This window comes from Thamnophis sirtalis, unplaced genomic scaffold (genome assembly GCF_051295495.1).
Source record: "Thamnophis sirtalis isolate CommonGarterSnake01/CBP01778 unplaced genomic scaffold, rThaSir2_p1.2 scaffold_11, whole genome shotgun sequence".
In the NCBI taxonomy this organism is placed as follows: domain Eukaryota; kingdom Metazoa; phylum Chordata; class Lepidosauria; order Squamata; family Natricidae; genus Thamnophis; species Thamnophis sirtalis.
This window is the reverse complement of record NW_028261391.1, coordinates 69,485,201-69,557,289: the sequence shown is the minus strand read 5'-3', so window position 1 is coordinate 69,557,289 and position 72,089 is coordinate 69,485,201.

Sequence of the window (72,089 nt, the reverse complement as noted above, 5' to 3'; positions counted from 1 at the left end):
CTAGTTGTTCTGATGTGCAATGCCCTGTAATGTCAATTTGTGGGTAGAAGTTGAAATATTTTGTATCCAGGATGTGAGAAGTATGTAGACATTTTCACAGCCCTCTTTTTGACTCATGCAGTATACAGGTATACAGAATACAGTATACAGCATACAGGCATTCAACTCAGTGGTGGGTTGCCAATTTTCCTACTAATGGTTCAGGCTCGCTCCTCCGTGCTCTTGTGTGTGCAATGTTTCTGAGCATGTGCAGAAGCGTCTGGGTGGGTGGGTGTTCGCCAGATCCAGGCCACACCGGCAGGAACCCACCTCCAATTCAACTATAGGAAGGTTGAAGATAGAGGAAAACAGAGAACAACAGGTATTGTCTATCAAAGTATTTCTGCAGTAGCTAAATGTCATATTCAGGCCTCTGAAAGAAAAACAGCTACCATTTATCTAAATAACTCGATCACTGTTAATTACCAGAAATCTTTTATTCTGACCTGTTATGTTATCCACCTGCAGGTTTAGAAAAATAGACAGGGTTTGATGTGCCTTGAACATTGTGAAGAGACTACAATCCACATCTTACTATTTTCTGAGTTTTTTCTAAGTCATAAGGAAACCGCTTTTCATACTATTAAATATCAAAGCACTCAGGAAGAGATTTTATTTTGTATGATTCATACTTAATTAAGAAATCATAGTATCTTTGTTTATATTATGTATGGGTTTGGGTTCAGGTTCAGAAAAAGATGATTCATTGTTTGAAATATTGGGGAAGTAATAGATTTCCCTGGACTGTATATGATAAACATAAGTATTATATAGAGGGGCGTGCATAAGCCCCTGTATATGTTCCTTGAGCATAAGTCCCTGTCCTATGCACCCATTTATTTGTACTCATTTCCTGTGTTCTTATTCATGTTTATTCTTTTTTCTGTTGTCTTGTACATGAGTGACAAACTAAATAAATAAAATAAATAAGTCTTGTCTGGGGAATTGAGGTACACACATCTTAAAGTTATCAAAGCACTGAAGGAAATGGCACAATTTGTCATTTTATGAAGCAAGTAATATACAAACCCATAATTCGTATCATTTGCACAATGATGTAACATATGCACAATATCAATTTCTTCCTTTGCAGGTGCCACTATTATTTTATTACTTGTAAAATAACATACTTGTGTATACTTTCTGATTTTCTTTCACTTCTATTCTGTTGCCTTTAGATATTCCAGATTTTTTTTGTCTTTCTTATCAATATCTGTTAAGCCGAGTGTTTTGTGTGGCAGATGCTTGTCTGCTTGAATTATAAAACTCCCAGAACATTTCAACTTCTTCCTTCTCTATTTCTTTCGTCTATTTTATGATTTCACCAGTTCCTGCTTCCAGGCAAGTGATATTTATTGCAGATATTTCAATGTACCATTGTTGCTACTTTGTCATGTCCTTGTTTATTACTATTATTGAATGGTATCTTCTCCTTTTTAAAAACTGATTGGCAAAATAAAAGCATCCAGTTACATGCGATAGAACTTTTTCCACTCCGAACATCTAAACTACTATTGCTGTTTAACTGGTTACTCGATAAAAAGTTACACATCATTTTATATGTAGGGTTAGGCTTTTGTGAGATGGGAGGCATATAGCAAATAAAAAGATGTTCCTGCCATTTCCAAAAATAAATTCAACATATAAAGGAAGTCCCAAACAACCCTTTGCATTATTTGTTATACCTATTGCGTTAAGTCACAGCCATAATGGCCTGGTTTAACCCCGAGGATAACAAAAAAGATTGAATTTGAATCTTCTTAACCTACATGCCCTTTTGAATGGGTAACTGTGATCCCTGATAACTACTCCAGACAATAAGCCAAAGATAGGATTCTATCGGTTCAGACCAGTTTGGGGGAACCAGTAGCTCCGATGATCAGTTGGGAGCGAACCGGTTCACTCCGAAGATCAAGTGAGATCAAGCCTGTGCTTTACTCACCTGTTGTGGCCCGGCAGGAGCCGTTGGAGCTGCCGCCAGACTCCGACAGCGAGGGGCCCTATGCGTTGGTCCTGGAGGAGGACCCTGGACAGGGTGTTGACTCCGAGCAGGGCGAGGAGAGACTGGTTGGCCACCAGGTGGCGGCGGAGACTTGGATCAGAGGGAGTGTTCAGGAAAACACTTGTGAGTTGTTTCAGGATGCACCCCGTCGAAGGGCTACTCAGCGGAAGGAACAACTGCGTAATTGTAGGAGATGATTGCGCTTAGCTGATGATGATTAAGATCTTCTCCTGATTATAAAAGAGACTGTTTGTGCCACGCCCTGTTTGCAGGAGTCAACATTCACGAGTCAGAGAAACCAACTTGGAGAAGTGGTTTGCTGTGAGAGCTTGTTGGCATTGCCTAGGTTTGTAAGAATTACTGTCAGAGTGCTTATCTCATTGTTTATTTTGGGCTTGCAGCCAACGAGAGTCTGGATTGATTAAAAGTATTCTTATTTACGTTTGCTTGTGGCTTTCGTTCCTGGAAGGAGAAGGGGGGGTCAGAACACTCACCTATACCTTCTCAGCTGAGTCGCGTGGCAGAGCAGTAATGCGGAAGATAAGTTTTCTCACAACTGCGAAGCATGCAATCACCGAACCGGTTGTTAAACTGGTAGTATTCCACCACTGCAATAAGCACAACCAGAAGTACTAGTGTTAGCTTTATCGTAGGACTACATTAACAGAATCTTACACGTGTAAATCCCATCCCTTACTTTTACTCTCCCCAAAATAGGGGAGGTCTCTTCTGAGTCACTTTTGCCACCCCTCTTCCCTTGGTCTCAGGGGTCATTTTTTTAGACCATTGTCTAGACCAGTGTTTTTCAACCTTGGCAACTTGAAGATGTCCGGACTTCAACTCCCAGAATTCCCCAGCCAGCATTCGCTGGCTGGGGAATTCTGGGAGTTGAAGTCCGGACATCTTCAAGTTGCCAAGGTTGAAAAACACTGGTCTAGACTGTGGGTCTTCCTTCTGTCTTGCACCGTTATTTCCACATATAATTACATCGAGTTTTATCAAAGCAGACAATAAACTTTTAAAAGGTCACTAGGTGACTATCGTGAACTTTCCACAGTCCTTCCTCATGATTCCTTTGAAAGGTAGCTTATACATTTCTTTTTTAAAAAAAGAAAGAAATTTAAGTTTCTGAAAACTTAGCATCTCCATTTTTATTCCCCAAATAACATTCCCATGAATACAGAGTTGTTATTTCATGTCTATTGTTTATTAGCTAATGGGAAATTTGAAACAACTTTATAGATCTTGGCATATCCAAGGTACAGTAGCTTTTTGATAATAGTAAATTGAACCTTGAAGAATACTGGTAATTTGGACAGTAATAAATTGAACTATCAAGATATGGTTGTGTTTCAGTCAGCATATTCTCCCTAGGGGGCTTCTGTAAAAGTCAGTGAAAATCTCTTTAGTTGTCTCTGTTTTATACAACCTGAGTGAGTTAGCAAAGAAGAGCTGTTGCATCCATCATAATAAGAACGCTGACATTGAAAAATAAAAAGAACTATGATGGATAAAAAAGTTTGCACATTGCTTAACTATAAACAAACTTTCGCTTCGTTGATATTACCTTTTAATAAATAAATAAGCAAAATATTATATACAGTATATACATACATACACACATACACACATATGCACACACACACGTGTGTAAATTACAGTGTATATCTTTTTTTTAAAAAAATGCATACATATTTTCTAACTTTTCTTCTCCATCTAAATTGAGTAGTATTCATTTATTGCGTTCATTGATGATGCTTCTTTGAATGTTGTTGCAATCATAGGGAGAGATTGGATGCTTTGATGCAGATGTCAGATTCAGAATCTCTCTCTTCCCATGCTTCAAACTGATTAGTTAGACCACAATGTATTTTTTTTAAATAATACAAGACCTTGAAATAGCCTTAAAATGATATTTTGGGTCCTTGCACAGTCAAAGTACAACTCAGAGCAATTGTAACATGGAATTTGAAAGTAAGAGCTACTATGCTGTACTTTAACCAGCATAAATGTGTGGACTTGTTTAACAGACGGAGATCATTTCATCTAGGAGCGGCTGGGACTATTGCAGATCTACAGCCGAAATATCTTGGATTCTTTCCCGCAATTAAGTGGTGAATAAAAGAATAAAAGCAAAGGCTAACACATTTAATTATGATTTTTCATTTGTACAGGAATATCTTAAGCTAGGGGTGGATAATTAACTTTCCCAAGGAGCCACATGACAAATTGGGTCTGTTTTGGAGTGTTGAATCAATAGGCCTGTGAAGGTATGCAGTCACACAAACATGCACATATATAAATTGAAACAAAAAAAATAGAAGTTGTCTTCAAAATAAAAGTAATAAATAAATAAATTGCATGGCATACACTGATTTACATTTGAATCCTAATTTCCAATTGATCTCACATGGGCCGGACTATCCCATAATCTGTGAAACAGCTTGATACAGATGGGGCAAGGACTTCAATATGAAGATCTGTCACGGGACTTCATAAAGCTGTGGATATTCAAAAGAAAAGGAATTAGAAAGTGCAAATTATGTCTGAGGTCACCTATCAGTTTCAGCTGATGATACCCATGCTTAATATCACGAGCTCAGGCTTACTGTGGATGCCACCAAACTCCTGTCTTTTTATGCCTGGACACTTTGAAAGACAGGGAGAAGAACATGGAACTGAACCCAAGCAAGAGAAAAGTGCTGTTTTTATCAGGATTTTTGTTTAACCCATTTTTGTTACTTGGGGTAAAGAGGTTGTTCTGACCGAGGCTTCCCCAAAAAGCACGAAGCAGATTCCTGGTCCCGACAAAACCCCTTTTATTAAACGAATTGGAATTCCTCTCATTCACATTCAGCAAAGGCCTGATAAACAATCTTTCAAAGGTGAAGTTATGACCACAGACCTTATCTAGCTTGGAAAGCTGCCATGTTTTCCAAATGCAGTGCTGTGCAAGGAACGACTTGGCACAGAGTCTCTGAGATTCACGGACAGATCTTCACACTCCTGAAACAAACGAACAAACGAATTGTTTCCTGCAAAAGCCCACTACTCTTTCACTCCTCTTTTATTTCCCATGGGAGGGGCCATTCATCATCCACCTGTGGCTTTACTACCAAGTCGACCCTGATTTTTTTTTTTAGCCGTTCTTTTCTTCTGGCAGCTCTGCACATGTGCACGCTGGGAACAGTCTCCAGCTGCTGTCTAGCTCCAAAGGCTGAAAACTGCCAGATGGCCTTGGCTCCATCTCAGCCTCCAACACAGAGCCCTCATCAGAGCCTTCCCCAGCCTCCAGGACTCGCCCATGTTCCTCCCCAACCTCCTCACTGTCTGGCTCTGCTGCCAGCTCTGTTGGCTGTTGAGGGGCCTCAACACTGACAGGCCATGTCAATTATTTGAACTCAAAGTTCCTGCTAGAGCAGCAGAAGGAGGTCTGACTGGTGTTTCAGTTGTGACCTTTCCTGAGAAGAAGAGGACAGTCTTATGACAGTCACTCCTACTATCGTTATTAGTCATTTAAATTACTGTAAAGCTCTTTACAAGGAAATGCCTTTCAATGCCTGTCTGGTTGGTACAGAATGCAGCAGTGTGAATGTAGGCTTTTAAAAAAAATATAGAATGACTGTAAAAAGTCTTCCATTCCACGTCTATTAAAGTGAACGAGACCTTTCTACCTTCAGATAATGGGACACATCATGTGCTTTGGAAACACCGAGTTTGGGTCTCATTTCAAGCATTTTGATTTAAAAACAATTCCCTCCGCATGCCAATTCCTTTGGCGGCTGTTTTTTTTTTAAAGCAAGCCTTTAGTGCCCTGAATCAGAAATTCAGTACTGCATTCATGCTGCATTAGTTGAGTATGAGATGACCCTTTATAGATTTCCCATTCCTATATATTACACTTGGCTTCTGTTCAGGAAAGCAGCTTGATGTCATCTGGGAGAAAACTGGATTATCTTAACAGCAAATTAAGTCCAGGGAGGCCTTTCTGCACTCCTTCTGTTCCACTCCTGTCCTTGAAAAATAGAGGGGGAGGTGTCTCACCTTGGGGAAAAGAGACAGTTGTCAGGTAAACAGTAATTCCTGAAAATATACAGGTTTTTCCCCTGTACTAATATACTGAGTTCTGATGGGTGTTTTCCCCCTTCGATTAGAGATTGTAAGAACTAAACTAAAATGCCTATGATCCTTGCAAAAATGATCAGTGCACATATTGAGAAACCATTGTTATTACATTCTTCAAATGCCAAATGATTCATCGATTCATTGAATCATTTGGCATTTGAAGAATGTAATAGCAATGGTTTATATAGATATATTCCAAATATCACAAATTTCAGCTGTCGTATATAGCATAGTCTATAAGTAGAAATGCAGCAAAGTTCATGGAAACATTTTTTGGTGGGAAAAGTAGTAAAATCCAAATCATCTTTCCAATAGCAGGACTGAATAATATTATTATCAGGGTTCCAAGAAACACCCCCAATGAAATAAAACTTCAAGGCTTGTGTTTCCTCAAAGTTCCGCTTGAGTTTTAATGTTGGCACATCTGGGAAAACCCACATCTGAAAAGCTTCCATGTTTTCCCACCCAGCTGAGAATTCAAGATCCTGGCCCAACACCCACAAGTCCATCGCATGGTCCAATCTTTCACTGGTACGAAGACAGATTCGAAGAGCCGAGGTGGCGCAGTGGTTAGAATGCAGTACTGCAGGCCACTTCAGCTGACTGTTATCTGAAGTTCAGCGGTTCTAATCTCACCGGCTCAAGGTTGACTCAGCCTTCCATCCTTCTGAGGTGGGTGAAATGAGGACCCAGACTGTGGGGGCGATATGCTGACTCTGTAAACCGCTTAGAGAGGGCTGAAAGCCCTATGACGCGGTATATAAGTCTAACTGCTATTGCTATTGCTATTGCTACCTGGGATAACTTTTGAAGATAACATATTAACTAGCTATATCTATCTATCTTTCATTTATCTATCATCTATCTGTCTATATCTATCATCATCATCTATATCTATCTGTGTATCACCTATCTATTATGATTTATCATGACATCTATCTATCTATCTATCTATCTATCTATCTATCTATCTATCTATCATCTATCTATATCTATATATATATATCTATATGTATATCTATATATCTCTATATCTATATTAAAAAGAGCCGAGGTGGCGCAGTGGTTAAATGCAGCACTGCAGGCTACTTCAGCTGACTGCAGTTCTGCAGTTCGGCTGTTCAAATCTCACCGGCTCAGGGTTGACTCAGCCTTCCATCCTTCCGAGGTGGGTGAAATGAGGACCCGGATTGTTGTTGGGGGCGATATGCTGACTCTGTAAACCACTTAGAGAGGGTTGAAAGCTCTATGAAGCGGTATATAAGTCTAACTGCTATTGCTATATTCCTCCCATCCACATCTGGAAAGTTGCAGGGACAAAAGTGACCTTGACTTTCTGAGAAAGAATGTTATTATGGCTACACATCCCCCAACTCCGTATCATCCCCCCTCCCATTTCCCCACAGTGGAAAGTGTGGCAGGCCTGGAGTCCAAAAAGAAAAGATGGCTTGCAGATCTGACAATTATTATTTAACTTACGGATGCTACCTCCAGCATACATTTTAAATTAGGTTTGGCAGTAATAAGAGAGAAAAAAAATGTTTTCATTAAATTGAAATATTACACGATAATTGCCTCCCTCCGTTCTCTTGATTATTTTCAGGTTCCTATAATATTAATAGGGCTAATATGAACCCACATTCTAATTATCTCCATTTGGAAAGGTTGTCTAGGGGAGAGCTTAGTTCAAGTCCTTCCCTAAATAGAACTTCAAGAAGGTTTCATGACAATCACTGGTTGGGTTTCTAGCACTTATGGAATAATCATGCGAGTGATTATTGCTAAACAGTAAATCCACTTTTTAAGCCAAACTCAACTATTTGTGAATCATAGAAGAAGGTAATTTTGGTTCTTGAGGACATTACGGATCTGGTTGGTGTTGCCTCTAGGAGATTCATCATTTCCCAGGCTAGTTTATGGTCCGGTGTTGTCAGGTAGTCTCCCATCCAAACATGAATCTCATCTCAACCTCCTTAGCTTTGGATAAGGTAAGCTAGGTGCTGGCATCTACTGGGATAATTACTATAGAAGTAGCAAAATACTATTTTCTGACGTCACCACTATTTGCTGCCTAGCAGTTGCTGAAATTAGGTAATATTCCACACAATGACATTTACAGAGGAGAGTATGTAAAATAAAGTAGTGTGAAGAAAAATAACATCCCCAGAAGTGTTTTAAGCTAGAGACCAACATGATATCAGCCAAGCAGACAAAGGAGTTGGCTGGGGAATTCTGGCAGTTGAAGTCCGGACATCTTCAAGTGGCCAAGGTTGAGAAACACGGGTCTAGACTGTCTGTCTAAATATTCCAATGATTAACTGGCCTCCTTGTTTTTCTGGGAATCTAACTCTTGATTATATGAAACCAAGAAGATTATAACAAAGAACTGTATGACTATTCCAAACTTGTAAAGGGTAATTTTCTTGGTAAATAAGAATGAGAAGCAGCAGTTCATACCTGTTTCAAATTCCATCAATAAAGCATCAAAGGTTAAAGGGCACCCAGGAATCAGTATAACTCTCGCAGCTTCCGCAATATCATTCTTGTCAGGAAATGTATTGAAAAACCATTAAGGATAAAAGCCAACATTGCTTTTAGCAGATAGGTAGGTACTCCTTTCTGAGGAGTGATTTCAATCAATCAATAAATCAATAAACCAATCAATCAATCAAGAAGGGACCTTGGAGAGCTTCTAGTCCAGCCTCTTGCTCAAGCAGGAGATGTTATACTAGGTCAAACTCCCGGCCTGCAAGCCAGATGTATCACCCACTGGCCATGTCCATACCCGGTTTAGTGAAGGGGAAAAAAAGTCCTGTTACATCAGGTGACCCCACCGAAACAACGTGAGTTTGGCATCCCTGCCATATATCATTTCAGCAAGTTAATTTCCACCCTTCCCTTTATCCTATAGCCAATTTCCATATCTCCTCTAGAAGATCTGCCAGAAATCTGAATATATATTTCAGTACTACCTATGGTACTATAAACAGAATTTCCCACTTGATAACTGTTATTTGGGTACAATCCAAAATAGCGCGTTGGCAAGTTAGAATCCAAGTAAGAAATGTATGAATGTACTGATGAGATCCCCAAATTCAGAAACCTTGAATAAGATGGTTTTTAAATGTTATAAAACTTGGATTCAGTTGATCTACTACAACTGAACTTTGTCTGATTGCTTTCCTGAGCTTTCGGTGGCCTCAGAAACCATCATTGTTTAGGTGCTTCACAGCAATTTTCTTTCTACCTAACCAATGGGCAGGAAAGCCAGGTGAACAAGTTAATGTTTAGCCACATGTCAGACTAATTCCATTCCACAGATTGTAAATATTCCTAATTGAAGTTCACATGTTATCCAATTAACACCCTGTTTAGCAATTCCTTCTTGACATTAAATGCAGCTGATTGCAGTGTAATCATTAACCTTCTACATTGCCTGATGCCTTCTCTGATGTTTCTTGAACAGCACCGGTCAGACTCAGAAAACAGCTGCTCATAGAGGTGGTTTATTGATTCACAGTTTTTCCATTGAAAAGCCTTGATGTTCTCCACCAATTTCTGAATGATCCGAACAATATACTGTATAGTATATTCACTGCAAACTTCTTCTTCTTCTTCCTCCTCCTCCTCCTCCTCCTCCTCCTCCTCCTCCTCCTCCTCCTCCTCCTCCTCCTCCTCCTTATTCTGGATCATTAAATGCAACTTTGCATGGTTAGCCTCATCTCCAGGGTGCAGGCCAGGGATTTCCATATCTTGCCATTTCTGGCTTGGGTGCCCTTGAAATCACTGGCCATTGACTTCTAGTTGGTAGGCAGCCTTGACAATAGCAATAGCAATAGCAATAGCAGTTAGACTTATATACCGCTTCATAGGGCTTTCATCCCTCTCTAAGCGGTTTACAGAGTGAGCACATTGCCCCCACAGTCTGGGTCCTCATTTCACCCACCTCAGAAGGATGGAAGGCTGAGTCAACCTTGAGACGGTGAGATTAGAACCGCTGAACTGCAGATAACACTCAGCTGAAGTGGCCTGCAGTACTGCACCTTAACCACTGCGCCACCTCGGCTCTACAATGGTGGAAGGTGCTTCTCTCAAGACACACCCGGAGCCAGCCTTCGCTCATCTTCTCTGTAATTGGTGGGACACCAAATTGTTGTTGAATGGTGTCATTTGTGATATGGTAAAGAAGGATTCTTTACTCCGCAGTTATTTTTGTTAGGTATAAGTACTGACTTTACAGCGGTAGAGACTAACTTGATCCTGCACTTAATAACGGCAGCAAGACTGTTGGTGGCGCAATACTGGAAGAAGGAAGACTTGCCTACAATCCAAGAATGGACATTGAAAGTCACAAACTTAGCCGAGATGGCTAAAATATCGACGTATCTTAAAGATCACTCAAATGAGAGATATAAACGAGACTGGAAAAAATGGATTGACTATATACAAAATAAATACGGGACCAAGAAATTCCAGTTAGCCTATGCTTAAGATCAGGAATGATTTAAATTGTTTAAAGTTAGCTTAGCAAGAAGAAGCTAAGATCAATGTAGAGATGTTATTAATTTCTTTATTTCTTTTTTCTCAATAGATTTTACACTGTGTTTGTTAAAAATCTATACCGTGTATGGGTTCTGGGAAGTCGGGGGAGGCGAAAGGAGTGGGGGGTCGGGGGGTCGGGTGGGGGGAAGGAGGGATATATAAAAAAACTAACAAAAAAAATCAAGAAGGATTCTTCTTCTTGACCACATGACTTGCCTTCACATTCCCATGACACGGAGATAGATTTCTGTCTCTGTTGTTGCTGCCCAGCATTCAGTGCCATACAGTGCAACAGGGCGGATGGTTGCCTTGTAAATCTTTCTGCAAATGGAGATAAAATGCTTATTAATCAAAATGAGTTATTGTCTCTATATAATTAAGCTTAATAGTGTTTTATGGAAATGCAGGAAGACCTATCAAAATAACAAAGTGCTCTGAACAATTCATGAGCTTGATTCCAGTGTTTTTTCATTCTGCTTTATTAAATTCATTCAAGTACACTTAACCTTTTTACAGCTCTCATATGAGCTTTAGAAAGACACTGTTGCTTTAGTGAGTCAGCTCATGAAGGCAGTGTGTCTCTAATGCAGTGTTTCTCAACCTTGGCGACTTTAAGTCCTGTGGACTTCAACTCCCAGAACCCCCCAGCCAGCCCAGCTGGGCTGGCTGGGGGATTCTGGGAGTTGAAGTCCACAGGACTTAAAGTCGCCAAGGTTGAGAAACACTGCTCTAATGCAATCCTTAAAACAGCAGCAGTTTTTTCTTTTTCAGGAACACAAAGTAGACAAATAAAAACACACACGGTGTGCTCATATGTGTTGAAATCATTTGTGAAGTACACACAGCCCTATACATAGCCAGGAACCTGAAAGCAGTGAGCACGGGATTTAAAAAAAAAACGTTTTGCATTGACATATTGCATTATTGAAATTGCCTTAGAAATATTGTCAAGGGGAACATATTAGCTAGTTCATTATACTGCCGTTTCTAATAGACTCAGAAATCCAAAATTAACCGCAACGTTTAGTTTGTATGAATGCCATACCTCACTGGAGTTTTCCTTCTTTTAAAAACGTGGCTTAATAATAATAATACCATAATATCATGTGATAATATATAAATAAGAAGAGCTTAAGAAGATAAACAGCTAGCAGAAATTAGTTCACTAAAGTGACATACTTTGGGCTACTGTTAATTAAGCAACTCACGGGAGGAGCAATTGGGAGATTATAAACATTGATTAGAAAAAGCATATTTCTCTGCGCATATATGACTCTTCAGAAATAAATCACTGGGAATGGTCTTGCTCTCATTGCTGTCGATTATATATCGAATCATAGTCTTCAAATTAGTTACTCCACAGAGAACAAAGTATAGAAATCAAGCCCTCGGTATTCCTAAAGGTCATGTTTGCATAAAGATAGCAAGAAAGTGAAGGGGAAAGAATTCACTGTTGGATTTGATTACTGTGAAGTCCAGGAAAACTATTGTATAACATCTGACCACTGCATTCAAGTTAGAATTATGGATGATAGACTGCATCATTATTTTAACAAGTAAAAAGCTTGGGTACAGTTGGTTTAAGGATCACATTTGGCTTTGCATGGTGAGCCAAGGAAAACATGGCGTCGGACTTGGGTACCTGAGAGACCGCCTCCTGCCAATTACCTCCCAAAGACCGATTCGATCACACAGACTGGGCCTTCTCCGGGTTCCATCCGCCAGCCAATGTCGGCTGGCGATTCCCCGGGGGAAGAGCCGTCTCTGTTGTTGCTCCAGCCCTCTGGAACGAGCTCCCCGTGGAGATCCGGACCCTTACTACCCTCCCGGCCTTCCGTAAAGCTACCAAGTCCTGGCTGTTCCAGCAGGCTGGGGGCTGTTGAAGTATCCAGCCCCACTTCAATTGTGGATGTTGTGTATTTTTAAATTGTTGTGTTGTCCTATTTATCCCCCTTCCCTGTTTTATTGTGAGCCACCCGGAGTCCTTCGGGAGTGGGCGGCATACAAAGCTAATAAAACACAAACACAAAATGTTTGTGGCTTCAAAGACTGCTAGAAAATGGGCTAGACTGCCAGTTTTGTACTGCAAAACTTCAGATGACCACGAAGGCAAAAGTCAGAAGTTAGACTTTTTTTTAAAAAAAACATCTTTTAGTCAAAAAGGCCTGAGGTTGAAGTTTTGATTTTGAGGCTACAACACAAAAGCTGGTTGCTCTATGGAGCTAGTGGGGCTGCACTTTTTAATGCCTGCAAATTGACTGAATTTATCTACGAAATGCACCAAGACTAAAAGAAGAAGATTCTGAATTTATACTATCTAAGTCAGCGCTCTGTTTCTTACAGGGGAAAAAGCCAAAAATCAGGAACCATATCAATGACGCCTTCCTACTCATGATCCTATTGGTTATTCAACCACGTAGTTCTGCTACCACAATAATCCTTTAGGCTTTTTCTTTATAAACGTATTTAAATTCCTTTCAAATACATTTACATTGGTCTAAATGATAATGAATTCCATTGTTTTATTTATATAAGCCACTAGCAATAGTGCTTTTGCTGTTATAAGACAAAAACCCCTCTTTGTTTAGTTTTATCACAGCATGCTTGCTTTTATTACTCTTCTATTGGAGCATACCAGCTTTTTTCAACCCCCATTCCTACTGTCACCAACCACAAAATCTGCTTGAAAATTGGCAGATTCCTTGCAATTTGTTCAGTCTGCATATAACTTCTTTTTTTCCCCTCCATGTGAGTACAATTAAATGTGGATGAGGTTCCAATTTTCCAATTTCATCTGGAGTGATTATTAATTCACTCAAGGTAGGATAAGAGTTAACAAGCTCCAGTTAAAAATCCTCCAGGTTGAATGGAAAAAGAGGCACTGTGGAGCAGAAATAAACTAGCACTTTTTGGCATATTCACATAATGCCTTTGTAGGGTGGAATGCAAAAAAAGGCTATTAGATTCATGGCTGATAATAAATTTCTCCTCATTTTAAGAAAACAAAAGTTACACTCAACTTTATAATGTTCAGCTTTTGTTATACTTGATAATGGGAGAGCAGAGAAATTACTTGAGCCAAGAATATTCTAAGATCAATGTAGTAGCTGCTGCATAAATATTTTCTTGGTGTTATGACATGTATAATAAATCCTCAGTGATGAGAATCTAATGACAGACTAATATAGAAATCTGACATTCTAGGAAGTTATTAAACTCATAATGGCAAGAAACTTCAGTAGGTGACTTACAGCAACTTTCATGACAGACTCACAGGAGATGCTTCCAGATTAAAATCCACCATAATAACCCAGAATTGCTCAAGTTGGGCTGTTCTAAAAAGTAGATGCAGTACTAATTATTGAAATATTCTGCCAAACCTATGAATAGATAAACTTATATAAAAGTTTTCATTGGAATGTTTTTTTTCCCATTTTGATGCAAACCAATTCAGGGACCATTCTAGGATGAATGATATATTTTAAAAATGATTCTAGGATGAATGATATATTTTAAAAATGATTCTAGGATGAATGATAGATTTTAAAAATGATTATTGTGATGATGACCATCCATTTTTCTGAATTTTCTTCTTGTCAGTAGGAAGCTGTGAGAAAGTCTCTTCCTTCTGAATCGGTTGCTATGACAGGCATAAATAAAAACATAAGTGTACTTTCACAACAGTAATTTATTCTTAGAAGGCCTAGAGAAATATTCTGTCATAATCACTTGTAGCTTTCACCCTTAATTATCCAATATCACATAATTTAACAGAATGTGAATCATGCTGGCTGCATTAAGATTCAAATGAGCTGCATTATATGGACAGTGGTTCAGAACTATGTGGCAACAGAATTGTTTTAAGTCAAATTGACTTTTAAATACTTCTTAATCCAAATGGTTTAGAGCAGTGTTTCTCAAACTTGGCCACTTGAAGATGTCTGGACTTCAACTCCCAGAATTCCCCAGCCAGCATTCGCTGGCTGGGGAATTCTGGGAGTTGAAGTCCAGACATCTTCAAGTGGCCAAGGTTGAGAAACACTGGTTTAGAGATTATATGAAACACAAGCCACCTATAAACCAAAATCTTGGCCCTGTGCAACAGTCTTCTTACTCATGATTCTGTGTTTTAACACAATAACAATGGTCATTTTGCATTACCATAGAGCTGCAGGAGGAAATACCTGGCTAGAGAGGGAAGCAACTGTTACTTCCTGGATTTTCCGGAGGGGAGGGGCAGGGAGTTTGGAGGTCCGCTCGCGTGGGAAAAAAAATGGTGGCTCTTCTCTCTTCTTTGAAAACTTATTTCCCAGGGACCATTTAACCATTTTAATTTGCTCAGTTTTTTTGTATTAACATCTACATCATTCTGGGTTGACTCGGAGTGCCTGCCTACTGGTAAGTGGTTTTTTTTTTCTTTTATTTTTTAATGTATTTTAAATTAATATTTTATTTATTGTGCAGCATAGGATTTATTAAAATAGTATTATTCTGTGTGGATTTAAGCTAAGAACTCCCTGTTATTAAGCTTCCCTCAATTAATCTCTGAGTAGATTCCCACCAACTTCAAGATCCCAAGGGCACATCTTGGAAGCAGCTACACCTTTGCTTAGTTTATAGATGATGCCTTTCCTTAAATATGAAAATAAATACATTTATTGTTCAAATGTGTACACCTCAATAGAAATGACTCTCAGGGGTGACAACAATCCACTAAAATAATAATATAAAACAGTAATTGCAAAAACAGGAGCAACTGTTATGAAAATTATTATTAAAAAATAAAGAAAAAAAATGGAGTTATTAAGTGTATTAATTGCAGCAACCACAATACAATACCTCGGTCCTTCTTTTCATTAAACTAGACATACCCAATTCCAAGGAATTAAAAGACGCTTGCTCCTGGGGAGGAAAGTTATGGCAAATCTAGACAGCATCCTAAAAAGCAACCAGATTTTCAGTAAAGAGGGACACCTTTGACTGGGGGTGGGGGCTTGATTAAAAATTTTATACGGAGCAACAAAAATTTTCATACAACGCAAAAATAGTATTGTAATATTTTTTTTTATTTCAACATAACTACAATTTACAAATATAAATGGTAACTGTTGCCAAACATCAAAATTTTGATCACGTGACCATGAGGATGCTGCAACGGTCACTAAGTGTGAAAATGGTCACTAAGTGTGAAAAACGGTCATCAGTCACTTTTTTCAATGCCATTGTAACTTTGGTCACTAAGCCCATTATACCACCTTTCTTGCCACAGTGCTTAAGTGAATAACTGCAGCTGGTATTTTGTATTTTGGATAGAATCTTTTTTAAAATTTGTCTAAGACAATTTTAAAAAAGGATTCTATCCAAAATAAATGGAAGTGAAACCATTTTTAAAAATTCTATGCACAATACTTTGAAATATATTGTGCATAGAATTTTTAAAAATAGTTTTACTTCAATTTATTCTGTGTGGAATAGTTTGAAATGTTTTGCTTCAATTTATTCTGTGTGGATTCTTTTTTTTTAAATTGTCTTAGACTATTTTAAAAAAGATTCTATCCAAAATACAAAATACCAGCCGCAGTTATTCACTTAAGAACTGTGGCAAGAAAGTTGATATAATGGGCTTAGTGACCAAAGTTACAATGGCATTGAAAAAAGTGACTGATGACCATTTTTCACACTTAGCGACCATTTTCACACGTAGCGACCGTTGCAGCATCCTCATGGTCACGCAATCAAAATTTTGATGTTTGGCAACAGTTACAATTTATATTTGTAAATTGTAGTTATGCTGAAATAAAAAAAATATTACAACACTATTTTTGCGTTGTATGAAAATTTTTCTTGCTCCGTATAAAATTTTTAACCAAGCCCCCCTCGCCCCCCGGTCAAAGGTGCCATCTTTACCAATCTGAAAATCTGGTCGCCTTATACTTCTACTACCTGCTGGCTGCCTGCAATTTGGCAGTTCGAATCTCACCAGGCTCAAGGTTGACTCAGCCTTCCATGATCCATCCTTCTGAGGTCTGTAAAATGAGGACCCAGATTGTTGGGAGCAATATGCTGACTCTGTAAACCATTTAGAGAGGGCTCTAAGGCACTGCAAAGTGGTATATAAGTCTAAAGCAATTGCAAGAATTTTAGAGTGGAATAGAGTATAGTTCAAATGTAAATATGTCAGAAGAGACCCTTCTCTACTATCCCTCAGAATACTGGAAATATCCCTCTTCGTTATTTGAGGCCAATTAATCACCAAACCATGGTTTATATGTCTATAGACCCATAACATGCATGATCTCAGTATTATGGTGAGAAAGATTTTTTTTTATGGGGGGGGAGTGTCTCTCCCACACATCCATTCCTGGCATCTCACTGGTGTTGTTTATTTACTTGGGGGATTAGAGTCCCTTATCCAAACTGATCGGTTAAATTGCAAGCTTATCAAACTGACTGCTTGAATGATTATGGAGTTCGTCGGGCACATCTCATAGACACTAAATTGGAATGTATTGTGGGAGACAGCAGCCGAGTAAATGAAATTGCCCTTTGTGTTCACGAAGCAGAGAGCATCACAGATCAGGAGTCCATTTCAATTACTGTACTTTAAAGTATCACTGCCACCCATTAATGGCTCTCACTATTGGAGCAGCTACAGCAAGAAGGAAGGGCTGTTTTGCTCCATTTCGTTCAGTTGGCCAGATCCTTTTAATCTGGGCAGGATTTTGCAATTAAAGGCCTCGGAATTTAAATATAAGCAGCAATCATTATATTATGATTAGGGTGTCTTTGATGACTGGTTTCTTTTGGAGGGAGATGGGCAGTTCAGAAATGTGAAATGTGGAGAGACAGATAAATGCTGTATCATTTGAGAGATTCCAGAACGCTGGCTTTTGAGGACAAAATTAAATAAATACCTCTGTCTGACTTGCTATGACACATTTGCCTTTATGAAATAGCACCAGCCACCCTCCAATAAACATGTATTTTTAATTAATTCTAATAGAGCAAAAGTTTGTAAATAATATATATCTCTCCCTCCCCATCAGCCCAGTTGTTCTCAAATAGTCCCCCCCCCCCCATTTAAAGTGAATTAATTCATTTGGGGCCACTGTTGCTTGTAATCCTCATACAGTAATCAGTATTAGTGCTGGATTAAATTTGTAATTTTTGTTCTTTTTCTGATGCTTTGCAATATAGGAGTTTCTTTTTTTTATTTTTTTATTTTATCAATTTCATATATACATTCACAATTATATGATCTCATAACTGTTATTAATAATATGTATTTATAACAATTTTCCCCTACAGTTGACAATATACTTGAAGATTGCTTTCTTAACATCCCATAGATCCATCTTATCTTACAACGGTCCTACTTCTTCTTTCCTCTCTCCCTCTTTCCTTCCCTCCTTCCTTCCCTCCTTCTCTCCTTCCCTCCTTCCTTCCCTTCCTCCTTCCTTCCTTCCCTCCTTTCTTTTCTCCTTCTCTCCTTCCTTTCCCCCTTCCTTTCCTCCTTCCTCCCCCTTCCTTCTCTCCTACATTCCCTCCTTCCTTCCCTCCTTTCTTCTCTCCTTCCTTCCCTCCTTCCTTCCCTCCTTCCTTCCCTCAATATGGGAGTTTCATAGTAAGCCCTTCTCTAGACAAGGCACACTTGATTCTGGGATCTCTTCCTAATGCTACTGAATCATGAAATGGGAGATTGATTGGATGGATGGATGGATGGATGGATGGATGGATGGATGGATGGATGGATGGATGGATGGATAGATAGATAGATAGATAGATAGATAGATAGATAGATAGATAGATAGATAGATAGAAGCAATGCAGTCATTACTGTTTTGCAGGGCATGATCAGAAACTAGTCATAAACAATATGGATCTCTTTGTAGGAGAATGCCTAATAAACCACATTGACTTTCTAAGCTACAACTAAAGTCTCTGCTAACTGTAGCCAGTAAATTTCTTTTTTTTAAATTTAAAATAAGACTTGTATACATTCTTTGGCATCTGCAGAGAGGCAGGATGTATTTTTGCTCTCATTATATTTGCACCATTGAAGAAGCAGAGGGATTAAAAAGGTCTTAACAATAAGCCTTAACAATAAGCAAAAAATATCCCACTATCTTGCTGCTTGCTGATCCCTTCCATTCCAAACTGTGAGAAAAACACTTGGGTGGTATATTGTTGTTTTGCTTTCTTTCTCAGAAATTTAATTTAGCCAGAAATTATTGTGCTGGGTAAGGGACAAATGTAAAGGAAAAAAAAAAGGCTCAAGTGGGCAAAAAATAATAAAAAAACAAGGTAGCAGAGACCTGTTCCATTTACCCAGAGAAGCATAGAAATTGTGAACATTACTATGTGAAATAAGCGTCAGTACTTTGGCCTTGATCAGTAGCTAGTCCCTAATCATCCCTTTATTCTCTCCTTCCAACGCAGATACATCTGCTTTGCAGAAACCTATTGTCCCATAAGACTTTAAAAATAGCAATAGTACAATAAATGGTAATAAATGACAGAAGGATGGTTTTGGGGCTTTTGGCTCAGGAGTGACTAAGATGTAACCGTGATAGGATAATAGACTCCAATGGACATCCCTTAACACATTTTCAAGTAGCAGTGGTTTACTTCTTTGCAGTAAAATGAGAGTGGATCCAAAGGGTTCCAAACATCAATTCTAATTCTCTAGAGAAACAGTCCCTCTGCAGCTTCAACCTATATCAGAAATCTCTATTTTTAAAAACAACTAAAGAAGTCTATCACTGCAAAACCCCAAGAGTACATTCCTAAACTCTACTTCTGCAAGTGGCAAGGAACGTATGGGAGAGATGCGTCAGGCTGCAAGATTCAATTCAACATACAGAACAGAACAGAATAACAGAATTGGAAGGGACCTTGGAGGTCTTCTAGCCCAGTGTTTCTCAACCTTAGCAACTTGAAGATGTCTGGACTTCAACTCCCAGAATTCCCCAGCCAGCGAATGCTGGCTGGGGAATTCTGGGAGTTGAAGTCCGGACATCTTCAAGTTGCCAAGGTTGAGAAACACTGTTCTAGCCCAACCCTCTGCTTAGGCAGGAAGCCCTACACCACTTCAGACAAATGGTTATCCAACATCTTCTTAAAAACTTCCAATGTTGGAGCATTCAGAACTTCACAGCAGCATTCACAGATGGAACAACAATCAGCTAAGAGACATTCTACAAAGATCATCTTATTTCAGTATATCTGCCGGTCTTCTCCAGCAAGGGGAAGAGAAAGCAGGACAATAGGCCATGTTTGCAAAACCACTACATCTGTAGTGATGTTTGAAAGTTTCCATTGATAATTCCTTCAAGAAAAAGACAAGAAGATGCACAATGGCAGATTCTTGGGTTGAGATGGTAGTCCATAATTCATCAAAAAGCTACCTATCGATCAGTGATGGGTTTCAAATTTTTTAGAACCTATTCTGTAGATATGGCCTATTTTATGGGCGTGGCTTGGTGGTCATGTGAACGAGTGGGAGTGGAAAACTTGTAAAATGTGGTGAAACTCATTTAACAACGCTCTTGCTTAGCAACCAAAATTTTGGGCTCAATTGTGATCATAAGTTCTTTCTTTCTTTTCCTTCCTTCCTTCCTTCCTTCCTTCCTTCCTTCCTTCCTTCCTTCCTTCCTTCCTTCTTTCTTTCTTTCTTTCTTTCTTTCTTTCTTATATATTCTCTCTCCCTCTTTCTTTCTTTCCTTCCTTCCTTTTCCTTCCTTCCTTCCATTCTTTCTTCTGTGTCTCTCTCCCTATTTCTTTCTTTCTTTCCTTCCTTTCTCTTCCTTCCTTCCTTTGTTCCTTCTTTCACTGGTGAATTTAAATATTCTCCTAGACTGCAATAAAGAAAAGAGATAAGCATGACCTCATATTGTAATCAGGAACATACTAACTTCACCTATAAAAATGAAGGATTTTCTTTTCACACAGTAAATATCAGTATTGAAAATCTGCCATAGGTTTTAGGGAAGAGCTCTTCTAAAGATTTAGTTGTGAAGCCAGATTCTTCAGAATACCAATGAGGGCGGAGATCTGACTATTTTTAATTTTGGTCTGTAACAAAAGGCAATGTGCCTTATTTGATTGTATTTATTCATGCTACTGTAGTTTTAAACTGTACGTTGCTGTTTTTCTTTGCCAGTTCTAATTCAAATTGGAAAAAGACGGATCTTTTGGAATTTTTCAAAGGAGAGCTATCATTGGAATGATCCTGGTCAGGATCTGTAAATAGCTTATTTTTCACTGTACAAATATTACTCCAGCAGTAAAGTTATGGCCACTAAAATCGCACATTGATTCAGACTTTTTTGCGGTCACTTATCAATTATTCATATTTTTGATCTAAGAGCCGCGCTGTTCAGCGACTGAAGTTCAGAGATTGAAGAAGTTCAGAGACTGAAGGTTGATCTAATGATATCCCTGGAATTTTCATAGCTTCCCAGTAAGCAGCAAGGCTTGTTTTAGATTTATTCTTGTTCACTTTTCTTTGGCTTCTCTGCCAAACCTTTGAACAATTTAAGGAGGAAGACTTTGCAAAACCAATCAAGGGACACTTAAAACCCTCACCTAGTTTTCAGATTGCAAAGAAGGCCAGCACATAAATCCCTCTTTCCCATATTCCTCTGTGTCCCTTTCTATACATAAGATTTGTTGAGGGTTAACAGTTAAAACTCCTGGCCTATTAAAGGTGTGACTGGCCCAAATAACTTCGATCCCTGTCGGCAGTCATGATGAATAGACTTCTGGCATCGTCAAGTCTATTAAAAACCATAGTTATTTTCTGAGTAATTTTGTATGATCCCATCAAAGACTGATTTGGGAATAAGGGGCCATTTATTGCTGCCACCTGAGAAATCCATTTTCTTTTCTCATAAAATTGAATGGTCCATGTGATATAATGTGCCTACTTTTCTAAGTTCGATGGAAACAAAAACACACGCAAGTCTTTGTAATCTAAAATAACTTGAATGTCCCAATGATAAATGCGTTCCTCCCTCTTTTTGGCACTCACCTTTACAGTAATACAATGGCTGAAGCAAGGCGATAAACCAGCATGTTCAGTAAGCTGTTCCTTGCTCGATGACCAAGGTAGCCATTAAATTAAATGATGTTTATACATCTCGAATATTTTACCAGCTAATTAACTTGTGGATGAGACTGATTATAATCCAGCTTTGTCTTTGCAATTCACATAATGATAGCTTTCTTGATAGAAGAAAAATCCATGGTGGTTTAGAAACTTCGACCATAAATTGCAGTAGGCAGTTTGACCTGTTGGCAATAAATTCCTTCTTTGAGCAAAGGCAAGCAATGCTGAGTAATGAATTTTCTTGATCCAGATAGTCAGGCCGCTGGACTAATTACTCAAATGCATCTTCTGTAAAAAGCTACAGGGAAAATGTCTCTGCACTCAGGATGGGGCACTGCTGATATGCAAACCCTTTTTCTCCTACCATACATCAGTGTTTCTCAACCTTGGCCACTTGAAGACGTCTGGACTTCAACTCCTAGAATTCCCCAGCCAGCGAATGCTGGCTGGGGAATTCTGGGAGTTGAAGTCCAGACGTCTTCAAGTGGCCAAGGTTGAGAAACACTGCCATACATTTTGGGTTCTTTCGCTTATAATGTATGCAAGGTAGGCGTTGATATGAGTCTCAGGTGGCCTCATTTGCATTTTGTCTCACACTTATACACTATCACTCATAGTACATGCCTTGGGCTTTGTGAAAGAGCAACTGCTGAGTAATGGTTGTGCAATAAGTAGAATAGGCAGACAGCAGTTGCATCTTGGTAAGAGCCTATGGAAAAATGGAGAAAGGTGTAATGGCATCATAGGTGGAGCAGTTTTCCCCAAGCTGGTGCTCCACAGAATTAGAATTAGAATAAGTTTATTTATAGGCCGCCCTTTTCCCTGAGGGGACTCAGGGCGGCTAACAACTTATATGGGAGGGGATACATACAATAACATATAACATAACACGTAATTAAAAGAATAAACAACATTCATTCAGCATTCGGGTGGGGGCGAATTATAATCTTTACCCCCAGGCCTGACGGGATAGCCAGCTCTTGAGGGCTGCGCGGAAGGTCTGAAGGGTGGTGAGAGTACGAATCTCCACGGGGAGATCGTTCCAAAGGGTCGGAGCTGCTACTGAAAAGGCTCTCCTCCGCGTAGTGGCCAGCCGGCACTGGCTGGCGGATGGCACTCGGAGGAGGCCTAATCTGTGAGATCTTATAGGTCTCGAGGAGGTAATTGGCAGGAGGCGGTCTCCCAAGTACCCAGATCCACTACCATGAAGGGCTTTGTGGGTGGTAAGAAGCACCTTGAAGCGCACACGGAGATCAACAGGTAGCCAGCGCAGCTCGGCACAGATATATTGGATTAACAAATTACATGTTATTTTTAAATTAAATTTAGATGTTGCCGTTCTCATTATGCAAAGCAATCTTTGCTGGTTGTGGATTTTATAAAATGTAGACATTTGTAGACACACACAAAAAAAAGGCACCAGCAGGAATAAAAAAAATAATGAATGTCAATTGAGAAAGTCAGGAAAAAAAATGGAATTATAGGAGAGTTAGGGGAAAAAATTGAGACATGTAGATCAATCTAAAACTTATTTGCATTTGTACATATTTGGTCTGTTCCCCAAATTATTTCTCAAAAATGCCAAACTCCATCCCTAATTGTGATGTATAATTCTTACAAACCTATATTTGTCTGCCATGAATAGTGCACTGATGTGTCCATAAAGACCTCATGGATTAAGTTTTTATCAAAGGGAACCACTTTTATTCTACATCTTTTTTTTATAGAATTTTTTTTTTATTACATAGACAACATAATCACATAACAATAGAAAAAAAAGGCAGCGGGAAAAAAAGGAAAAAAAGAAAAACACACACACACACACACACACACACACAGACACAAAAAAGAAGACAAAATCCATCATCCCATGCAGTATGTCATTTGATTACAGGTGTTTTAATGTTTATCATTCTTATACATTCATTGTTTCATTTAATAGATTGTGATTTTGTATTGTTTCTTACTCCCCTACCTGTAGCAATCCCAACTACGTTTCTCCCCATACAAACACCCCATATCTTTCTGCTGTATATTTAATAGACACCACAATAACCTAGGATTAAAATATATATATATTTTTAATTGTACATCTTATGCTTGGGTGCAACTCTTATTATTGGAGAAATATCTACTTCTAAAAATTCTATTTTCTTGGTGACATTTAAAAAAAAATATTGCCAGGCTTTTCATCCTATGTCTAACAGAATGTCCCCAAGTCATCCAGAGGGAAGTCTAGAATCTAAATTATAACTTGCTTCTAGTCCAGTGCCTTTGACCATTACATCAAACTGGCTTCCACTTGGATGTTAACACCCATTAGAATGAGTTGACCTTTGATAAATATGCACAGAGCTATGGTGTGCACAGGGACGGGTGGCTCAGTGGCTAAGATGCTGAGCTTGTCGATCAGAAAGGTTGGCAGTTCAGTGGTTTGAATCCCTAGCGCCGCGTAATGGAGTGAGCTCCCGTTCCTTGTCCCAGCTTCTGCCAACCTAGCAGTTCAAAAGCGTGTAAAAATGCAAGTAGAAAAATAGGAACCACCTTTTGTGGGAAGGTAACAATGTTCCATGCAACTTTGGCATTTAGTCATGCCGGCCACATGACCACGGAGACATCTTCAGACAACGCTGGCTCTTTGGCTTTGAAATGGAGATGAGCACTGCTCACTAGAGTGGGAACGACTAGCACATATATACGAGGGGAACCTTTACCTTACGGTGTGCAGCTTGAGTGCCTTCAGTGCTATTCATATTCTTCCAGATTGATGGAATAAGGGTATTGCCAACAAAGTAGTTAATATCTTTGTATCTACCTGAATTAAGGGGATGGCCTATAAGTTGCACAAGATTTGGAATCTTTACTGGCTTATTTATGACAAAACCAATGCTAACACTTGTTAATAGTTGCATATATGCTCCTTCATAATTAACCCGAGGCTTCCCATCAATCTAGATGCCAAGCAAACAGTTTGGATTGGATCGAGATGATGACAGCCTGATAAAGACAGGAGTGATAAGTTCAAAGGAGAGCAGGCAAGATATGAATGAGATTAACAGCAAAGATGGTTTGAAAAGCAGAAAGGTAGGAAATGTATGGTAATATCTGCTGAAGTAAATTAATTTTAGCTCTGTTTTCTGTTTTGATTCATTGTCCTTCATTCTACCCAAAGCAAGTAATAATAATAAACCCCCAGTGAGGCACTACCTGGATGTCATTATCAGGTTTATTTGCTTTGAAGAAGATTAGATCTATGCCAGAAATTCAACCATATTGAATAGCTCTTATTAGAGGAACCAGATGAAGCATCTCTTATAAACAATAGGGTAAAATGTAACTTACAGTATGTTGGATCAGTTGTTAATACAGACCACATTAGGTGTTGGAGTTCCTGGACATCTGGTAACCAAAGGGCCACAGGACTCAGGACTGTTGGCTGAGCAACCAGGGACAGCAGCAATATTATTGGAAGAAAAATTGCTTAGCCTTGCAAATATTCAAAGACTCAAAACAAAGAAGTAATGATTTACTATTATAAATCCAGTTGAATGAGAAGGTGATATCCGAAAAGGATGCACCAATCTGGAAAGAACAACAGCCAGAATTAGAAATAACAGAAAGAGGCTAGCAGATCAATAGTGATGTATAATATGAAATAAAGTAATCACAAAAGTAGAATTGGAAGAACTGCAAAATTCTAATCAGGGCAAAGAAACTGAACCTTGCCGGAAATATCTCAGACAGTAGAGAGAAAACACGGGGGGCTGAATGCACTAACTGACACTGTGGTTTCTTCCTCAAAACCCCAAAACTTTGACCTTAGTCTGTCTACTGTCGACCTCACTGCTAAGTCCTCGCACTTACGACTGACAGCCGGCAACAGCCAAGCCGTGCCTGATTGGTCGCCCTGATTGTGTGCCTATTGGTCGCCCTGATTGACAGCTCCATATAAATAGCTGTCAAGCAGGGCGAGGTGCTGAATTTCTGCTTGTATCGTTTCGTTTAGTTTATTGGTTTTGTATGCTGCCCAATCCCGAAGGGCTCCGGGCGGCTCACAATAAAACGGGGGAGGGGATAAATAAGACAATACAAACAATATTAAAACACACAACAGTCACAAATGGAGCGGGGCTGGATACTTCAACAGCCCCCAGCCTGCCGGAACAGCCAGGACTTAGTAGCTTTACGGAAGGCCAGGATGGTAGTAAGGGTCCGGATCTCCACGGGGAGCTCGTTCCAGAGGGCTGGAGCAGCAACAGAGAAGGCCCTTCCCCCGGGGGGGTCGCCAGCCGACATTGGCTGGCGGATGGAACTCGGAGAAGGCCAAGCCTGTGTAATCGAATCGGTCTTTGAGAGGTAATTGGCAGGAGGCGGTCTCTCAGGTACCCAGGTCCGATGCCATGCAGGGCTTTATAAGTAACAACTAGCACCTTGAAGCGTGTCCGGAGACCAATGGGCAGCCAGTGCAGCTCACGGAGGATAGGGGTGACGTGGGTGTACCTGGGTGCACCCACAATCGCTCGCGCGGGTGCATTCTGGACTAGCTGAAGTCTTTGAACACTCTTCAAGGACAGCCCCATGTAGAGTGCACATAGTTGTACATAGTTCCGCTCTCTGTTTGAATAAACGCTGTTATACTTATTTCAGAGGCCTCATGTTTCCTCTATCCCTCGATCCTTTACACTCAGCCCTTTCCTAAGACATCTTTAAGGGAAGTGCCTAAGCACACCAGTGTGCCTACCAGCGCTGTCCTAATATTCACTTGTATTCATGTATTCATAATCATGTTTGTCCTTATATCTGTTATCTAATTCATGCTTGATGAAATAAAATGAATAAAACAAAATGATAGTAAAGGAAACCTACATCACTACTAAACCATTTTTTTTTTAATTTTGAAGTTAGGCACTATCTCCTCTACCTTCTCCTCTGAAAAGCAAAAGAGCTTGAAGGGGAATGAGCATTTAGAGGAGCACAAAACCAACAAGCTTGCCTGGAACTTGTTGTGAAGCAACAACAACAATCCAGCTCATACAAATATTAAAAGTTGCCCAGAGTCACCTGATAGAGAAAATATGCGGCATAAAAATCTAATAAATAAATAAAATGCTAATACTTTGATACTGAAGATAAGTAAGAACTCACTGCAAGAAACGAACCAACTAGTGTACAGCACAGCTGCAGTTATAATGAAGACCTTCTATAGCAATAGCAATAGCAGTTAGACTTATATACCGCTTCATAGGGTGTTCAGCCCTCTCTAAGCGGTTTACAGAGTCAGCATATCGCCCCCAACAACAATCCGGGTCCTCATTTTACCCACCTTGGAAGGATGGAAGGCTGAGTCAACCTTGAGCCAGTGAGATTTGAACCGCTGAACTGCAGATAGCAGTCAGCTGAAGTGGCCTGCAGCACTGCACTCTAACCACTGCGCCACCTCGGCTCTTCTATGCCCTGAGTCTTCCGAGATTGGGCGGCATACAAGCTAAATAAATTCAATTCATATGCGAAGTCGGCAAAGAAAAGAAAAAAACAATCCAAAACAGTGGATTACCAGGATGGAAAATCAGATCAACATTCAAAGATCAGCTGAAATGAAACAACTTTCATTCTTTAGCAGACATAATGGAGAGTGAGAATTGCTCAGCACTAGGTGAAGATGACCCACATGATTTTTGATCGAAGCATGTAACTGGTCTTCAGCCACTCATTGCCAAGCAATTTACCAACCTATTGCAAGGAAAAGAAATTGAAGATTGGTTAATGTCTAACAAAACCTACTCGATAATGAAGGATCAATTCAAAAGAGACAGGAATTTACAGACATTTACAGCTCACCAACCATTTTCGAATTGCTAACTGGTGTGGCAGACGATGCAGCCCAACAGCACCTGGTTGAAAAGCAGCCCTTTCCAATTGAGTAAAAATGAAATTGTCCAAGCCTCAGCGTGACCAAAGATCACCTCCTAGCTGATAAAATGATTTTGGAAAACCAGAAGAAATGGAAGACCAACTTGAATGAAGCTTGGGTTGGTAACTGGAAGGCAATTCACATGACTGGGTAATCAGATGCCTAGAAACAGCAGGAGTCAGTAGAAACATCAGAAGCTTTGTGCAAAGATCAATGGCACAACGGAAGACACAGTTGCTGGCCAATGGTGGTAAACAGAGAAACGTTAACAGACAAGGCAGGAATCTTATCTATCTATCATCAGACCACTTCTGTTTGTTAGTGCATTGATCCATCTGTCAATAACACTGAACAAATCCAGCCATAGCTATCAAACACTGAAAACAGGAGCCAACCTCCTTTACACGGGTGGACTGAAGCTGTACATGAAAACAACAATGTATTATATGGCCAGCAGGCACAAAAGCAGGTAATGCAAGATCTGGCAATGGCTACGAGAAGCTGAAGAAAGAGGCAGTGTGGCTAATACCGGCAGCGCAGGACCAAACACACGCAAGGCAGCATCCAGCAGATGCCATCTCGGCAAAGAAGCTGAAGAAAGAGTGGCTTATTGGGGCAGCACCGAGGGAAAAATCTCAGAGAAGAAAACCAGAACAAACTTTAATTCTTTTTTTATAATGTTCAATATATCCTGCGTGGAATACTCTTTCACTTAGCTAGTCTCTTGAAGTATTTCAGTGGTAAAGCAGGTTATTAAGATCTCTTTGTCTACATTGCCCTAGTCATTTTTATCAGCCTCTTGAATTTGTTTATAGTCATTGCGTATTAAATGCTGATCTCCCAGAGGATCAATGCAAAATAATTGGGGGGGGGGGAACTCTGTTTCCATAATGCCACAGACAAGAATTGCTACTGAACACAAAGTGCTTGAACAAAATTGCGAAATAAAATTTTAGAAATGGCGGAAATGAATAGATTGACAATGCGGATTAACGAAAAAGAAGACCCAGACTTCTACAAAGTCTGGGGGAAATTATACAAATGGTTTGACAGGAAAGACAATGAGAATTAAGATATAAAATGAGATAGTTGATCAACTTAAAATGACTTAAGCAACAATTTAAATATACAATACACAAAGACTAAGTGACAAATGAGAGAAGAAATGTATTAGAGGTGAGAATTCACCTACAAGTAATATCAATAGACTACAGTGTTGGAAAAACTTTGATGATCTGATAGGAAAAATCCGTTATAAATACCTGCATGGAATTAGTAACCTAGTCTTATACTAGGCAAGGTGAGATGAACTATGGGAGATGAACAGTGCCGTCTGCGCTGTAAATATGTAAAGAGTTTTATTTCTTTTTTTATTTTTTTATTTTGTAAATCTTGCCTTTTTTATAACCTTCAATAAAAAATTAAAAAAAAAGACCCTGAAAGATGCCCGGGGTGACACTTACACCAAACTGGAGTCGCCGGCATTAAAAGCTCCTCTGTGGGTAACTACCGTCTTGGACTTACTTGGACTTAATCTTCGTAAATGTCAACGTCCATAAGGCAGTGACCGTTGCATTGTGAAGGCCAGAGGCAGGACGTCACGGATTACAGCACGCCATTGATCCCGATTTAGGGCGGCTTGTTGAGCATCGGTTATCGAAAAATGGAGTGGTTGAAGATCGTGAGCCATTTGGGATATCCACGTTTTCTTTGGGGCATTTCGTGCGATTTTCCACCCATCCGGTCGCAGCGAGTTAATCGATCGGTAAGGTAATCGGCTATTGTCCATACGGCAAACGTGTCCAAACCACCTAAGTCGTTGTCTTCTTAGGTAAAGTTCGATTGTAGTTTGGTTTTTACACAGCTGCAATACCGTTTCGTTTTTCTACCGGTCCCGTAGAGTTATGTGCAGAATGTTGCGCAGGCATCTTAGCTTCAGCAGTCACAACTGAACAACAACTTCAGAACTAGGGCAAAATGACAGTTCCCCGCTTGACAGCTATTTATATGCACGCTGTCAAGTGGGGCAGCCAATCAACGGCTGCCTAACATTCCGCGCTGGCCAGCGCCACTCCCACTTGGCTGGAGCATGCGTGGCCGCATCCTCAGGGCACGGACATAACAGGGGAAATAAACAGAAACATAGATAAGGTTAAGTGATGCTGCTTTGGACTTACTTTTGAGTTATCACATTCTTGTTGAAAGGTAGAAGTGGAAGCTGGCATGAATTTGTGTCATGGCTCTTGATGTCACATCTCTACAATACTTAATAACAATTCAAATGTTTAATTCTCTTGAGTTAGACATTGGTTTAACATTATGCCATATGAAGATCAAAAGTTTTTCAACAGCAGGAAACATGAATTGACTAGTAAGAGCATAAGAAATCAAAGTCTCTATTTAATCCAGCAGGGTTATAAATTTGAGTTCCCTAGGCAAACATCTCTGTGTTCCAGCCTAAGTGCCCCTTAGAATATGGAAAGAACAATACAAATGTGATACATCCTTAAGTCTCTATGAGGCTTCTTGAGTGTATATTCCCACAAAAAACATTATTGTAGACTATAGATACATGTTGAGATACATGTTGGAGGTGCAGTGCGTATTGAGAGATCTAGCTTGAGTGGTAGAAAAGAAATGATGATGTGATTTGGAATCTCAAATTGCACAATTTCTAAGCGATCTTAATCTTTGAAAATATCTATGTGGCATTATTTCTGCTCTCCAACTGCACCTTCAACTTCACTTCTGTAAAATCATACGCCTTAGATAGACCAAACCAGGAGTCACATGGAAGCCTAGTGGTAAAGACGCTTACCACCACCGGTAAAGAAGGTTGACAGTTCAATCCTAGGTAGTGGCAGATGTTCTTTTTTTAGGGAGCAAAGAAAAAGATACTTGCTGTGAACTCCGTGCAGCGTCAGGAAGGGCATCTGGCCAGTAAATTCTCAGCTCCATCAATTGCCCCAATTTTATCCCTAAATTAAGGAATTACAGGGTCATAAGAGGGAAACAGGTAGACCAAATCAGTTCCACATGAAAGCTAAAATGACTTTTACTGTTTAGGTTTAAGTTTATTAGATTTATATGCTGTCCTTCTCCCAAGGACTCAGGGCGGCGTACAACATTAAAAGAAACACATAATACAAAAGTTTAAAAAAAAATTAAATAGAGTATCCCAAACCCAATTAAAATTGACAATCACATTTTTTTAAAAAAAATCAAATTAAAATTAACAGTGATCAATAATTTATTTTGTTTTGTTCAGGCCAGGCTGGCTTGCTGTGATGGACTATAGCTCCTTTGCCTAGAAAATGGTTTATTGCATATCTCCATCGACATCATCTTCCTTACGCTCTACAAATTCTAAAAAAGCAAGCTAGGAATTCCATGATGCAGAGTTCCCCCATCTATATTGAGTAATAATAGAATAGGGGAAAGGACTATTCCCCGTATGTCCCATTATAGGATACCAAAGATTCTGTAAGAGTAAAAATCCCCTTATCCCTTAATTGATTCAACAAGAAATCAACCAAATTTGTGGCACCTCCTTTTCTCCTCCTCCTCATCGTTTTCAATGCCTATTGGGTGTATTCAACTGGCTAGTTTGGTTATTGCCTATCCTGAGTATAAGGATGTGGCTCCCAGACAGTTATTTGTTCTTATTCTGAAAATGTCACAGGAAGCTATGAAGGTTCTGTAGTAACACATCAGTTCTTCAGTCCAAGACCCCAGGAAAGGTCATAGCAATGTTGAAAGTTGAAGTTGGCTAAATGGGGCAGTAAATACTAAACAAAGTCTACTTATGAACCTCAGGAAGAGGATGCCGAAGAGAATGGCTTGTCCAGGGGAGGTTTTGAGCACTCGGTCTTCTTTTGAAGGGAAGGGAAACTAGGTAGAGCTTTGTTTTTTAATTTATCCCAAATCCTTTCAATTGGGCTAACAGGTGTAACAGCAAAAGTTGCAGGAATCTGAAGTCAGGTCAGCTTTGATCAGTGTTTGAAAATGGACTCAGGAAGTTGTGTGCTTCGTGTCTGTTCGTGTGAAGAAACATCTCAGCAGTTGTGAAGAGGAATGCGTGACCCTGCTAAGATGCTTTTTCCCATTGAAAGAACTGAGCACAATGTTAGGTAAAAGAAACAGGCTGGACAAACATAGGATTTGCCACCAATGGGAAATCCAATCATTTACAAGCTCCGTGGAGCTACATTGTTGCAAGTAGAAAAATTATTTCCCCCCCCCTCCTTCTTGATTTGAATTATATCATTGCTGAGTCATAAATAAACCAGTTCAGCCAGTGGTGGGATTCAGACGGTTCAGACCGGTTTGGGTGAACCAGTTGTTAACTTGCTGGCTGGCCCCACTCCTTCCTGTCCCACCCTTTCCAGGAGTCCCCACGTGCCCGGATTTTTGCTCCTAGGAGGCTGCAGGGAGGCCTACTAGGCCCAAAAAGGGGTGTCCCCCACAGCCCATTAGGCTCCCAGGGGTGTGCAGGAAACCAAGTGCTGCCTGTCACACCTGCCGGCCATGCCCACCATAGCCACACTCCAGGGGTGGGTTTCAACCGGTTCGCGGCAGTCCCCGCGAACCGGTTGGTTGGCGAACCCGGAAGTAAGTAACTTCTGGGAACGCCGAAGGGTCCACCCGCCCGCCCGCGCTCCTTACCCGGTTTTGACGAGTTCTGCACTTCCACGCATGCGCAGGACGCATACAGCGCCTGCGCGATCCTCCAGGAGCAGCTGGAGCATCGCACAGACGCTAGTACGCATGCGTGCACTGCGCACGTGCACGAGGACGCCGCCGGCCCCGTTCCAACCGAACCGGTTGGAACGGGGTGAGAAACCCACCCCTGCCACACTCACTACAGTTGGTTATTAGGGAAGAGAACTGATTGTTAAATTATTTGAATGCCACCACTTAGTTCAGCCACCACGCACAGGAGATTTTCACATGCAAAGAGAGGACGTGGATCCTATTCTGGAGCAGTGTGAAGCTTATATAGGAATGAAGCGATAAAATGATTTTTGGCCACCAGATGTAAAGATGATGTGAGTTTTGAATCTTTTATAGCTTTTATAGCAATGCAGAGGAGGAGAGAGACTGCCGTGGTGATCCTTTTCTTTCCCCCCAGCATTTATACTTCATTTCTAAAATTCCGTTTCCTGTTAAATGGTTATTTAACTACAAATGCAAGTGTTTACATCTTAAATCTAGTTGCAATAAGCACATCTGTGTTTTGAGGCAGTTTTTAAAGTTGTTCCATCCTTTGCAGTGTGTGTGTGAAGCTACTTTAAGCTAGAATAGAATAGTTATCTAAGGAGAGAATGAATATAAGAACTTTTAATTGGAATTGTTTGTATCAACTTTTAACGATGTTAGTCTATTTAATTTAATATAATATGCACCTTACCTTTGAAACTGGTTTTATTCGTCTGCCTCTAGATGGCAACAGACGTGTCATTTTAGGATCTAAATAAAATAAAGCAAGAATATCAGTTAAATACCTGATATTTCAGAAGCTTGACGACCCCTTATACAGATAATCCTCAAGGTGAGCATTTAGTGAATGTTACAACAGACCTCCTAAAAGTCATGTACGACTATGATTCAAAGATAAGAATTTTACAAAAGTTATCCAGTCATTCGCACTTACAAATGACCAGGCGGCTTCATAACTTTGCAGAAAGCATGCCCCCCAACTCTTCCCCCCCATCCTTGCCCTGCCTCCCTCTGCATTGCCCTATTAAAAGGACTACTGCAACGTACTCTACATGGGGCAGCCCTTGAAGAGCATTCGGCGACTTCAGCTTGTCCAGAATGCAGCCGCGCGAGCGATTGTGGGTGCACCTCGGTTCACCCACGTAACACCTATCCTCCGCGAGCTGCACTGGCTGCTTATTGGTCTCCGGATACGCTTCAAGGCGCTAGTCGTCACTTATAAAGCCCTTCACGGTATAGGACCTGGGTACTTGAGAGACCGCCTGCTGCCAATTACCTCCACCAGACCAATTAGATCCCACAGACTAGGCCTCCTCCGAATTCCATCCGCCGGCCAGTGTCGACTGGCGACTACCCGGAGGAGAGCCTTCTCTGTGGCTGCTCCGACCCTCTGGAACGAACTCCCCATGGAGATTTGCACCCTCACCACCCTCCAGGCCTTCCGCAAAGCCCTCAAAACCTGGCTGTTCCGACAGGCCTGGGGCTAAAGAACCGTGTCCCTATCTCGAATGGTATGATTGTTGCGCTTTTAAATTATGTATTGTTTTGTGTTGTTGTCAAATTGTTTGTATCCCCCCTTCCCTTGTTTTGAGTTGTGAGCCGCCCTGAGTCCCCCTCGGGGGAAAAGGGCGGCATACAAATGAAATAAACACAAACACAAACACAAACACACAATGTAGAGGGGTGGGGGAGAGCAGCTTTGCCTTCCAGGTCAGGATTCAAACAAGGCAGAGCAGCTTCCACCGTATCGCTCTTTTAACAATAAACCCTTCATTGTCTGTTCTCCATCTCACTCCACCAGCTTCTGTTTCTCCCCTTCCTTTTAAAACTTTTTTTTAAACCAGAAAATATAGAAATTGCAATGCACAAACTGTACCTTATTATCTTCTTTTAAATGAAAGAGGCCATGCAAAAAAGCAGAAGGCTGCTTTGCCAAGATCAGTTTGCAAATGGTTGCTCCACATGGCCCAACAAGTGTTGAGTTCTGTAGAGCTCCAGAAGGTAAGCAAGGCATTATGAAGGGTGGAGATGAACTGTGGTGACACCAAGGAGGGGAAGCAGAGCACAGGGGTATCTTGGGATGTGGGAGGCCCTGGGAGACCCAAGGCAGGCATCACTGAGGCACCCAATGCACATTTAACAACCCCTGCATTCACCCCTACGCTTGTTTAACATTGGGGCAATACAGGATGAGAGTTTTTTCACTTAACAAGTTTCAATTAACATCCTCCCACCTTATGACCAAAATTGGCAGGCTCCATTACTCTTGTAAGTGGAGGATTGCCTGAAAACCATCCTTCAAAGTGCTAGTCGTAACATATAAAGCCCTTCATGGTATTGGACCTGGGTACTTGAGAGACCGCCTGCTGCCAATTACCTCCCAAAGACCCATTAGATCACACAGGATTGGCCTCCTCCGGGTTCCGTCTACCAGCCAATGTCATCTGGCTACTACCCGGGGGAGGGCCTTCTCTGTGGCAGCTCCGACCCTCTGGAATGAACTCCCCGTGGAGATCCGGACCCTCACCTCTCTCCAGGCCTTCCGAAAAGCCGTCTAAACCTGGGTTTGATGAGTTCCCCTCCCCTCTCGACCTGTGTGGTTGTGTGATTTTTGGCTATTTTAACTATTTGTATTGTGTTCTATGTTCCCCTTTCCCCTTTTGAGTTGTTCGCCGCCCTGAGTCCCTCCCGGAAAAGGGCGGCATATAAATAAAACAAATCTAATCTAATCTAATCCTGATTGAAAGCATGATGTTTTGAGAAACGCCTGCTAATCTTTGGGGTTAGGGTAACATCTTAACATCTACATTTGTCAAGGAAACATGCCTATAATTAGAACACACAATAGAATTTTTACTCAGTTCAGAAATAACTATAGTATGAGTCTCTCATTAACATTAAAAGGCAGAGATTTATTTCGGAAAAGGTTCCTCTCTGTAAAACATGGAGGGAAAACCCATTTGTGGGTTTTTTTTTTTTTTAAAAAAATACTAATCAACGGGAAAACCATCAGGGCTGGTAACCTTCCCTAATATCATATTCATAATTATAGTGACACCTTTAAGAGAAATATGTGAAAAATCTGCTCTGTGATAAATATAGTAAAATAATTCTCTGGCTCATGTTCAATTTATATAGAACTGTTCTACCTCTTTTGAACAGAATCTTTAAAATGTTAGTTAATAAGCTAGTTAGGAATTGGTATATACAAATTGTATTTATATCCTGAATAGCTAATTAATGGCTTGCTTAATTAGTTTATGATGACGAGCAATAATAGTTTAGTCTTCTCTATCTATCTCCAAAGTCATTACATATAATATATTTCGCTCTTACCAACGAACCTTAAGGGTCAGAGGATAGATGGGATACATAAGAATAATTTAATTTTCTCGCTTAAAAAATGAACAATTTTGCTTTTAATATGTAGCGTAAGCATTGATTTAACAATGAATACATCCCTTGGTCACGCCCAGTAAGAAAAATAAAGTATTATACTAATATAGAAAAAAAACAACCATGCAATTTCCTATTCTGTTTCTTTTCACATTATTGTTAAAAAAATACATTCAAAGAACACGAGAGAAAAGACATAAACTTTTAAAGAGAAAAATGAATGGTTCACAGAAGCATTGTCTGAAACATAAAAATGAAAACTATAGAGAATGCCAGACAGAGACCATCTGTGTCCTTTAGCAGTGACATCATGATCAACAATAATATTGCCATCAGTATGCAATGAATCAGAAATATGATCCTTGATATAGTGAAATACTATAAGAAAGTGAAAGAAGAAGAAGGCAGGAAAAGGAATATTTTTGATGGTGACACTTAATAAAAATTGGCACCTAATACAGTGTTCCTTACGAAAATCGAACCAGATATCAAATATTTAGTCTCGCAGCATCAGCCTCAAGGATCTCATTAATCACTAGTAAAGCTAATTTCAATTTACTTTGTTGTTTTCTAATTAATCTTTATAAAGTTAAAAACATTATAAACATGCATAAAGTAGAAATAAAAAGATAAATGTACGTACATTTCTTTTTTTAAAAAAAAAAACACCCTCCTTTCAAAAAAATATTCCACACTTGCGCAAAAGCTGGTGGGTGAAAAGGAAATTTTTCTATCAAGAAAGATCCATTAGTGGGCAGTAGGTAGAAAAAGGTTAACTACCACTGGTATATGGTTTACTGCCTGCGAAAGAGGTTGGACTAGAAGACCTCCAAGGTCCCTTCCAACTGTTATTCTATTATTCTGTTATACATTTTAGCCATTAGAGCAATGTTTCTCAACCTCAGCAACATTAACATGTCTGGACTCTGACTCCCAGAATTCTCTGGCAAGCATGCATGCTGGGTAATTCTAGGAATTGAAGTCCAGACACATCCTAAAATTACTGAGGTTGAGAAATAATGCATTCGAGTGCTTAGAAACAGAAATTGGTTCTAAGAGCAGTGGTTCAAGTTTCCTTGTAAGATCATATTGCAGGCATTGTAGTGATAAATGCTTTGTTTCCAAGTATATTTGAAATGGTTTCAATAATCTTTAGTGCTCCAGACCAAACCTGCCATGCTCCTTTTCTGTGTCCTAATATGGCGGAAACCAAGTTGATAAAGGGAAGAAAAGGGGTGTTTCAGCACTTACAGACTAATTGGGCAGTTAGTTTCATGGATATTGTTCTCAGCAACTCTGAGTGGTGTGCTAATGCTATGAAAGGAATTGCTGCTTAAGTAAACAAATGTGTTTTGTCACTGTTTACAATCACAGAGCCAAAAAAACATTCATCTACCCAACTTCAGTCGTATATGTCATCGCAAGCAATGACAGAACAATTACATGAACAAAGCATTAATTTCTACTTGTTTATTATGTACTGTTGTTTTCAATAATTTCCAAAAACTGAATTTGTCTTTTAAATTATAAAGTTTAGCTGTTTATATTTAAAAAGAACGGTTTTGTAAATGCCTAAATTATCTCTCTTCTCTTTCTCTCTTATAACTAAATATATTAATGGTACATGATATATTATTCCCCAAAAATAAGACAGGGTCTTATTTTCTTTTGCCCCACGAAATATGGCCTTGGGCTTATTATAGGGGGAGGGATTATTATTTTCTGGGGCAGGTGAGAAGCGAGGTGTTCCTTTTACCTTTCCAGCTACGTCGCATTCTCGCCATTGTGCTCAGGGAAACGGCTGGTAAAAAAAACCCCTCTTCTGCGCCGAGGTGGCGCAGTGGTGAAATGCAGCACTGCAGGTTACTTCAGCTGACTGCAGTTCCGCAGTTCGGCTGTTCAAATCTCACCGGCTCAAGGTTGACTCAGCCTTCCATCCTTCCGAGGTGGGTGAAATGAGGACCTGGATTGTTGTTGGGGGCAATATGCTGACTCTGTAAACCGCTTAGAGAGGGCTGAAAGCCCTGTGAAGCGGTATACAAGTCTAACTGCTATTGCTATTGCTATTCTCGCGAGTTCAATCAAACTTCTTGAAAGGGAGGGGTGGGAGGTGGAAGCACTTTGCTTCGCCTGACGCTGTTTTTGTGGCGAGCCCTCTTTTTGCCTCACAAGTTGTACTGGTAGGTGGTACAGTGGTAATGCTGGGGACCGGTTGTGCATTTGTTTAAATAGTTGGGGGTGGGCTTATTTTCGGGGGAGGGCTTATTATGGCTCATGCTCTGAAAAGCCCGATTGGGCTTATTAGCAGGGCATGTCTTATTTTCGGGGAAACACTGTAGTTTTATGTAACACATTTGGGCCTGAGGAAAAGAGTTTCGATCTCAAAACAATAGGTACAGAAAGTTTCCAGAAATACTGACTTATATCTCCATCTATCAACCACAATTACAACCAATTGATAGAAAATAACTTCAAGAGTATAGTACTTTTCCAAATAGCACATCATTGCCCCATTGTAAGGTTCCCGAGTCAAGATATGCAATTCTATAATGTATATTGTTGTTGATAAATGAATGGAATGGCTTGAAAATAAAATGTCTCCACTATTGAATCTCCAAATTAGACATCAGTTGTATACTCAATGAATCACCATTTGTTTGCACATATTTTTGGTGACCATGCTTCCCTTCTGTTTTGTGGATAATGGATCATAAATAATAGGGTGCAAACTATTGTATTAGTTTGATAAATATTCAGTTATCTAATATGCCAATTCAATGTATCTACTCAAATTAATATGTTAATTTGTTTTGGTCAATAAAAAGGCTTTAAAAACAATCAAATCAGACTTTTTAAAAAATTACAAACCAAAGAATTACAACAAAACTTTTAAATCAATCAACCTGACTTAGTTTTTTCAAATTGATCCTACTTTAATATTAAGTACAGGGAGAACAGTGATTATGACATGGTTCATCTAAATTTTGTAAAAATGTGGTAGTTTAAAACCAGTGGTGGGATTCAAATAATTTAACAACTGGTTCTCTGCCCTAGTGACAGCTGGGTAGTTGTGGTTTAGTGGTCATGTGACCGTGTGGGCATGGCCAACAACGTCACTCACATCAATGGGCACTTTGCCTTAGTCGTTACAATATAATAACGGTTAACCAGAGAGGTATTTTCTGTAAGCAGGGCAATAAAGATTAGGCTAGAAACAACACCGAAATGCTTCCTTCCTGCCTTCCTTACAGGACTAGCCCTGTAAAGTGGAAAAAACAAAATAAGATTTCTTCCAACACCCGGTTTTCTGAACTGAAATGGTTGTTAGAAAGTTAACAACCATTTCTCCCGAATAGGTGCAAACTGGCTGAATCCCACCAGTGGTTAAAACTACAACACAAAAGGATTTTTGAGTGTTAGGCCTAAGCTAAGCCATTCTGGTTTTTTTTCCATTGATGTTAGTGGACTTTATTTTCATGGACTGATATTAATAGCAATATCATTTAGTCTTATATACCACTTCAGAGTCCTATACAGCCCTCTCTAAGTAGTTTACAGAGTCAGCATATTGCCCCCCACCCCCAACAATCTGTCTGACCTTGGAAGGATGAATGGCTGAATCAACCTTGAGCCTGGTGAGATTCGAACTGCCAAATTGCAGACAGCCAGCCATCAGCAGAAGTAGCTGGCAGTACTGCATTCTAGTCATTCTAACCACTGCGCCACCACAGCTCCTAATACATCTACATAAGGCTAAATCTGGATCTAGAACTGTGGCTTTATATACAGTACTTCAATGTCTAGAACTTAATCTAATATACAATTAGCCAAAAACCCTTCAGAAACATTTTTTTTCTCACTAACGTTTCCAATCCCTCAGGTGTTCTTATTTAATTTTGGGCAGGAAATGTAAATATATGCTTGGTCAGTTGTCTTTGTAATCCTGTAATTGTTGCATCTTTAAATCAACATTAACTTGTTCCGTAGATGAATTTAATCACTTCCATGTGATCAATATTCAGACAATGATGATTTCAGGAGAAGTAAGACTTCACCAACATTGCTGACTCTGAAGAATTACGATCAATTAAAAATGAAAGAGGCGGGAGGCATAAATCCAGTTGATATAGAAATAACACAAGGCATTTTAATTTCTAATACCTCTGTGGCTGACAATATAGTGCTATGTCGAAAGAAAGCAGCTATATAGAAAGCGAAATACATGCTTATTCAATAATTCTAAATGTAGGCCGAGTGTAAATATCTGCAGATGTGTTGATACCATGCACCATGCATTCACATCGGAGGTGGGTTCCTGACGGTTCTAATTGAACAGGTAGTCCTCAAGCTATGACCACCATTGAGTCCCAAATTTATGTTGCTAAGTGAAACATTTGTTAAGGGAGTTTGGCCCATTTTACAACTTTTCTTGCCAGAGTTGTCAAGTGAATCACTGCAGTTGTTGAGTTAGTAACACAGTTGTTAAGTGAATTCCCTTTGATTTTGCTTGTCAGAAGTTTGGAAAAGAGATCACATGATCCCAGGATACTGCAACCGCCATAAGTAGGAGTAAGTTGTCAAGCATCTGAATTTTGATTATGTGACCATGGGGATGCTTCAACGGTCATATATGTGAAAAATGGTCATTAGTCACTTTTTTCAGTGCCTTTATACCTTTATAAGGTCACAAAATGAATTGTTGTAAGTTGAGGACTATCTATGTATGAAAATGATAGAAAAAATGCAAAATAAAATGTAGGACTTTCTTGCCCAAAAAAAGTTTTTAAAAAAGGCATTAATTTGTTGCAAAATATTAATGTGCAACAAAGAAGGCTAGAATAGTGTTTTAGGGAGAATATTTTATACTTGGTTGGTTTGCATTTTGCATAGCTTGACATTCCATTTTTGGCAGTCTATAGTTTTCCTAGGCATTCTATAAAATGCCTAATTTCACACATTGATGGTAACAGATACACTGGTTACAAATCCTGCTAAAGAGAGAGAGAGAGAATGAAGAATTTATAATATGATGCTGCTTAGGGAAAGATTTACTTCAAAAATTATTTGAAAGAAGTGTTTTGGCTCTTTGCATGAGCCTGGAGCCTATGTAATTTTCCTGACTGTGACTCTTTGTTTTTTCCAACTTCTATGCAGCTGTTTTCAAAGAGCAAAGTTACACAAGCATATGACAATCCATCCTTTACAAAAGTGTGAGAGGGAGAGAATTTTACTTCTTGCCAGCCCTTTAAGCAATCGTTCTTCAGGAGGACTTTACTGTTTTGAAGACCATTTAACACATCATGGATGTGGCCATACCTCAAGGGTTGTGGATGTGACATTTACTTATTTAACTATAGCTTCAGCTTCATAAAAGAGAGACGTAGGTGAATGGATGATATCTGCAAATTAATTTTAGAAACTCTGAAAAAATTCTGAAGGAAGCTGAGCAAGTCAGACCTCAGAATTTAGTTTAGCATAAGGTATGATAAACCGTCAAACAATTTCATGAAAAAGGTGATGTCAAAAGATAGCAACTATTTTCAGTGGTGCAATGAACAATGAGTATTAGGGCAAAATTCTCCCCATTAAAATGCATTGAGTACCAAATATGATGAGTTTCAAAGCAGTTGAGTATCAAAGTACTAACCATCTTCTATAGAAAACTCACAAGCAGCTCTTTATGTGAGTCCTGTTTTAGAAAAAAACAAGAGGCTGCTCTCCTATAAGCAGTTTCTAAGAATTAGACTGAGATGCCCCAGGAGTCTTCTAGGATGATCACAAACCAATTTCTAGTTAGAGAAATGTTTGCAACTTCTAAATCACCAATACTCTGAATGTCAACAAATGCTACGGAAACATGTTTGAGAACATGAACAGGAGGATTAAATTATGTCTTTTGACATGCAATCATGTGAAATGGATTATTCCGAAAAATAAAACATATTAAAGCTTCTTCGGGACAATGTAGGGTGAACAGAAATCCATTTTCTTCCATTAGAAGATCTAAGAGTATAAAGGATATGAAGATAAAGGTGATTTTTGTGCTAATCTTATTTTACCACAAGGAAATGCAGGATATAGAGCCACCGTTGTAGGGCCTTGATTCCATGGCTACATTTCCCCCCTTATGTCCAGTGAAAATGTATCAGCGTAAGGAGGTTGTTTGGAAAGGGGTCATTTACAAGGCTGTACAATATGTGACATCAAGAATTTCATTTTGATATCTAAGCACTAAAATAAACTTAGAGGGTCAAACCCATGAAGGCAAATTAGGATAGGAGATTTTTGAAAAATCAGAAGGTGGAACCCCTTTAATGCACTTTTCTTTTAAAAAAAACTGACCTTAAATTCTGCACTGTAAAACAAGACAAACTTAGACATTTTTAAATTGAAAATAACTTTATTGTCACTTGGAATGTACGCCAATCAGCATACATTAAAACAAAATTTAGTTGCACACAGCTCTCAAATGGTCATTACCTCCACTATACACTAGATAAACACGACAAAACAAACAAACAAATAAATGAATACAAAACTATGCATATGCCCACAAATATAACACAAAGAAACAACACAGTCTAGTTCAGATGTCTACACGTACATGGCGAGACGAATCTTGCGTGCCATAGGGAACAAAGCTGTAACAAAGCTGTTACAGAATTTGTCTGGTAGTTTTGCTAGAAATATTTTGAAACCTCCTTCAACAACAATAGAAACAGACCATAAAGTGGATGTGTGGGGTTTCTAACAATGCTTTGAGCTTTAAGCACATAACGCTTATAAGCAGTGTCCAATCTGCCTTAAAAGATGTTGACTCAACATGGTTTATTTCCTGAATGATTCAATGAGGAGGTGGAACACTTACCAAGGTCCTTTTTCTTGGTTATACATGTAACAATTTATCCTAAGAAATTTTCTATTCTAAATGGGGAAATAAATTAGAACACCTTCTTCCCTCTTCGTTTTGATTTTTGATCGGTTAATAGAGAAATATTCCAAGATGCTGTTGAATAGTAGAACATAGGCACCATTATAACAACCCATCAAGCATGCATTGATTTGGTACATCAGTGTAGGCTGGAGCATGTCATTAATCCTTCCTATTGTAACTTTTAGAGGTGGTACTTGGTGTCAAAGCTGCAGATGTATACAGTTGGGATCCTTTAATTCTGTTTGTTTAAATGGGATTTTTTCCCCCTCTATAACTCTCCTTTCTTTGTTTGTTTTTGGGTTGAAAGGAAATTAAAAGTACCAGTTATGTAAATATCATAAATTATCAAAACATCCACAAATCTTTCTAACAGTTTATTCTTTTCAACTGTATAATTAGGGTTTTATTATAACACATGAATTCCAATGGAATGAAACCTTTTATTAATATTCCTCTTTGAGTTTATTTGGAGAGCAAGAGTGTAACACATCTGAAATTTTAACAAAGGGTCCAGAAATAATTATCTTTGTTTCAAGGATATTGTTCAACCATGAACAGCCAGAAAACTCAGAAAGAGAAAACATCTCTTGGATGTCTAGAAAGACTTTTATTGATCAGCCCTCTGATGTAGATCTCAACCAGGAAATCAAAGTTATGAATGCTAATATTATTTTTATTATAAAGTTATGGGAACAGAATCTTGGAAGTCTCAATGCGCCTCTTCCCTCCCTCCAGTGGTGAAATTCATTTTTTTTATTAGTGGTTCTGTGGACATGGCAGGGGAAGGATATTGCAAAAACGTCTCCGTGGTCATGTGGCCAGCATGACGAAGCACCGAAGGCGCACAGAATGCTGCTACCTTCCCACCAAAGTTGGTTCCTATTTTAATACTTGCATTTTTACATGCTTTTGAACTGCTAGGTTGGCAGAAGCTGGGATAAGTAACGGGAGCTCACTCCATTACACAGTGATAGGTATTCAAACCACCGAACTGCCAACATTTCTGATTGACAAGCTCAGCATCTTAGCCACTGATCCACTGTGTCCCTTCAAAGAACATTAGGAAAATAAATAAGGTTAATAGATTTTATTTAATGATGTCATCCAAATCCTGTTTCCTTCAAACTCAGAGGTTTTTCTTATATTCCTAGGATGAACATCTGGAAAATGAATAGACGAAACTTGGAACATTTTCCCCCAGATATTTTTGTATTTGGTTTTATTTCTAAAAATGGAACTTGGGAAATCTATAGTTAGTTTAAATACATTGAAATGTTAAAACTGTGTGATGTATATCTACAGTATTCATCCTCACTGGCAACTTGCCCGTTTTCCATCCACATTTTTGATAGATAAGTCGGCGTAAATGAGTTGTGAAATATGACACATTAACAGTTGGCAGCCAACTATATTCTTTTTGAGAAACAGCAGCTGGAAAAAAGTAGTATTTTAGCTGCTGCATTTTTCGTTGTCAAAAGTGTAAGCTCATCCTTGATTCCATGTTTGACATTTTGAACACCGTTCTCATTTTAGAAGCTTGCATCTTGCCATTTTGAACGGAGCGATTAAAAGGCAAGCTACAAATAGCAATTCTTGTAATCTCAGGTAGAACACAGGGAAAGTCAAGAGGGGAGCCATGGTGTAATTGTTTAAGGAATGCAATATTTTCAGCTCAGTCTGCACAATTAAACCAGAGCACTTGAAGATCTCAAGCGATTAATTGGAGGTGAGAATCAATTTGCACATTGAACAGAACAATATAACCAAAGACTTTTCTGGGTTGAATAATTACAAACTCTAAACTCTCTAATCTGATAGCCAGTTTCATTGTTCAGAGAATTATATTTATGGATGACAGTTTGAGAGAACGTGGTGGCTCAGTGGTTAAGACGCTGAGCTTGCCAATCAATAAAGTCAGCAGTTCAGCAGTTCGAATCCCTAGTGCCGCGTAATGGAGTGAGCTCCTGTTACTTGTCTCAGCTTCTGCCAACCTAACCGTTCGAAAGCACATAAAAAATTCAAGTTGAAAAATAGGAACCACTTTTGGTGGGAAGGTAACAGCATTCCGTGCGCCTTCAGCATTTAGTCATGCCGGCCACATGACTATGGAGAAAATCTTCAGTCAACACTGGTTCTTTAGCTTTGAAATGAAGCTCAGAACCTCCCCCTAGAGTCAGGAATGACTAGCACATGTGTGCAAGGGAAACCTTTACCTTTTAATGACAGTTTAGGTCCTTCTCTCCTTCCAGCAAAATCTGAACATAAAGTCCATTGCAATTAGTTGAATTGTTTAGGGAGATCAAGGAAGTGTCTAAACCCAAATCAGTTGGATGGAACCATTCAAAGGCTTGGCTTTAAATAAAAATTTGGAAGTAAGTGACTTCAAAGCAACAATAATTGATTAGGGCAGGATGGTTAAATTCTATTACTTTGACTTACCCATCTGTGAATCACTTCCTTTGCAAGCTAGACAGCCCATGGATCTCCATGCCAGTTTCTTTGGTGTAATAGTCAGCACGGGTTGAATATACTTCTCGATTCCTTTGCCATGCAAAATGAGTAGCTCTGTGAAGTGATAAGATGCGTTTCTGTTCAGCTCACTCATCATCAAAAGGGCATTTAACTTAATTCCAAATGTATCGCTCCATTTTCTCCTCTGTTGCATTCCTTTCGCTGCAATCACTCCAGTGATATGCAGAACTTTATATATAGAAGGAAAGTCACAAAATCAGAAGACAAATTAAATCTTAGATAGAATGATAGTTTTAAGGGGGAAAGCGGGCAAGTAATTATTGACTTTCTGTTCACCCTGCGTATGTGTAACCGTATCAACAACCACATTGATGTAGTTGTGTAAAGAAGAACAAGCAGCATATATTTATTCATTTGCAGCATACATAAGAAAAACATAAAAGCAAATTTAAAACCATTAAAACAATGGAAAATAAATACATATAGTCACTGAATAGAATTATTAGATTTAGATTTAGATTTAGTTTATTTGTATGCCGCCCTTCTCCAGGAGGGACTCAGGGCGGCGAACAACTCAAAAGGGGAAAAGGGGATACAAACACAATAGACGTAATTAAAATACACAAGAGTCACACAGCCATACAGGTCGAGAGGGGAGGGGAACTCATCAACCCCAGGCCTGCCAGCACAAGCAGGTTTTGACGGCTTTCCAGAAGGCCTGGAGAGAAGTGAGGGTCCGAATCTCCGCGGGGAGTTCATTCCAGAGGGCCGGAGCTGCTACAGAGAAGGCCCTCCCCCGGGTAGTAGCCAGATGGCATTGGCTGGTAGATGGAACCCGGAGGAGGCCGCCCCTGTGCGATCTAACGGGTCTATGGGAGGTATTGCCATGGATGCTAATGTAGTCAGGATACAAGCCCTTAGCACACTTGCGACCCCAAGCCCAGGCACAAAAAAGCCACCAGGGAGTCATCCTGGTCTCTGAAAGGAGAATGTTCCAGAGGACAGGTGCTATGGTAGAGAAGGCACATACATCTCTTGGTCCCCATCAGCCAACGTTCCTTGACTGATGAGACCCATCGCATGGCCAACTTACCAGACAGGTAGAAATGATTGAGAGAAAATGGCCCGTTAACCTTGGTCCAAGCCATGAAGACCTTTAGAGATGATAACCAGCCCCTTGAATTGAAGCACACTGACAGGCAATGCTCCTCAAGTAGCAATGGAATTACGTGTGACCAAAAACTCAACATTATTTCCTACATGTGCAGCCACATTCTGCCCTAGTTGAAACTCCCAAAGCCTTTGACAAGATTAGTCTTATGTAGAGCACATTGCAGTAATCCAGACAAGAGCTCAGAAGGACATGAGTGACCGCAAGCAAAGCCATCGATGCAGGAATGGTTGCACAACCCTAAGGCCTGGGCATGGCGGCCACCTTCTCTTCTATTAGGAATCATGACTCCAAGAGAACCCGCCAATTATACACTGAGTAGGTCTTGGACTATGCCAACCTATACAGGACTACTGCTATTAGGTCCAAACCAGTGGTGGGTTTCAAAAAAATTTCGAACCTACTCTGTGGGTGTGGCCTCCTTTGTGGGGGTGGCTTGCCGGCCATGTGACCTGGTGGGAGTGGCTTGCCGGCCATGTGTTTTCCCTCTCTCTCTCTCTCTCTCTCTCTCTATTTCCTTCCTTTTGTCTCTCTGTCCCTTTTTCCTTTTTTTCTTTCATCTCTCTCTCACTTTTTCTTTCTTTCTTTCTTTCTTTCTTTCTTTCTTTCTTTCTTTCTTTCTTTCTTTCTTTCTTTCTTTCTTTCTTTCTCTTTCTCTCTCTGTGTGAGTCTGTGTGTGTGAGTGGTGGGTTTCAAAAATTTTTGGAACCTCTCCTGTAGGTGTGGCCTGCTTTCTGGGTCCATTAAGTCCTGGCTATTCCGGCAGGCTGGAGGCTGTTAAAGCACCCAGCCCTGTCTTAATTGTGACTGTTGTGGATTTTAAAATTGTTTGTATTGTCTTATTTATTCCCTCCCCTGTTTATTGTGAGCCACCCGGAGTCCTTCGGGAGTGGGCGGCATACAAAACCAATAAACCTAACTTAACCTAACCACTGGTGGAACCTCTTCTAACCGGTTCAGTAGATTTGACGAACCGGTTCTACTGAACTGGTGCGAACTGGTAGGAACCCACCTCTGGTCCAAATACTTAAGCCATTCTGTCTCGCTTGGGCCAAATTGGAGGCTGTTGCATTGGACTCTTTACCATTTCCAGACACTGGAACAAGACATACACAGCATCACTCAGGCACCCTGGGGATGGAGATATAAATGTTGGTATCATCAGCATATTGATGATACCTCATCTCAAACCATTGGATCATCTCCAATGGGCTTCATGTGGATATTTAAATAGGAGACAAGAGAAAACTGAGCCAGGTGCAGCCCACAAAGTATGCAAAAGTTTGAAAACTTTATTTAGAAAAGGTTTCTTTTGCTGTTTCTATGACTTAAGACCCAAAGTATTTTCCTTCAGTTCTCCACTCTTTCATTCTACTCTTTAGCCTACCAGCCACTCATTAAGATAAGTAACTTACAGATTTTGTCAACCTCTTTACAGGTGCATGTATTCTAGTAAATGTAGCAAATCGAGTGGTTAAAGAGGATCAAGATTGGAGGGCAGAGGTGGGGAGTTCACCTAACTGGGGGAGAGAGAGAAAGATCAAGAAATCTTCCCTTCCCAGCTTTTTTTCTTGTGAGGAAGGGAGGGGATAAGATTTTAAGAAACTGGTCCTGAAGTTACTTTGCATTCAGGTGCTGGATTTCCCAAACCAAGAGCCACGAGAGTCATCCTGTTAAAAATCCTGTATATAAAGCACCATAGAGCAAACAGAGAACAGTCACCATGTGCTTTACTGCTCAGCTATATAATTCTATCAGGAAGCAGAAGACCCTACTTAGAACAAAAGAGCAGAGCATATCCCATAGATTCAAGCTTGCAAACGTTGCCATCCACTGGCTGAATACTACTGTAGTAGTTGCATAGAAATACATTCCAACAATGAATTCCAACACCTGCAGAATCCCGACTGCTATCTATTCTGAGTTGAAGCCTAGCCACAAGCATAGTTTCTTTCTTTTGCGAAACATTTTCTTTGGTTGAATCATTGGACTTCCTCCTTGGTGTTTCAATAGCAGTAGACTTATATACCGCTTCATAGGCCTTTCAGGCCTCTCTAAGCGGTTTACAGAGAGTCAGCATATTGCCCCCAACAATCTGGGTCCTCATTTTACCCACCTCGGAAGGATGGAAGGCTGAGTCAACCCTGAGCCGGTGAGATTTGAACCGCTGACCTGCTGATCTAGCAGTAGCCTGCAGTGCTGCATTTAACCACTGTGCCACCTTGGCTCATTTCAACTATTGGGGCTTCTTGTGGCCAAACACAACGGCATATTTGGAAGCTTCTTTGACGTTGAATTTGGCCTCTGATCTAGTTTAGCTCTTCCTCCCCTCCCCATCCTCTGCTGGGCTGTTTTTGGCTTTGCAAAGTTTTTTGCTGCAAGTATATTTCCTTTTTGGATCTAGCTGGGGGGGGGGGGCTCCTAGGGCCTCCTTCATTCCTGTGACATCCCGTGCTCTGCTTAACAACCTGAACAGTTGTTTAACAACTGCATCAGATAAAGCAGGGGGTGGGTGTCATTAAGCCAGGATTTCTCACTTAATGGCCATCAGGATTTGTGACCGTAGCGATCCCTTATGGCTGTAGGTCAAGAACTACTTGTATACCAATATACTCATGCACACTGAATGTATCTAAGTTATAGATACTCACTATAGCTTCACATTAGGAAACTGCCTTCCTGCCTTAGAATCCAGTGATTTATTGTATTTAGCAAACATCATCAGTTCAAACCTGATAAACATTGAATTACTCTAAGAGGGTGTTATAAATGGATTCTTTCTTCTGCTTTTTCTGGCACTGAGGTTCCAAGGTTGGGAGGCTTTTTTGGACTCTATTAAATCCCAGATGCCAATTTTCAAATAATATGGTGCTAACTTCGTGCTATTTCATACTTCCAAGACTGAAGGCTATCATTGCTTTTCCTTAATGCGAGCAGAAATCAGAATATTATACTTTCATTATTGTTAACGTTCCACGCTCTTTTTTCCAAACTCTATTAAAATATGGTATTCACATTCTGATCCATGTCATTTGAAGACTGTTAGAGGTACAGCAATAATAGAGTAATTATTTAGCCTTCTCCTTCTGTCAAGAGGAAAAGTACCATTGGTGCTAGACTGGGAAGCATGTATGACATTCTGCTTTCAATAATCACAGTCAAGCAGAAAGCTCTTCCATTTCGGGGCAAGATGTTTAATTTAAAACAATGAGTTATCAATCATTTATAAGTTTATGCGTCCTTAACTATAATTCACATTCACAGCAAAATCTGGTCCCGGGAAAAAACTTTAGTGCCTCGTAGCCAGAGCAGGAATACGGGATGAGGTGTGTGGCTGCGGCTGTGTATGAAAAAGACAGATTTTTTTTTTTGTGCACTTGTGTCAGAAGCACTGAGGGGCTTCCGAGTTGAAAGGATTAGCCGGTGACATCACCATTGCCTTGTGGACGCCCAATTGGGGGCTTCTATCATGACCACCACAATTCACCACAGCCAACTCACCATGGACAATTTGCTGTGGGAAAATTCAACAATTCAATTTAATTATTTAAAACAATTCTAAAACTTTGCCATTTAATTTTTGTCATTCACATTTTATTTTGTCCCTTCTTTGGCATCCTCTCTTTAATGATTCTATTCCATCCTTTCTTCGATATGAGTGTAACTCTTGTCCTGCAGCAAGTTGGCTGCGGTGAGTTGCCGTAAACCCATATTGGAAGGCTTAAAAATGTTTAGAAATCAAATAATGTATTGCACGTATCCACAAAAGATTTAAAGAACAAAAAAGCAGCTTTCCTAATAAAACAGTAAAGGTATAATGGATTTCACGAAACTCTTTTTGGGTAATTTACGACTCTAGAATGTTCTTTGGTCCAAATTTCTCATGTTTTATTGTGCAAGAGCTGGTTTTAAAAGCACTTATGACCTTAGTGGGATTATAGGGGAAATTATGTTAAAAGAAGGAGATGTCAAGGAAATTCCTTGTTCATTTGAACAATGCAAAGGAACATTTTCTTAATTTCTGATCAAAGGATCATCTCCCATTGTTTAGAATTTTAAAAACTTCTAGTTGGTTGTCAGGGTAGAAGAAAGCAGAGATGAGGGGGGGGGAATCAATCAGTTCTCTAAATTATGGCTTAAAGCATTTGCAGAAAATGAGTTAATTTGCAGTTAATGTTAAAGGTTGTTTAAGAGTCTTAGCTCTTTTTCAGTGAGGTCAGCAGTGCTGCAATTACACTAATGCAACTTTAAAATGTTGTGAAGCACTTGAGAATTGCTCTGACCTAGAGTTAACCTTTCAAGGTTGTCCAGACCAAGAAACAAATTCCACAAGAAGATTAGAATTAAGTTTTATTTAGACCCATTTGGGACCCACAGACCAGATGCATCACGCGGTGGCCATGCCCATATCCAGTTTAGTGAAGGGGAAAAAGTTGTGATAATCACGTGATGATGCCATGATGACACAAGTTTGACATCGCTGGCCTACATTAATAAAATCTTGCAAGCCTGATAGTGTTTATCCTCCCTACTCTGGGGGTGGGTTCCTGCCAGTTCCAACCTCTTCTATAGAAGAGGTTCCACAAATCTATAGTGCCGTTTAGAACCGGTTCCAGCTCCCTCCCCCCACCCATCCGGACATCATCAAGATGAAGAGCGAGAGGAGGAATTCTGGGAGTTGAAGTCCACAAGTCTTAAAGCTGTCAAGTTTGAACACCCCTGGGGGTTTTCTTTTCTAAAGGGTTAGAGGTGCAAGGGTCTTGTAACTTGATAGCTTTAAGACTTGAGAGCTTCAGTGCCAGAGTTCCTGAGCCAACATGACTGGAGGAGGAATTCTGGGAGTTGAAGTCCACAAGTCTTAAAGCTGTCAAGTTTGAACACCCTTGGGGGTTTTCTTTTCTAAAGGGTTCGGGGTGCAAGGGTCTTGTAACTTGATAGCTTTAAGACTTGTGTCCTTCAAATGCCAGAGTTTCTGTGCCAACATTTTGGTTGCTAAGCAAGAATGTTGTTAAGTGAGTTTTACCACATTTTACAAGTTGGCCACGCCCACCCAGTCACATGGCTGGCAAGCCACTCCCACCCAGTCACATGGCCAGCAAGCCACTCCCACAAAGCAGGCCACACCTACAGAAGAGGTTCTAAAAAAATTTGAAACCCACCACTGCCCTACTCTCTTATACTCCTGTAGGTTGGAGGAAAGGGGCAGCCTCAATCTTTTCCCTAACTCTTTTCCAGAGTTCATTCAACTAATGATTTTGTCCTTGTTTTTGTAAGAAGCTTCTGAATATTTTCATCAAGGCCATTTCAGTGCCTTTCTACACATAGCATTATTACTGAACCTACGATGAAAACATTGTATACATCAAAATGCATAAATATTGGTCAACTACATGCATTGTAAAGATCAACTCGGCATTTCATGGTGGGCTGCTACACTTATAGTACAGAAGCTTTAGTTTTCAATAGCATCTTCAACTAAAACAATTAGCATTAACCAGATTTAACATTTTAAACCTTCTCTCTAACATAATGATGCTTACGAAAAAATGTGTTTCTTTTTATTTATGAGGAAAGAAAAAACTAGTTTACAATTTGGGATGATAAGAGTCCAGCAATGATGGAGCGGTGAAATTTGCTGGTTCATGATGGGCCAAATGATAAATTATACTTAGTGCACTTAGGATGTACACTGAATTAGTTTTGAATCATTATTTTCCAAATTGTTATGTTCATACATCATATGCCTGAGAATAAAATTAAAAAAAATATAAATTCTTTACAATCTTGGAGTTTTATGTCTTAAAGCTGAGGTGGCGCAGTTGTTAGGGTGCAGTACTGCAGGCCACTTCAGCTGACTGCTATCTGCAGTTCAGCGGTTCAAATCTCACCGGCTCAAGGTTGACTCAGCCTTCCATCCTTCCGAGGTGGGTAAAATGAGGACCCGGATTGTTGTTGAGGGCGATATGCTGACTCTGTAAACCGCTTAGAGAGGGCTGAAAGCCCTATGAAGCGGTATATAAACCTAACTGCTATTGCTATATGATTTTGATTCTATGCCTCTGTTTATATAAATAAGAATAGTATTAGCTTTTTTGGCAAATGCATAATAAGCTGATAAATGTTGCATTGATTATAGAAAAGCATTCAATTGTGTTAACCAATATCCAATCAATTGTGTCAAGCCACGTCCTTAGCAAAAGTAGGAATCCCAGAACTTCTCATTATCCACATGAGAAATCCATGTATAGTACAAGGCAGGTGATCATAGTCCATGTAGAACAAGGAGAAACAGACAAAGGCCCAGGTTCCTCCTTATTTATTCAACATACGTATATGCTGGATATAAATGTTGAAGAAGGTTGGTTTGGGACAAGATGAGCATGCTTTTAAAGTTGAAGAAATAAATAGCAATGATCTGTACTATGCTGATGATTCTACTCTGATAGCTAAAATGTTCCAAATAACTTGGAACAGCAGTAAAAGAAGTCAAGAAGCATGATGAAAAAAAAAAATAGAACTATAATATATTTTTAAAACCCCAAACTAATGACAACATTAGCAATGTAGCTAGCAACCGATCTTCGAACTAACCAAAAAGATATTGGTGTGGTGAATGGCTTCTGCTATTTAGGATTGATTATCAGACAGTAAAGGAACCAGAATCAAGAAATATGCCATACCATATTTGTTAAAGTAGCAATGATGCCCTTGGGGAAGATATGAAGATGCCATGATATATCAACAACAACATCATTCAAGCACTGTTTTCTCTGTGAATATTCTGTGGAAGAGAAAATCTGAAGAAGCCATAGAAGATTAGAAAGAACATTGATGTTGGAGAAGACTCCTGAGAATACGATGGATATCCAAGAAAAGAAACAGATGGATCACAGAACAAATCAGTTCAGAGTCTTCACTTCAGGTTTAAATGACCACTCAACTATTTTTGGACACATTACACAAAGACCTTGAACCCATAAGAAATCCATTTTTTTTCCTTTTAATGACCCTGTAATCCCTTGCATTGGGGTGGAATCAGAGTTAATGAACAGAGCTCGAGCATTTACTGGCCAGATGCTCTTCCTGACACCTATGCAGAGTTCACAGCAAACAATTACTCATTGCGCCCAGAAAGAGCAATATCTCGCGTACCCGGCTAGGATCAAACTCACAGTCTCCTGATTGTGAGGCAAGAGTTCCACCTCTAGGCCACCAGGAGGAATTCATAATGCTAGGAAAAATGAAAGTAAAGCAAAGAAGCGTGTGACCAGCAGCAAGCAACAAAGGGTATGAGGACCCAGATTGTGGGGGCAATATGCTGACTCTGTAAACCGCTTAGAGAGGGCTGAAAGCCCTATGAAGTGGTATATAAGTCTAACTGCTATTGCTGTTGCTATTGCTATGCCATTAGGAAGCCAAAAGAATTAGGTTGGGAACAGTTCATCCTACAGAAAGTCTACCCATCCAAGAGCTGACAATGATTTAATGCTACAGAATCAATTGTTCATATGGGGAAGGGGGGGGGGAAGCAGCTCAGCTAGCATCATTTCCTTCATTGGTAAATGAAGAACGTAACTGCTAACTAAAGTTTTTAAGCTTAAACGGAAAGTCCACGTAGCACAACGTGTAATGATGACACATACAATGATAAAAATGATGGGCAAGGTCAAGCCAGAATCTATTTGACTTCTACTGCCCTTCCCCCAAGAGTTCCAAATTCAAGACTGCTTGCTTAATAAATGTGACATCAATGCATAGAGCATATGCTTCCAAATCCTTAAGCTGAGGATGCACTATTCTTTACAGATGCTCTGACTTCTGCATTAAGAAGTATCAGTATCACCAATCATAACAGCAATAAATCTGGAAGTAGGGGAAACAGCAGATGTGCCAGAGCAGTGATAGATAGCCAGGGCAGATGACACCTATCAGATACAAATAACAGAGAGCTTGATGCCAAAATCAAAGCCTTTGTCAGCTCCCAGCCTGTTGCTTCAGATATGAATAATTATGCCGACGGTAGCATTTTTCTTCATACTCAATATCCTTATTGCACCAATTCTCAGTTACATGCCAATTTCAAAAGAAAATATGGTTTGTAAGTTCCATCAAAAAACAATCTTTGTAAGGAGAAAATAGAGAGAAGGAGGAAACGTCACAGGGGAAGCTAAGCATCTTTTCACAGTGAACATGAAAAGGGTTTTAACAAGAGACTTCTTGTTTATATCAATTGCTTGAAATTAAAAGGGATGGGGGAGGCATGCAAATGTGAATCCGGTCTCCGCATTTAACTGGTTCTTAGAATCAAAGAATATTGCCTGTTCAATGTTAGCCTGGTGTGCTATGCAGAAAAAAATATATCAATTTATTTGTTGGCATGTTTTCATTCAGTCCCATGAAAGAGAATTCCATTTTGGAATTCTTTCTTTTGAAATATCTTTCACAGAAAATAATTTTGGAGATATAGTCTTACTATGCCTGTATTTCATTAGTGATAAGTTGGCCAAGTCTGTATTTGAGTGTTTGTCTTTAATTCACACAAGTTTTTTCCCCCAGGAGTCAGATCAATCCCTTTCCTTGGGTTTTAAGGGGAGAGGTCTGCTATCACTAAAAAAAAAATCACCCCAAATATATGTGTAATGCTAGTTTTCACCTCAGATTTTCCAGAAGACGGATCCCAACTCAAACATTAATTGAAATTTATTCTGAGAATGCATTTTCCTGGAATTTATTATCAGGTATCAAACTGAGCAAAAATGGAAATGCAGAATACCCAGTGGTCAATGAAAAATCCACCCAAGTATATATAGCCACCAATTTTGCTTTTCCTTTAAACCTCAAGGAAACTTGCTCTGATTCTCACCCCAGATCTGAAGTTGAACCCTAACTGCAGAAAATAGATTTTTTTTCCAAGAATATTTTTTAGGCAACTGTAGAGTATCTATCTATCTATCTGTCTGTCTGTCTGTCTGTCTGTCTGTCTGTCTGTCTGTCTGTCTGTCTGTCTGTCTATCTATCTATCTATCTATCTATCTATCTATCTATCTATCTATCTATCTATCTATCTATCTATCTATCTATCTATCTATCTATCTATCCATCCATCCATCCATCCATCCATCCATCCATCCATCCATCCATCCATCCATCCATCCATCCATCCATCCATCCATCCATCCATCCACCCACCCACCCACCCACCCACCCACCCACCCACCCACCCACCCACCCACCCTTAGGTACAGGGCCGAGGTGGCGCAGTGGTTAGAGTGCAGCACTGCAGGCTACTTCAGCTGACTGCAGTTCTGCAGTTCGGCTGTTCAAATCTCACCGGCTCAAGGTTGACTCAGCCTTCCATCCTTCCGAGGTGGGTGAAATGAGGACCCGGATTGTTGTTGGGGGCGATATGCTGACTCTGTAAACTGCTTAGAGAGGGCTGAAAGCCCTATGAAGCGGTATATAAGTCTAACTGCTATTGCTATTGCTACAGGGATTGTCTCTCAGACCTTTCGAAAGATAATTCTGAAATTCCCTCCAACCAGTTCTAAAAATCTGCAAAGAAAACAACAGGGACTTTTCCCGGCAGTCACCAGGAGTCAACACAGACTTGAAGTTGCGCGTGCACACACACACACACACTATATTCACTGACCCCTCCCCCCCTAGAATTGAGTCAGAAATGTCAAGCACCCTTCCAATAGGGTAGAAAATCAGAAGTGACTTTGGTCAAGGAATACAAGTTTTGGGGAACCTCCAATGGAGTTTCCCCCTCACAGTATGATTGGGAGAAGCTGCTCCAGTTAGCATGGCTGAAATCTGGACTCCCCTATTTTTTCTGGGCCAAGGTAGAAGTGAGCCTTGAAGGGATAAACAGGAAGCAACATTCTATAAAGAGGTTTGCCCACCACAAAAACTAAATTTCATTTCATTTGTGTTTAATTAAAGCATCTTTGAAATCAAAACATCTCTTCTTTACAATTCAATAACAACATGGAGTGGTCTCTGAAAGTCACACCTTAGGCTTCCAGAAACTACAGGAGGCCCTGAAGCTCTTCATGGAGGAGAATCTAAATTTAGTCCTCCCTGAAATGTAAACTCTACAGAGTGCAACAATAACGCTAAAGGATAAACGCCACAAAATCCCATACGCGGAAGGTTGCGACTTTGTGAAGACGGCAGCACTGAATCACGTGCTTATGGCTAATTTTACTGCAATTTTTACCGAGATAGTAATTACAAGGTGGCAACACCTCTTCTTAATCCATTTCCTGGATGGGTTAATGGATATTATACACAGCTTTTTTGCTGGTTAGAGATGCTAAAATAACTCTTGCTGCTGTTGAATTTGTAATGGTAGCCTGTAAAAATTGTCCTTTCCTAATAGCAAAGTGGACTAAGAACAATTGTAGATGTTTTTACTGCACCTTAAATTGTGTTGGAGGGAGGGAGGCACCTGGGTCCACAAACTGTAATAAAGCCATTACTGTTGCTTCTATTAACCCTGTTGCTACTACCACATCAATTAAACTGATAGTATTTTTTTCTTCCTTCAGCCCTACCTAACTGCAATTCTGCAGTTCAGCGGTTCTAATCTCACCGGCTCAGGGTTGACTCAGCCTTCCATCCTTCCGAGGTGGGTGAAATGAGGACCCGGATGGTTGTTGGGGGCGATATGCTGACTCTGTAAACCGCTTAGAGAGGGCTGAAAGCCCTATGAAGCGGTATATAAGTCTAACTGCTATTGCTATTGCTATTGCTATAATTGTAAGCCAGGAATCTTTCAGATGGAAAACATGTTTTCAATCCTTGAGTTCTAGTCCCTGTCTTAAAAGCTCTTGTCCCCCACTCTTTTTCCCCTATATAAATTTTTGTCTGGAAAATAAGTGACATCTCTTCAAAAGCAACACATTAGGCTTCACTGTATCCTCTTGATGTGATTTAGAAAAACACTTTGAAGACTACAATGCTTTCAAGGTAAGTATCTGTCCGAGTTTCAAAGGGGAAAAGATAAAGAGAAGAAAGAAAAAAATGGCCATCAGATATGCCCAAGAACCTCAGGCAGAGCTCAGATGGGTCTTTGGATTTGGGGAAATCATTCTGAAATGTTTTGAAGTATTTATTGGTGTTGAACACTCAGGAACACCATTTCCAAATGACAAAATATGAAATTTAAATCAAACTACTTGAAGCTTCAAGCGTGCACTGGCTGAAATCTGAACTACCATTACATTCAGCAGTTCACACATAGACAGTTTGACTCAATGACTCAATTCAACCTGGTTTTATGTTGCAATCAAAATATTCTGTCTGCTAAAAAAGAAAAAAAAGTCTTGAAAAGCTTCTTCTGCAAAGAGAGCACCTACAAGAGGAGTGTCAAACTCATTGTCATGTGATGTATCGTGATTTCGCTAAACTGGGGTTGGGCATAGCCTGCACATGGCGCATCCACCCCGCAGGCTGTGAGTTTGACACCCCTGACCTACAACTTCTGGAGGCAAGCCATACCCCTGATTAATTGTTCTCACTGTCAGGAAAAAAACACGGAATTTCCTTATTTCTAGGTTGGTTCTCTCCTTCCTTAGTTTCACTGGTTTTTTTTCCTTGCTTTCTGATAGCTTTGGATAATATGTTCATCCCGCCTTCTTTGTGGAGAGCAAGATAGTATTAGCAGCTGATCTCCTGGATAAGCTGTTAACCATCACCAGAATAACACTTTAAACTTTTAAACTTTAATAGAATTTGTATGCCGCCCACTCCCTAGGGACTCTGGGCGGCTCACAACAAGTAAAAACGTTTAAAATATTTAAAAAATACAGAATTAAAATCAACGCAACATCCATTCCATCAAGTGGGGCTGGAAATTAATCAACAGCCCCAGGCCTGCCGGAACAGCCAAGTCTTGGTCGCTTTACGGAAGGCCGGGAGAGTGGTGAGGGTCCGGATCTCTGCAGGTAGCTCGTTCCACAAGGCCGGTGCAGCTACAGAGAAGGCCCTCCCTCGGGGAGCCGCCAGCTGGCATTGTCCGGTCGACGGCACCCGGAGGAGGCCCAACCTGTGCGATCTTATTGGTCGTTGGGAGGTAAATGGCAGGAGGTGGTCTCTCAGGTAGAGACAGGATGAAACCAAGTTGAGGTTAGAATAACCAGAAACTGAAATAAATACAACTGAGGTAGCTTTATCATTTGGTCCTGTATTTCGCATATCCGTTTATCAAATTTCTGTACCACCACAATGCGTAGTAGACTCTCAGCCATTAACCCAAAGGTGCTTTTTCAGGAGACAACTGGGCTTTCTTGCTAACAAGAACCTCCAGTTGCTTCTTGAAAAAGCATTTTTGGGACAGCCATGACCTGGATGACTAAGAATCCCCATAGAACCTCAGCTGTTAAGAATATGAAATTAAAACACAATAAAGGACAATAATAAATATCCCAGCGGCAAAGACTCTTATAGAAATGAGAAATGGAGAGCTGCCTTGGAGAGAGCCGAGGTGGCACAGTGGCTAGAGTGCAGCACTGCAGGCTACTTCAGCTGACTGCAGTTCAGCGGTTCAAATCTCACCGGCTCAGGGTTGACTCAGCCTTCCATCCTTCCGAGGTGGGTGAAATGAGGACCCAGACTGTGGGGGCGATATGCTGACTCTGTAAACCGCTTAAAGAGGGCTGAAAGCTCTATGGAGCAGTATATAAGTCTAACTGCTATTGCTATTGGAATTAACAGACTGGGATCTCCAAAGTTATAGAAAAGATGCTGTTGTTTACTCTTCCCAGACTCTTTAAACATTTGGGGTCATCAAGTGAAAATGAAAACCAGCCTTTTGGAGTGTCAGGAGTCCAAACTAAGACTCAAAAGCAGAGGTGAAATGCTACCGGTTTGTGCTAGTTCACCCGATCCGGTAGTAAAAATGCTTTAAAAAGTAAACAAACAAAAAAAATTCCGACGATCAGCTGTGCGACAATCATTGGAACTTTTTTCTTTTTTTAACTTTTACTACCTATTTGTCGGTAGTAAAAGAAATGCTTAAAAATCAGCTGAAGCTGATTGTCTGTGAGATTTCTGCTTGTTGCAGGGGACATTTGGTGTGAAGTCCAGCTACTTTTACATTGTGACATTGACTTGGCCACACCCACCCACCCAGTCACATGACCATAAAACCGTGTCTACCCAGTCACATGACCACCAAGCCAGCCACGCATAGTCACATGACCACCAAGCCACGCCCCACCAAGCCATGACCACCAAGACACGCCCACAGGTAGGGAAATGTTTTGAATTTCACCACTGCTCAAAAGTAATTTTATTTTTTAAAAATTGAGCCAAGGGAGAAAATGGACGAGATTGTAGCAGTTTGAGCCTTGTTATTCTGCTTTTGCACCAACAAACTCAATGGACATTTGCAGCCTTGGGATAAAAGCAAGTCTCTGACCTCTTCCTTTTCTCCCAAGTAAGGATTTCCAATATGAGGAACCAACTGTATTCTATATCTGTAAAACAAACTGGATCGCAGCCAAGCAGCAGAGAAAAAGGAGGGAGTCTGTTTAAACAGACATTGATGAGGGTAATTCCAGCAAGTGCTTTCTCCACAGACTTCTTTTAGTTATCATTTGTGTCCTGCAATATCTCCCTGTTCTGACCCCCCTTCTCTGTCCAGGAACAAAAGCCACAAGCAAACGTAAATAAGAATACTTTTAATCAGTCCAGACTCTCGTTGGCTGCGAGCCCAAAATAAACAATGAGATAAGCACCCTGGCAGTAATTCTTACAAACCTAGGCAATGCCAACAAGCTCTCACAGCAAACCACTTCTCCAAGTTGGTTTCTCTGACTCGTGAATGTTGACTCCTGCAAACAGGGCGTGGCACAAACAGTCTCTTTTATAATCAGGAGAGGATCTTGATCATCATCAGCTAAGCGCAATCATCTCCTACAATTACGCAGTTGTTCCTTCCGCCGAGTAGCCCTTCGATGGGGTGCATCCTGAAACAACTCACAAGTGTTTTCCTGAACACTCCCTCTGATCCAATGCTCTGCTGCCACCTGGTGGCCAACCAGTCTCTCCTCACCCTGCTCAGAGTCCACACCCTGTCCAGGGTCCTCCACCTCCTCCAGGGCCGACTCATAAGACCCCTCGCTGTCGGAGTCTGGCGGCAGCTCCAACAGCTCCTGCCGGGCCACAACATCTTCCTATCTCCTTCCACCTTTCTCTGTAACTCATCTATCCGCCCTTCTGCTAAAGCAGCCTTTAATTTAGCCAGTCTGCAGACACTTAAAAATCAGGAACTTTGGCTTACCTACAACAAAAGACTGGTATTTTCCCTTCCACCGAAACGTAATCCCATAGTTTAATCCCATAATAATCTACTTTGCAAGAACGCCCAGACATTATCTTCATTGACAAAAGATGCAGAAGCCGTTGTCACTAAATCTTTTCCAAGACCCAGGGATTCTATGACTTCAAGAAGAAATTATCTACTTGACAGAATATGGAAGTAGAGCTCGGTTGGGCTTTTGGAGCTAAGGCTGGTATCTGTCCAAAATGTGTTCTCCACAAAACCTCTTTGCTGATATATTACATGGTGCAGTCTCTAGAAGATAGAGGCACGCGGTGGATCAGTGGCTAAGATGCTGAGCTTGTTGATCAGAAAGGTCAGCAGTTCGGCAATTCGAATCCCTAGTGCCGCGTAACAGAGTGAGCTCCTGTTACTTGTCCCAACTTCTGCCAACCTAGCAGTTCAAAAGCACGTAAGAAATGAAAGTAGAAAAATAGGAACCACCTTTGGTGGGAAAGTAACAGTGTTCCGTGCTCCTTCGGCATTTAGTCATCCTGGCCACATGACCACAGAGATGTCTTTGGACAGCGCTAGCTCTTTGGCTCTGAAACGGAGATGATCACTGCCTCTAGGGTCAGGAATGACTAGCACATATGTGTGAGGGGAACCTTTACTTTTACCTTAAAAGACAGAAGAAGGAAGTTATGTTGCAACAGCAAGATGAAACTTGTCTTGAAATAGTTTCCAAACTCCACCCTTAAAATCAGAGGTGGGTTCCTACCAGTTCGCACCTATTCGGTAGAACCGGTTCGTCAAATCTACCGAACCGGTTAGAAGAGGTTCCACCAGTGGACCCGGAAAGCAGGCCACACCTACAGAAGAGGCTCCAAACTTTTTTGAAACCCACCACTGGTCCTTGGATATGATTATTCTACACTATCATGCTCCTATTTATAAAACTCAATTGCCTCTGCGAAAGGTAAGGATGACTACTGCGTTTGTGGTGCAATCAGAACATTGCGTGTGTTGAAGTTGTTTTAACACAAACCAAAGATGCCTTTTAAAAAACAAGTTTGCATCATATCCTTATGCAGGCCAGTGCTGTGTGTGAGGTAATTTAAGGTGGTTCTGACAAGTGTCGTCGGCATCTTCATATCTGGTCACATGGGCGGCAAGCCACTCCCACAAAGGAGGCCACACCCACAGAGTAGGTTCGAACAATTTTTGAAACCCACCACTGCTTAAAATCATGCCTCAATAAAAGAGAAAGGGAGAAGATTTTCTCTCCTTTAAATAAACATGGTGTAAGAAAGAATCCTGAAATTCACTTCCTAATGTCATCTGAGCCCTGGAAAATGTAGCAGGCTGTAGAATGACAAATCAAGGCCATGAAGATTCACATTCTATTTGATCATGGAACTCATGGGACAATTTCTAGCCTAAGTTAATTCATAAAACTGCTATTTGTGAAGGTATAATGAAAAACAAAAATGTGCTGCTTTGAGTTCACTTAAGTCTGGTATATAAAAGTAATCCTAACAATAAATAGAATTTTCCCCTTCCTTGCCTAGATATACACAGATAGATGAATGTATTTAATTATCTCAACATTGCAGTGTTACATCACCATAGGTTTTTTTAATGAATGTGATTAGTTCAGACAGTCTCATAAACAGAATTATATTTTCTCCATTTGCAAATGATGCTATTTCAGCGGTTCAGTGTTATACATAAGAAAAAGTCTCCCCACCCACTCACAGACTGAAATAATAATATATCATTTTACAGAAAAGAGATTATGAAACATTTCAGGGACTCTCTCCGAATTAAGTTGTAAACTTTTTAAAAAATTTTACATTTTAAATAAAGATTAGATGAAAGTACATTGTGGGGCAGTTATTAAAAGTCTTAAAAGCCACCACTGTCTACATTCTTTAGTTTTTAAAGCAATAATTGATAAAATAGCTTTGAATCCTCCTGCTAAAAAAAATTATTCATAGAAAATGGTTGTTCTTGATATGTGGTTAATCAGGTTTATTTGGTAACTGTGTTTTGAAGCACCCAAAGCTGAAAGAAATGGAATCATGATTAGAAAGGGATTCGTTTCTATAAAATGGAGCCATCTGCTAGACAATATTACATTTTGTGCTGTATCACATATGCACCCTATTTTATTCTTGTTACATGATCTTGAATCGATGAAGGCAATCATCACTGGAAAACCTCTATGCCACTCAGATTCTGGATTTCATTGGCATTCATAGAAGACTTAAATGAAAATTTGGCATTCTGTTCCATGTGCAGACAGAGCTCTGAATTACACATGCGAGCCTTCCCAATACAGCGTGATCTTCTTTCGAATTCTACATGAGTAATGAGCATCCATTTGTCCATTGGAAGTATGTGACTTCTAAACCCTTCACAAATCCTAGATGTTAGACCACTTCAGTTCAATGATACTATTTCCTGTCGTTATGTTAAGAGGAAAGCAAAAGTTACGAAGATTTATAGGCATCCTTCTAGGCTTGAGACGTCCAAACCAAGTTTTCTTAAAAATAGAAGCTTCTTCAAATCATGCTTGCGCATCTATAAATCCCAGTCCGATGACATGATTGCTTCATTGGCATACCATGGAGGTTCTCATTGGTCTTGACAAGGGCAACCCTTGACCCAAGAAAAATTGTGTGCTCTACCCTGTAAGAAACAACGCATGCACAATAGAGAGAACAGCATGGGGAATTCATGGGAAGAAAGGCTGTGACTTTTCTAACCAGATATGCAAGTAGAAGAATGCTTTAATTCTCGCCAGGGGTTGGTTTTATTTCCTTCTAGAAATAGAAGCCAAATAAGCAGGACAAGTTGCTTCTTGTTTTGAGCTGTGGTATTTTCAACCTTTTAAAAAAAAATGAAAGAAGAGAAAAAGAAAAGCACAACATTTCATCGCGGACAAAATTACCTTCAACTACAGCAGTGTTTCTCAACCTTGGCCACTTGAAGATGTCCGGACTTCAACTCCCAGAATTCCCCAGCCAGCGAATGCTGGCTGGGGAATTCTGGGAGTTGAAGTCCGGACATCTTCAAGTGGCCAAGGTTGAGAAACACTGAACTACAGACTCGAAATGTTTAATGTAGTCTGGCTGAGGACCCAAATTTCAGGCATGTTTCTTTTCTTTCTTCCCTTCTCTAAGAAGAAAATCCCAGTCTGGTTCCAAGCTGGGAGAGAAAAAGTAAAATGGAGACTGGTGGATTGGAAAGAAGGCATCTATTTATTTGGACGCCAGAAACTTCAGTGAAAGCAGCATGATAGCATATGGTAGCCACTAAATGGTTGAGTGACAGAGGTGGGTGTCCTACCAGTTTGCACCTATTCGGTAGAACCGGTTCGTCAAATCTACCGAACCGGATAGAAGAGGTTCCACCAGTGGACCCAGAAAGCAGGCCACACCTACAGAAGAAGTTCCAATTTTTTTTGAAACCCACCACTGTTGAGTGAGTGGATGGTTGAGTAATTGAGATGCACCAGGGGGTTGTGCAATGTAGTGAGCCTTGTGTCTTTTACTATTTCAATGGTGGTGGGTTAATCCTCTTATGCCCTAAAGGTCATGTCCTCTCTTTAGAATTTGGATGAGAATGTAAATTCTTAATCCCATCAACTCCAGCCTGGCTGTAGGTGTTTTCTTTATGAATAGGATGGCCTAATCTTTCTGGATGGATGCAAAATCTGTATTCCTCAAGGTTCAGCCTCTTCAAGCTTCTTATTTTGAAGCTGTTTTCCTATGGGAGGAAAACGGGGGCTGCTTTCTGCCTTCGTTAAGGTTTTTCTCCATTTCTCCTTTGGAGAAATATTCTATCCTATCTTTTTTAAATATTAAGAATAAAGAATATTTTAATCTGGAGTGGTTTCCTTCCTCCCTCCCTCCCTCCCTCCCTCCCTCCTATTACAATGTATATAAAAATTATTTTTATATATTTAAAGTCAGTGGTTAACACATCTGCCTAAGAGGCAATACAACACAGGTTCGATTCCCAGCAAGGGTATGGCTAGCTGATGAGAGCTAAATAGCTTGAAATAGATCTATACTAGTCTCCCTTTATTTATTTATCAGCACAAATATAACAAATGTAACAAAAAGGCAACAGTAAAAAATATTGGGTTTCTGTCTGGATGGTCTCTTGTGACGAGCCGAAGGACAGAGAACGGAAGTAGTGATCTTCCTCCCATATTTGGGCATACCAGGGGTTGTGACTTTAAATATATACCTTTCACCCTGGCCTGGCTGATAAGGAGTTGAGTTCTGTAGCTCAGTGGTTAACACATCTGCCTAAGAGGCAATACAACTCAGGTTCGATTCCCAGCAAGGGTATGGCTAGCTGATGAGAGCTAAATAGCTTGAAATAGATCTATACTAGTCTTCCTTTATTTATTTATCAGCACAAATATAACAAATTATTTTTATCTATATATAGATATTTTTATACATAGATATTTTTATCTATGTACATGTAGGATTTGCACATCGTTTTCCACTAATTAAGAAGGCTTCTGCTTCTTGAAGTCCCTTGAATACTTTCTGAGGCATTGCTTTCTACCAATAATCATATTTTCTGGGTAGAAAGAATACACACTGGGTGTGTATTACTTATAGGCACGCATGTGTGCATGTACCACACATACACACAACATATCCCAAAAATCAGGCCCTGTAGACAATTTACATATTCCAACTCCTTTTTAAAGTACATATTCTAATGCAGTGTTTTTCAACCTTGGCAACTTGAAGATGTCTGGACTTAAACTCCCAGAATTCCCCAGCCAGCATTCGCTGGCTGGGGAATTCTGGGAATTGAAGTCCAGACATCTTCAAGTTGCCAAGGTTGAAAAACACTGTTCTAATGCCTTCAAACACAGGCACGCACTCACAGACATACAGAAGGTATATCTGCGCACATAAACAAGAATGTTATGCCTACACACTTCACTAGTAAAGAACACATGTGGCTGAGAACGGCTCCATTGGGCCTTTAGCGTTCTTGATCTGTCTATCTATTGTAAACATTTCTTACTGGGAGGGCAGAGTTTAGAGGTTTTAATACACAATAGCACGTCCTGACACTCTTGACTGAGAGCGGATTTTTTTCTTGATAATATCTTGATTATAACATTGCTCCTTTTTATGATTTATCTGACTGTGCTTCCTGCTTATCTGGTGTTGGTTGTTAGGAAGAATGTCTATTTCTGTTTTTTTGATTTTTGGTTTCATCTTTTAAATGATACGTAGATGGATTTATCTCTCTGTGCCTGTTGATGACTGATTTGTTAGACTTGCGCTGGCTTTGTGTAACCCGCTAAGCCAAAATCAAACAAACTACTTCAGAGCTTTACTACAAAGTGTGACTCCTGCCTATTTTTTAAAAACTAGAGAAAGAATTACATCTATTAACAACCACAGTTCAGTTGTGGGGAATCTCAGGATACCCTTTTGACTGAAACGCAGTTTTTATTTTAAACTAGTCTTTCCTTAAAATATAGTTCATGAATGCATGCAGGGCTCCTTGAGAAGGAGACCACAATCATAATTTCCAAAAGTTGGTAGTGACAATCCAGATGCATTTCTATTTCTAAGCATGGGATGCAAACAGCCGAGTGAAATAAGATTGTTGTGTACAGCAATTTGCCTTCTGTAAAAGTAGCCTATAGATCCCTGTGGGAATTTTGCTCAGTTGCTTCGCTATTTGCTTGAAATATGTCATCCCCTAGGAGTAATATATATATATATGTTATATTTGTGCTGATAAATAAATAAAGGGAGACTAGTATAGATCTATTTCAAGCTATTTAGCTCTCATCAGCTAGCCATACCCTTGCTGGGAATCGAACCCTAATGAACCCTTTATTTATTTATCAGCACAAATATAACAAATGTAACAAAAAGGCAATAGTAAAAAAATATTGGGTTTCTGTCTGGATGGTCTCTTGTGACGAGCCGAAGGACAGAGAATGGAAGTGTGATCTTCCTCCCATATTTGGGCATACCAGGGGTTGTAACTTTAGGGGTTGTGAAGATTAGGAGCAGCAATTTTTAAAGTTCGATTTCCATAAACTAGGCTCCTATGGTTACATTAGGTAAAGGTTCCCCTCGCACAGATGTGCCAGTCGTTCCTGACTCTAGGGGACGGTGCCCATCTCTGTTTCAAAGCCAAAGAGCCAGCACTGTCTGTAGACGTCTCCGTGGTCATGTGGCCGCCATGACTAAATGCCAAAGGCGCACGGAGTGCTGTTACCTTCCCACCAAAGGTGGATCCTATTTTTCTACTTGCATTTTTACATGCTTTCGAACTGCTAGGTTGGCAAAAGCTGGGACAAGTAATGGGAGCTCACTCTGTTATGCGGCGCTAGGGATTCAAACTGCTTAACTGCCAACCTTTCTGATCAACAAGCTCAGTGTCTTAGCCACTGAGCCACCACATCCCTTACATTAAATATTATTTAATTCTTCAAGATAGGAACTTGGGCAGGAAGAGACAATTGCATGGCTTAAGTATCATCTTTGCATCACTGAACAAGCAAATATACTATGTTACATCATTCATCATCAGGTATTTATTAAGCAACTAATTACTATGGAACCATCTCATCCATGTGAGATCCCAGGGCAAGCTACTATCTATATAACTAGTCCCGCCAAGGAGGAAACATTGGATTTGACTATGTTTGAAATGGTCCAGGCTTGAAAGATCTCCATTTGTCTTCTACTCTAAGCCCAAAGCCATATGGATAGTATGAATGAACCATGTTACTCATGTGAAATGGTTTGTTCATATTATATGATTTTGTGTCAGAGTGTTTACAGTATGACTACTATTAGGAGATAACCCTGGAACAAAACACAGCACACAGAGACTTTTAACATTGTTTTATATACAACATACACATAAATATATGGGGTAGCAAATACCTGACAAGTAATCAATCTCCTCCTTAACTGTAAATGGAGAACTTAGCAATGGATACCAGTCACAAGGAGAGAGATACACAAAGAGAGAGAGAGAGATACACCCTCTCATGGCCTCCTTTATATAGACACCTCTTAAAGTGGTAAAGACTTATGTGGACCCCTTCACAGTCTTCAACTGGCTATACTGATTCATCTTCATTGCATCAGCCTTACATTTCATCAGCTTTACCTTGGCTGGTCAGCTTTAAATCCTCATTACCCTTTGCAATACATTGAAGCCTGGTCAAATCCGAGTCTTCCTCTTTAGCAGCACTAGGTATAAACAGCAGCTTGTCCTGGAAGTTTTGGTGGATGGGGGTGTCCTTCATAGAAACCACACTACCACCACCACCACCACCATTGGCAGGGTAAGTTATTGTATATAAGCAGAAAGCAAACCCCACATTCACCTCCACTGATGATGTCATCTAGATTGGTGATGGAACATTTGCGAGCAAAAAAACCTAGCTCAGAGAGCATCAAAAACCCAACAGCAAAATATACCATGAGTTAAATTTGTACTCTGGTGACTACATAACACATAAAGAAATGGTTTCATTTTTTTTCTTCTTCCAGGATTTTTTTGTGGGTAGGGCTACGATCTTGAAAAATCCCAATGATCTTCCAACACCAAACCAAATCCAAACCTGATTTGCATTTCTAACTTATCCGAGGTTAGGTAGATGACACAAACAAAACTTTTACTTTTGCCTACTAATGTAGTATCAAATATTATCAAATGCCGAAAGATTGAGTCAAATGAATTTCAGACTAGAACAAAGCCTGTAGGTCCAGGCTGTTGCAATCATTAAACATAGAAACAATTAGCTGAGGGCTTAATTGACATTTGAAGCATAAAATAAGACCAGTCATCCTTTTAAAGATTAAACCATAGCTGATCCTGACGTTTTCAGACTGATTTGTAATTGCAAATCAAGTTTCTAAAGTATATATTCTTGCAAGAATCCTATCTTGATCTGCGTTAATCCATCAGACCCATCAGTTTTGTTGGTAGCCTGCAATTCTACCTAAATGCGCATAGCATTTCTATTATGCTGAAGCTGTGACTTTTACTGTGAACATTCCACTACAAACAAGTGGAAGTCTGTAAGAAGTTGTACGGCAGCTGATAACTTTCATGGTTTAGTGTATTAATGTATGTGCATGTTGAATGTTTATGCAAAACACATCAATAATTAAATAGGGAAGGTAATTTAGAATATACCTTTTAATTCTTCATTTTAATTGGATACCAATGAGGCTCACCAATTTGCCAAACTCACTCCCATGTCCAATAATGTACTCTTTAGAGGAAAAGAACTAATGTTCGTTCTTTCTTTCTTTCTTTCTTTCTTTCTTTCTTTCTTTCTTTCTTTCTTTCTTTCTTTCTTTCTTTCTTTCCTTCCTTCCTTCCTTCCTTCCTTCCTTCCTTCCTTCTTTCTTTCTTTCTTTCTTTCTTGTTTTTTTAAGCAACCCCCACTAAATGCCATCAACAGAAACAGATTCCTTATTTCATCTCCTTAGCAGCAATCACTCCCCTAATTTTGTTTAAACTGTTTTGTTAGATTATTAGTAATAAGGGACAAAGAAACGAAAAGAGAAAAGTGCTTTCAAATAACAAAGCTGTTGCATAAGAGAACTTGGAATTAATCATCCACATCCATCTTGCTGCAGGAAAAAGCCAATTTCTTTAAAATTAATTGCCTAGAAGACTTGATAGTAGATAAAAATAAACTACTTTAGATTGACTAAGTAAGTGGGTTTCCATTAGGCAATGAAATATATCCGCAGCTCAATCCTATCATATTTATATTGGAAAGAAGTTGTAAAATGATCAAAATATCAATTTTTCTTGAGATGGGGGAAGTGAATAAATGAAAATTTGAGAGGGTATCTGAAAACACTGAAACACTTATTTATTCATTATTTTAATCCCCCACCCAAAAAACAACAGTATTATGAATTGAATTGAGATTAGGTTATATTTAATTGACCGTTGCTTGTCTCTGAAGCATAAATATTCCAGTGTAAAATATCACCACTTCTTATCCAACATAAATACATGTAAACAGTAAAATTCCTGTTCTGTGTGGCCACCAATTCTGCTATCTGAGTTGACAGGAACTTGCAGGGTAATATATAAGAGCCAAGGTGGCGCAGTGGTTAAATGCAGCACTGCAGGCTACTGCTAGATCAGCAGGTCAGCGGTTCAAATCTCACCGGCTCAGGGTTGACTCAGCCTTCCATCCTTCCGAGGTGGGTAAAATGAGGACCCAGATTGTTGTTGGGGGCAATATGCTGACTCTCTGTAAACCGCTTAGAGAGGCCTGAAAGGCCTATGAAGCGGTATATAAGTCTACTGCTATCTACTGCTATTACTGTATCTAAGAGACAAAAGGTTTTGTAAAGCGAGTTATATTGATGGGGAGGGGGGAGGACATGCCAGACTTTATGGGCATGTATTCTTCACATTTGAAAAAAAAAATGTACATTTGTTTTAATGTAATGTATCTGTGACTAAGAATAAACTGCTTAGACAATCTTTAACTAATTCTGTTTCGGACTCCACTATTTTGCTGGTACCGTACTAATATCACACTATGCATAACTGCATCTTCTATCTCAAGAATTTCCTGGAATTTATTGCTACTCAGTCTTATAAAATGAAAGTTGTGGGGACATTCTGATTTGCATTTGATATTTTTGCATTTGATTATTAAGCTCCTTGGGGCACTGCTACTGCCTCTTATATTCAACAGAATATCACACGTGCAAATAAAATGCATGTCAAAAACAAACGCCAGTCCCTTTCTGCATGCATTTTCATGTTGCCTTTTGCTTTGAAAGGTGTTTGCAGATTCATGACTTTCAGAATGTCTTCCCTCAAGGGATACTCAACTACTTATTTTGAGTCTTCTTATTACAGTCTTCCCTATTTAAGATATTCAGGTGAGTTGGCCATCCTGGATGGCAATCTAAGAGCTGTAGCTTTGCTGGATTCAGGGAATATTAGCTTGGCAGGGGTGCTTCTTGATCGAAAGAGGAAATTATGCTGAAGAACTACAGTCCAGGCAATGAAATGTGCCAAGGAACATGTTATTCTGGATATTTCATGTTACAGTGGTAATGTGCTTTTATTGCTATTGTAATAAAAAGTCAGTTCAAGGGCTTCTGCTCTAATGTCGGTTACACGTACAAAATGATTCATACCATTTCAGAATTAAGCGGCTGGTGCTGTTTGAAACCCAATGACTTAAGCTTTGACACTGTCATTCAAGAAAGTACAGTGAGGTTTTCAGAGGTTTTTTTCCCCAGCTTCTAACTGAACAGCAGCAGAGGTCCCTGATCTAGCAAGCAGGAAGGCAGGCACCCAACACAACTTTTGTAGCCTAGCTGTTCTTGTATGTGAACAGGCATTGTATCAGAGGTGGGTTCCTACCAGTTCGCACCTATTCGGTAGAACCGGTTCATCAAATCTACCGAACCGGTTAGAAGAGGTTCCACCAGTGGACCCGGAAAGCAGGCCACACCTACAGAAAGAGGTTCCAACATTTTTTGAAACCCACCACTGGTCCTTGGATATGATTATTCTACACTATCATGCTGATATTTATAAAACTCAGTGCCTCTGTGAAAGGTGAGGATGACTACTGCGTTTGTGGTGCACTCAGAACATTGCGTGTGTTGAAGTTGTTTTAACGCAAACCAAAGATGCCTTTTAAAAAACAAGTTTACATCCTATTCTTATGCATGCCAGTGCTGTGTGTGAGGTAATTTAAGGTGGTTCTGACAAGTGTCGTTCGCATCTTCATATTCGGTCACATGGGCGGCAAGCCACTCCCACAAAGGAGGCCACACCCACAGAGTAGGTTCGAACAATTTTTGAAACCCACCACTGCATTGTATCAAGCGCCAAGGAAATCAGGAGATTCAGGCAGTTCAAGCTTAAGCTCTCTACAAGAATCTGACCCACTAGTGGTCAAGGGAAGTACAAGGGGGATAAGAGAGGCATTCAGGGTGGTCCTGAATTACATCTCTTGCGGGCATGCAGGGACTTGTGAATTATGACGCGTTTGACCCATCCCTTGGCCTTGGCTGGCAGGTCATCTTGGCCCTGGTCATCTCCTATACATTGCTTTATTCACATGAGATATCAGAGCACCTCTATCCTATTGTGGCATGTCTCTGAACTGGGAATAAGCAGCCATCAGGAAAGATACTTAAGAACTGATAGCAATATATTGGGGATCTGTGGTCCCCATTAAGATCTCATTTGGTAGGGTTAGGTATTGTCAGCACTTCGAGGAAGTCTGGACAGGAAATCAAAATCATAGCAATAGCAATAGCAGTTAGACTTATATACCGCTTCATAGGGCTTCCAGCCCTCTCTAAGCGGTTTACAGA